Source organism: Cervus elaphus, chromosome 15 (assembly GCF_910594005.1).
Source record: "Cervus elaphus chromosome 15, mCerEla1.1, whole genome shotgun sequence".
NCBI lineage: Eukaryota > Metazoa > Chordata > Mammalia > Artiodactyla > Cervidae > Cervus > Cervus elaphus.
Genome location: NC_057829.1, coordinates 57,301,147 through 57,373,235, shown reverse-complemented (window position 1 = coordinate 57,373,235; position 72,089 = coordinate 57,301,147). Strand labels below are relative to the sequence as shown.

The window sequence follows — 72,089 nt, the reverse complement described above, 5'->3', positions numbered from 1 at the left end:
AAAAACTAGAAGGTTTATTAGTTTATTAGCTTCTTGTGTAACAGAAAAATGTGCTATACACACAGAAACCGAACATCCCCTATACTGTGTGGTAATCCCTTCTAGAATTAATGCTGGGCTTGAATTAAGGCAAAAAGATTACAATAAATGAAAACTCTCAACCGTCTTCTTACAGCTAGAATTGGACTTGGCTTGATAGCTCCTCAAGGGTGAAGAAGTGAAGAAAGTACACACACTGTAACTGCCTGGGGCTAGAATGATACCAACTTTGTTGTTGTTTAGTCACTAAATCATGTCCAGCTCTTTTGCGAACCCATGGACTGTATATCACCAGGCTCCTCTGTCCATGGGATTTCCCAGACAAGAATACTGGAGTGGGTTGCCATTTTCTTGTCCGAGGCACAACAGATTAAATGAGGAAGTTCACATTACACAACGCTGATCGGTATAGTAATTGAGGTCTTGGGCTTAACTTCTCAGTGATAGTTTCCTCATCAGGAAAACGGCAACAATAGCATCCACCTCAGAGGATCTTTGTGAGAATTAAATGATAAACGATATGTGAAGGACTCCTGTAATATTTAATGCATAGTAAGTGCTCAGTGTATGTTCATTCATTCATTAACTCATTGAACACATACTGTGGAGCGCCTATTATATGTCAGGCTGGAGACCAATAGCGGTAGACAAAACACAAAAATTCCTATGCTTGTGGCAATATCATCTCAATGAGAGACAAATAAGTAATAAATAAGTAAGTTGAAATGTTATATCCATTTGTAATAAGGGAAACAGAACAGTAAACTGTGAGAGGCGAATAGGGAAGAGGGAGTTGTGATTTTAAATAGGAGGCCAGGGAAGGCCAAGCCTGAGGGAGGTGAGGGAATCAGCCAGGAGACAATCTAAGGAAGGAGAGTTCCAGACAGAACAAAGTGCACAAGCAAAGAGATCTGTGTGTCTGGAAGGGGAGAATGCAGTCCACAGTCCCTTTTCCAAAATGCTGGAACCCAAACACCTCCAAAGATTCCAGTCTTACTTATTCCCTGACCTCCTTCCCTTCCAAATCTATGAACATAATTCTCTCTCTCCCTAGACCAGCCCTCCATTTACTTTTCTTTTTTTAATTTATTGATGTTTAATTGAAGGACAATTGCTTTACAACATTGTATTGGCTTCTGCCATACATCAACATGAATCAGCCATTAGATATACAGATGTCCCCTCCCTGTTGACCCTCCCTCCCACCTCCCACCCCATCTCACCCCTCTAGGTTGTCACAGAGCTCTGGTTTGAGGTCCCTGAATCATACGGCAAATTCCTACTGTATCTATTGAGATGGATGAACCTAGAGCCTAGTATACAGAGTGAAGTTAAGTCAGAAAAACAAACATTGTATATTAAGCATATACAGGGAATCTAGAGAGATGGTACTGATGAATCTATTTGCCCGGCAGCAATGGAGATGAAGAGAGACACAGACTTGTGGACCCAGGCCGGGGAAGGAGAGAGTGGGACAAATGGAGAGAGTAGCGTGAAAGCATATTCACTACCTCCATTTACTTTTCTCTGCGTTAGAACCTCTAGAAGCCTCTGTCAAGGCATCCTGTGACTACACCTTCTTGCACCACCTCCTGGGCAGCTCCACTCCCCCACCCACCCTCCCGCAGTGCACAAGTGCCTGACCCCTGAGGACACAAGTATTATCTTTTTTTTATTATTATTATCACTATTATGGCTTTTCCTGGCTTAAAAAAAAAAAAAAAAGCTGAATTAAAACATTTGTCCTTGGAGGGATGAGGGCAATGTATTAGGACTCTGGCAGCATTGCCCTAAAACTCAGGATTTCCACCTGAAAGCTTAAATTTTCTGTATTGGAAGAAAATCTTAGCCCTGATTGTGAGATCTGAAGAATTGAGACGGATAATTTTCTGTTAATGGGGAAATAAATGAATGAGGAAGGGTAACCTTGAGATGGAGGAAGAGGGAATAAATAAAAAGAAGTGGAGGTGGGAGGTGAAAAGGGATTGAGGACACAAACTGTTAAAAGTAAACTGTAAACAGGTTTAATGGAGACAAACTGAACAGGCATTTCTCAGTTCTGCAAGTATCTACGAATGGTGGGGGAAGGGGGCGAGGATGGGGTTACCGTTAATCCTTCCTTGTCCTAGTGTTATGGAGTGCTGAGATTTTTTAACTTTTAAGATTTTTAATGATACCAAACTCTTCCAAATTAGAAAAAACATTAATTTTTAAAAAATGTTTTTTAAGTGAGCAATGATCTTACCAGCTGTCATCTGAAAATCGCTTGAAATTGGTAGTGACTTTTTTTTAGAAGTAGCCACACACGAGAAAGCGTTCGGACGCTTCGAAAACTTCTTAGCTATCGCCGGATGCGCCAAAGTCAAGATCCTCCGCAGACAGGAAATGCCTTTGCCAGCCCCAAGGTCTCCTCCCTGCGGCCCTCTCTATTGTCTGGAGAGATTTGTGTACATCCGACTGAGGAGGTTTCCCGCCTGCAACTGCGAATCAAAGAGCTGCCTCAAAAGAAGGGACTCAGTGGGGGCTTTCTAGCTCTCCTGGCTGACACCTGGCGCCCACTGTGTGCCAGGTAGTGATGCCTCCGCTCAGGTGAGCCGCTTACCTCCCCGAGGAACTGAGGCTGCCAATTCAGCCCAAGGTCCCCAGCCAGCAAGGGAGGTGGAGGGGATTCGACTGCCTTACTTCCATTCCTGCTCTTATCCGCTTGGGTAAGATTCCTGAGAAGGGTTGCCCACAGCTACATCTGAAGGGGCAGACTACATCGGTTCTGTAGAGTTTAGATGTCAGATATTTTGGTAGGTGGGAGGAATCTCCAAAGTGTTTCTCATTTGGATTCAACAACAGTATCAACAAAAATGTGTCAAGGGATAAAAATCAGGTTAGAGAGATTCCAGCTGGAATTTCATGAAACCCAAAGAGATGAAAAGTAAATGTTAGTACAATATCTGGTTGTTTTTACTACAAGATACTGAGCTCCTAACTAATTAGAAGCATCCTGAGTGATTGTGTGGTTTTCCAAATTGTGTCCCATGTTGTCAGAATTCACATAAATATCACCTCCAGTTGCAGATTTAGAGGATCATTGATCATTAGATTAAGAAAAAAAAATCAAAAAGGGTGAGTTTTTGAGTTCCTGCCGTCTTCTACAGGGTAGTATAACTGGAATGGGAATTTTGGTAAGTGTGTTCTGTCCCCAGCTAAATGCATTTCCCCCAAGTCTAGATACATTTTCTTAAATCTCTGCCCTGCCCCCATTAACTAAAATGAATATTCACAGCAATGAAACCACACACAAAAAAAGGTTGCCAGAAGTGTTGAAAGAGAATAGGTACTTTCACTATCAGAGATGGTTTCCTCTTTTCCCACAAGATGTCTTATCAGCTTTCACCCTGAGAAAACCATAAAAAGTAAGAAAAAGAAACCTTATGCAATAGTTCTCTAAATAAAATACTACACAGCAAGCTAGTCATCCCTAAAAGTGATGTTGTTTAAAGAGTCAAAGTACATCATCCAACAAAATCAATATCCTATTAAGTTAGGAAGGGTTCTGAATATCAAAGACTGATGAACTGAATAATTTAAAGTATAAGTACATGACCCAGGGGATTAATCACACACTGTCATGATGAAATTAGGGCAATTCTTCCAATCATTAACGTTTTGCTTACAAAATGTGCTTTTCTGTTTGTCTTTCTGCTAAATGATAACCGTTTTCAAGTTGAATCTCCTGATAAAAAGAGTTAAAAACAAGACAGGAGTTGTGCTGTAAAGGTCATACATGCTGCTTCAACATGAAATAGCCAAAAGACAAACAAATGAAAAATGCCTGGATTGTAGGAAGAATTTGTAAATATTCATTGGCAATCTGCAATGGGACACTTTAGAAAATAGTTAATGCCAACCTGTGTCCTGAGAATACTGTACTTCCTTCATGTAACACACTCTGGATTGTTAAAGACATGTTTAGATTCAGAATAGGAACAACCTGAAGAGAACTGGGAATAGCTTTAAATTGGAAAACGGCCTGGTTTCAGGGATTGTCTACTTTAAAGTGAGAATTTCACTCCTCAATTTTCCTAGTGTCAATCAATACATAAGCCTTTATTTCTCAGCTTGATAGTCACGATACAGTTATTCTCAAGAATAAATATTAACCAGAGGTTATCTCCAGGAGCGAAACACACACACATACTGATTTCAGGACTGCTTTAATTCAGTATTAGGCCCACAAGCCTCCTGGTCTCCCCAAACTCAGATACAGTCAGTCCTCTTTTCAAGTGAGACTGACTATGACCTTTGAAACTTTGATGAAACCTGTCAGGCAGGGTCAGGGAGACTGGAACCTGACTGCAGAGGAGAAAGGAGACCCTCTGGCTGGATATCTACTCTGGGCTCCAACACTGAGAACTGAGTTGGGAATTGGGAGGGTGGGGAAGGTCTGGGAGCAGTCATGTAGATCAACTATACCATCTTCATTCAACAGATGAAGAAACCTAGGCCAAGAACTAAATCTCCCACCAAAATCCTTAAGCTTCCAGGCCAATGCACACCCGTCTTCTTCAGAACCCAGGACAAATGTTCTCAGAAATTAAAAATTCACAGGTAATTCCAGGGGCCTTCCTGCAATCTCAGGAGGCAAGAAGTGTGACATCTCTAAGTGCACTGATTTTTTCACTCTCTTCACCTGAGTGCTTATGTCTGGGGAGCTACAGCCCTGGTCAAGCCAGGCCAGGGGCAGAGTCACTCCTTCACAGGACCTCAGCCCAGAGGCATCCAAGTCCACAAAAACTAGAGACCTCCAAGGAGGATCAGGCTAGAGGAAGAGATTTCTGGCCTCTCCCCTCACAGATCTCTGCTCATCATTTTCCTGGAATGTCAGGAACCTGGTGGCTCAGTTAGGCAAGCAGCTGAACTGGCAATACCTGGGCCAGTCAGAAACCTCTGCCCACCCTTTTCAGCCCCATACCCACCCTCAGCTCAGCACTTCATTCCTCCCCAGCTCACAATACCTCTTCCTCAGCCCTGCTCCCTTCTCAACCATCGACCCATCTTCCGTTTCCCTGCTCCTCAAAGCTGCCAGTCTCCTGCTCCCTCAAGGGCAGGAACTGTGGGGAGGAGGGGAGCAGGAGAAAGGGCGAGGGGGGATCACGGGTTTCACCTGCTTCTTCCACACAAGAAGTGCCTTAGAACCCCTGACCAGCAGCTTGGACAGCACCTGGGTACTTGTTAGAGGGCAAATTCCCTGACCCATCCCAGACCTACTCAAATCAGAAAGTCTGGGGATGGCGCGGGCAACGAGTCCCAACAAGGTCCGCGGGAGACTCTGAAGCTCACTGGAGTGAGAACCGTTGTCTTGGCATACACTACTTTTCCTCTATCGCGCCTCCCGGCCAGGGCCCCCCAGCCCTCTAAGCGGACCCCCAACCTGGACTCGGCCGCCAAGGGATGACGCACGTTGACTCAGGCGGGTCAAGGACGGGGGCCCCCCGCCGGCCCCGCGAGCCAAGGTGAATCGATGGTGCTCCGCGGCGGCGGCTGCGCAGCTGCTCTCCCCGCCGCCTGGCGCGTCCGGGGCTCGCGTCTGCAGCGGGCCTTCCCCGCTGCTCCAGACACACTCACACACACTCACACTCAGCCCCCAGCGAACCCTAGATGTGGGAAAGGCCCACATCTACCTTCCAGGTGCTCGCCACCGGTCACCGCCCAGAACCGCCTTCCTGAGACGCCAGCAGCCGCCAGAAGCTGAGAGACACACACCGCCAGGCGCTCCAGACGCCCCTGCACCCGACCCCGCCCCAGCCCGAGCGCCCAGCCAAGCACCCCGGGCGCTGTAAGATAAGGGGTGGGTTTGTTCACATCCAAGAATGAGAGGTTCAACGAGGTCAGTCGTCCCGCCAACGTATTTATTTTATAGACAAGTTACTCATTTAAAAAAAAAAAAACACATTTTGGCCATTTTTTTTTTACAGTTAACAATTATATATACACACATTATAAACATTGTTTAATATAAAACATATCTACAATCTACTTACATTTAATTAACCTGCTACTTCTAGTTCATCTGTGATTAAATTTAGTCACTGATGAGTCAGTTTCTGTGCTTGAACTGGACTGTACTATCCCCTTAACACCTCAGTCAAACAGGTACTAAGTGATAGGGCAAAACAAGCATTTAAGGATTAGCAACTATGTATATCTTTCTGACAAAAAGATACATACATCCCCGAGACAAGAACTCAGAGACAGCTTTGGATTTAAGGCAATACTATAAGAATGTAACGTGTAAGTAAGTAACATTTTCTTTAAAATATTCCAAGGCTGCCTGAATGGCGGGCCCCCTTTCCAAGGCATACCTCTGGATCTGGGATGCTCCTTTGCTTTTCCATTCAGTAGGATGTAGAAACCGATTATAGAAAAGTCATTCAAGAAGCTCCTATTAAAATCTTTAAAGTTATAACTTAAAAATTTAACCAAAAAGTTCAAAATTACTTTTTATAAATAGAAAAAACAATTTTTTTTTTAAAAAGGGGATGAATTTAATCAGGGAAGAGTCCCTTTATCATTCAATCTAAAATCAGTATACAAACTATTTAAGTCAAAATTAAGGTTTCAATGTGAGTTTGTTATTTAGTCAGTGCACCAAATATTTTAGAGATTTCCAGAATACCAGAAAATTGATTCTCTCATAGTTTTCAGGTTCATCCAAGGAGATTTCCTGTAGCAAATACCAGTTTGCGGAACACACCATTGTCAGTGGTCATCATCCAGCATTAAAATAGCCTTTATCGCCCTCAATGTCCACTTCCTGATCAGAATCCTCTGAAATCTCTGATTCAAGGTCTTCCTGGGAGACAGGGGAGGGTGAACACTGAGAGCTATCCAAAGCACCTTTATTCTGTTCACTAGGCAAGTCTTGCCTCTGGTCGCAAGAATTGTCCAAACTTTCCAGTTCTTCTTTTTTATTGTTTTGAGGGTTCTCCTAAAAGAGGATGAAATGGAGATTGGTGGGATGATGAAATATGGAGAAATGAGAGATATAAATCCAATGTCTTTTCATCTTCCATCATCTTTTTTAATTTTTAGTTTATCAAGTGCTTTCAGGTATAATATTTTTATTCAGAAAATATATAGTTATGCTTCTTTCTCACTTGGAAGGTAAAGTTCCTGTCATATCAGAGAACAATTATACTCTTCTTGCCAGATAAGAACAACTAACCACAAATATAACTGTAAATGTATTATGTCAAATGAATACTTAACTCCAGCCCACACCTATGGTATCAAGGTTCTTAAAAGTTTAGGAAGAAAAAGAAATCAGATAACTACAGATACACACCATCTTTATTCTTCAAATATTTAAACCTTACCAATTAACAAAAGTCTTTTAGACATTTAAAAAATATGAATGCTAAATAATGCATTAAGGATAAAGTCTCAAAATTATTAGACTGAATTGTTTTTTATGCATTTTCTGGACTAAGTTTACAAACATACACACATAAATTTGTATAGCAAGTTACATAATCATGGCTAAGAAAAATGCAGAATTGGAAGAATGTTGCCAACTGAAAAGGGAGACAACTATAATGTACTTAAAATCTGGAGGAAATTTCTTGAAAATATTCCCTTATTACACAGGAATCACTATTTTTAAAGTCCCTGATAAACTACCTCTGACCAAGAACTAAGTAAGTTAGTAAATTTTTAATCCTGTTTTTGTCTAAAATGCACATAAATACTAAGGAAAACTATGATATACTGCTAGTTTTTTTTTTTCTAAAGCAAGACTATAGAATAATAGATTTACCAAGCTTTCAACTATGTGATAAGTTACAAGGCTCAGATATTGAGAGGAAACTAGAAATTTTTAAAATTGTGTTAGAATAATGAAATTATAGGAATTTTATTGTTTCAAAGTGTTTTTTTTATAACATTATTGTTTTTAATGGAAAAGTTATGATTGCTAAATTTAAAAATGCATACTGCTTTCAATTTCCCTATCCATTTCAAAAAATCTTGTTATAAACTATATAAACTGGTAAGTGAAAAATTCAGCATTTGTCAGATAACTTTGGAGAAAATATCAGGTTAGGACATCAAAAACAAATCTTTAGCTCTAAGTCAACAGAGCTTCTTTAAAAACTGAATTAGCCTTTACTTTTTATCACATATTACGTAACAAGGTCACTGGAAGAAAGACTGTTAGAAAGTTTAAGCTACTTTCCAAACAGGCTTGGATAGTCTCTTGCTGTTTTTATATTCATTTTAAGAGCTAGAATTAGAGGGAAAATAATTTTTAAACTCTTTGATATTTAATTCTTCTAAAAAACAGTGCAAACAAGACTTAAAGGTGTTTATTTCCTTATATTTACCCTTGAGCTCTGCCTGGTTTTATTATGGCTGTGTAAATAAAAGAAACAATTTTCTCCCAAAGATAACTGCCTAAGTCATTTACTGTCAATTACTTTATCTTTCCTGCGTTAATTAGATAAACAACATATGGGGTTTATAAAACAATTAGCTGGGAGTTTTACTAGCCAGTGTGTGAAAACCCAAGCATAATTGATATAGGAACTGCATTAGGTGCTTTTAGCATTACTGCCGCCTGAACAACTCATCCTGAATTTCAGCAGGACTATTTGCCTTTTTAATCAAGGTGAAGAGGTTAAATAGTCCCTCAAATGACTTTTGCATACAACCTACAACAGGCCCCGCATTGAGATAACATGGTAAAAATATTTATTTCCATAGAAACAGAACCATGTCAATACCTGTTTTAGTCTTCTCCATTTAGCCCGTCGATTCTGAAACCAGGTTTTGACCTACAGAAAAGACAGAAAGAAAACTTGCCACAAGTCCAGAATCCCGAGGGACCTGGGGAGGGAGAAGTTCAGGAGCTTCCGAGCCAAACAGCTGCCGGTGGCCTCACGGTCTCCCTTCTGCCCCGAGACCCCGGCCCCAGGAGACTCGCCGGCCCGCGGCCCGCGAGGCGACTCACCTGCCTCTCGCTAAGCTGCAGCATCTTGGCCAGCCGCTTCCTCTCGGGCGGGGAGAGGTATTTCTGGGTCTCAAACTTCTTCTCCAGCTCGATGGTCTGGTCGTTGGAGAACCTCACCTGGCCGCCTTTCCTTTTATGCAGAGGCCTCTGCAGGAAAGGGCTCCAGAGCAGGGGTTTGCCTGCGGGCCAGAGCGTCTGGGTTAGAGGCGGCCCTGAAGCAGCCCGGCCCACCCGCAGACCGGCCCGCACTGGGGGTGACAAAGAAGGGGAACGGAGGCTTCAGAGCATTCAATCAGACACATTCACATACACCCGTTGAGACCCGGACCCAACAGGCTCCCACCAATACACATCACACCCCAGTAACATCCAAAGCCACACACCTACACTGCATATGCACGAAGATCACGTTCAAATGCCCACACACCCACACACCCATCACACCCAGAGCTAGATACAATCATTTTGATCCCCCAAAGAAGATCCGACTCAGGCTGAGCTTAAAATACCATAACCTCTTTAACCAGTCGCTCTCAGAATGTATACTCAACTAACTTTTTTAGCCTAGAGGACCTGCAGAGGGGTCCTCTCCCTTGGTGAACCACACCTTCCAAAGACCCGTGTGTGCGTTACGTTGGGGGGAGAGGGTCTGTCACACTAGCCAAAGCGTCGCTGCCAGGGGCCGGCGGCCTCGCCACCAGGGAAGCCCTCTGGCTCAGGCGGTGGGTGTCAGTGGAGCTTCCAATCCTGGCCGGAGGGCGCAGGGCCCCCTCTGATTTCACACCCGGCCGGCGGGGGCGGCCAGTTAAAGCCACCCCGTGGGCTATGGCAACATTTCCGCCAATGTGTTTCCTGTTGGTCTATCTCGAAAAACCCTTTGCTTCCTCCTGCGTAGCCCCGAGGAAACCCAGGGCGCGCTCTGTGAAAACGTTTGCCCCCAGGCTCGCCCGGCCGAGGGTCTCCCTCCGGCCCCCGCAGGCGAACAGAGCCACAACTGGCCTGCAGCATCAGACCTTCGAGGATGGAATAAAAAACACAGTAACTTAAAATAAACACACACACACTAAAATGTAATTCCCCCAAAAGTCTCTAGAGCGATGAGAAAGGAAGGTGGAGAACTGAACGAGGGGCCACACCATAATACTGATGACACTAAAAAGTCAATTAATTAAAATGTCAGTTATCTCCAGGGTGCCTACATAAGCTGCCAATAACATAGAGTAGACTTAAAAGCCTGGTGGGCCAAGGCAAGGAGTCGCGTTTTCTGTACCGGAGGCTTCAGAAGCCCGGAGGCCCCAAGGGCCACGGGGCGCGGATCACAGGTGGCTCATTTCTTAGGCCGCGCACTGAGGGGACAAGTCCCGCAAACTTCGTTCGGCCAACGTGTCCGCGCTGCCCTCCCTACTCCAAAGACGGGTGGGTCAGTCAGTCCGTCTGTCCGTCGGTCTTCAGGTCTGCGCTAAACGCTTTGAAAGCGGGCAATGTTGTTTTTTTTTTTTTTGCGAGATTTTGCTTACGTCAGGATTCAGACTGGTGCAAAACAGCCTCAAAAAAAAAAAAAAAAAAAAGGAAGCAACTGGTTATTTTAGCTGCCATAAAGTCACATCCCACACAGAGGAAATGAACAATATCAGAAAAACGGATCCCGGCTATCAGAAGTCGAGTGTTTCCTGAATTTGTCTGTATTGAGGATGTCGATAAAATAATCAGCAGCGTGCACTACTCCGGGGGAAGGGTCTGCTTCATGCAGCCAGGAAAACACTTAACAGCTTCTGAAACCAGATTTACTCCTATCGAGAACTCAAGATTTCCTGTATGAACGGAAAGGGTCAGGCTCTTTCACTGCACAAGCTTGTTGAACCAGGTCCAGTCCCGTAACCACCCGGAGCCCGACAGCTATCCCTGCCCCTCAGGGGCGGCCCGGGGCACTTTGGTACTGCCTTCCCGGTCCCTCCAGCTAAGGGAGCCTCCCAACCCCCGGGAGACAAGCGCCCCCAGGGCTCCTTCGGCCGCCGGCCCCCGCGGCAGCGCCGGCGGTCTGGCCCTGGCCCGCGCGCCCCGACGCCTGCAAGGTGCAGGAAAACTAATCTGAGTCATGGTGCGGTCAGTCTGGGCTGCGCGCCGCCGGGGCCCGCGCCTCCGGTCCCCTGCGCGCGCCCGGCAGCCGCTTTTCAATCGCTTTTGCCTCAACTTTCTATTGCCTCCCCCTCCGCCCCCGCCGCCTCCAGGGCGCTGCCACCTGCCGGGTGGCGCCTTCCTCACCGCCGTCCCGGCTCGGCCCCGCCATGACCCCGGCCGCCTTACCCAGGGGGTCGTGGCGGAGCAGGGCGTGCGTGTAGTCGTTCACCGACCGCGGGAAGGGGTACAGAGGGCCCCCGAAGCCGCCGGGTCCGTAGGCGGCGGCCAGCGCGGCGGCGGAGTGGTGCGAGAAGGCGGGGTGGATCGGCGTGGGCTCGTACACCGGGGCCCGGTAGGAGGACACGAGGCTGGTGAAGGAGGAGTTGGGGGACGGCAGCGTGGGCGTAGGGGTGGGCGCGGCGGGCCCGCGACCCAGGATGTCCTCGATGTAGAACGGCGTCGGGTGCGCTGGCTGCAGCAGCGGCGTGGGCGCGTACAGAGGCACCCCCACGGCGCCCGCCGCCGTCGCCGGCCCGGGGTGCGGGTACTGCATGGCTGCGCCGCGCTCCGGCCCCTCGGAGAGCTGCCGGCCCGCGCCGCGGCGCTACATTTATCCGCGCACCGCGCTCCCGGCGATAGGCTCCGCCGGCCGCGGGGTGGGGCCGCGCTCTCTGGCCCCTTCCTGCCGCCGGGCCCTGCGGCCAATGGCGCGGAGCCCCGGGAGCCGCCTCCCGCCCCCACCCTTGGCCCGCCCCCGCCGGCCGCGCTCTCCGCCCCCGGGACGCGCTCGCTTGCTCGCCGCCTCTGCGCACCCGGCGCCCCGGTGTCCAGCTGCCGCAGACGCTCGGGGCTCCACGCACCCTGGCCCGGGACGCCCTCGTCGGAAGCCCAGGTCCGCGTCCGTCGAGCGAGGCGCGAGGCCAGCAGCTGCCTGCAAGGCGGACTCAAGCGGCCCTAGCTTCGTCAGGGAGGCATCTCCGCCGAAACTCGAGGGCACTGGCCTAGGCACCGGCCCGCGGTGGCGGCAGCCGGCCCGAGCAAGGGGCTGCTGGACTCGGGCCCAGCAGGCGTGGAGGCCACTGGTCCGGGCCGCTCCTTCGCCGGCCTGAGAGCACCCTCCCTTGTCGGCGCACTCCCTGGAGTAACGGTAGCACTGGCTGTGGCCCCGGGCGTCTTTGGAGTGCTCGTAGCGGGAGAGTGCCCTGGGTTCCTGGGGGAGCTCCAGAGAGAAAGAGAGCCACGGCTCTTGCCTGCGTCCCTGTGGGTAAGGACGAGTAGACCTCAGGTGCTCCGGACTCAGGCCTGTCTAGCCCGTGTCATTCGGGGGCCCCGGGGACTCAACAGCTTCCCCGGGGACGCTGGTAGAAGTCTCTTCGGATAGGAATCAAGGGAAGGCCGGGGTCCTACGGCGCCTGGCAGGAGCTGTGCAGTCTTCTCTGACCCCGTGCGGGCTGCTCCATGTCCCCTGTCCCCGGGTCCTGGGGGTCGCAGCTGCGCGCAGTCCCGCTTTCCCGTTTTGCACGTGTTTTCTATTGAAGCGGCGACGCTACCCGGTGTGGCCTCGGCTCTGCGCAGCTCCACTCGCCTGCGGGGCAAGGGGGCATTTTCTTGATTGACGCCCTCCCGCGGTTGTCACACCTCGCGGTGAGCGGTTTCTGCTAAGGTCCTCCGTCAGTCGTGGAATTGGAAAAGAAAAAAAACAACTTACCGGCTTTTTCTATTAAGAGTTTTTATTTACATCTTGGGATTATTTCTCCAACTGCAGCGGGACAGCACTAGGCAGAGTGGGCTGGAAGCCGGATGGCTTGAGTTCGAGTTTGAGTCCAAACTTTGTGAGCAACTACTGTGTGCCAGCAATGAACAGCACAGATGTGGTTCCAGTCCTCGCAGTGGCAGGAAACAAATTTTAACACAGTGACTTACGTCTGCGCTAGGAGGGAGAAGTGGAGAAGTGCGTGATGACCCGAAAGCTGTAAGAGAGGACATCTCCTCCTTGGGGGAGGGAGATGAATTACGGAAGGGAAAGGGTTCCCCAAGGAAGTGATGTTTGAAAAATGAGTAGGTGTCAAGGAACCTGGAGAGGAACTAACATTTCAAGTCCAGAGAATATAGCATTTGAGTGTCCTCAGGACAGCTTTTCAAGTCACCGTCCCTGAGTTTTTCTTATCTGAAACATTTAGCATATAGCCTAAAGGTTTCTAATCTTTTGGGATTGGGATCCTAGGCATCTTTCAAAATCTGATGACAGACAGGAGCTACAAGATGATAAAGTGATAATACAAAGTGATAATATGCTATCATTTCAGTTAAAACGTTGACAGAAGGTAAGAATATTTATCTACACCTTTGCTCTATTATGGAAACTGTCTGTAGAAGGATACACAAAAACCTAGTAACGTTGGCTGTCTATGAAGAGAAAGGTAGGGTTGGAGGGAGAATGTATTGTACGCTTTGTGACAGTTTGGAATTGGAGAATTGAACCGTGTAGATGTATATAAGTAGGTCCTTGAAGGAGTGGCTGATTCTAGGTTGGGGCAGGAAAATACAAGGTGAGCTCCAGGCATCTTGTACCAAAAACCACAGAAAGAAAACAGGAACCAGCTTGAAGGGTCTTCCATTGGCCAAACTTGGGGTCATTTAAGCATCAAAACTATGAATTAAGAGAGTTTATAGTATCACTGCCTATAGTGATACTCAAAGAGAGACAGAAAGGGAGGGTAGATGGTAAAACTGGAAGAATGCTAGCTAACAAGTGATAAAAATCAGAAAATGTAGTAATTTGTTCAACAATCACTGGACACCAAAATCATCAAGGGAAACATTGTTAAGGATGAGGATTTTCACAAGGTCTCATAGTGTCATCCCAGATTGATTGGATTCTGGATTTTTTTAAGCTATAAAAGACATTTAGGAGGATAATGGGCAAAAACTGAATAGGAATTGTATGTTAGATGACATCATTAGTGTTCACTGTTTTAGATGGGGTAATGATATTGCAGGTGAAATATCCTTATTCTGGGAGGTACAAGCTAAGGTACTGGGGTGTGAAGAGTCATGAAACCTGCAAGTTACTTTCAAATTGATACACAAACATATATACATATATATATATGTAAAGATAGAGATGAACCAAATTAAAAAATTATTCATTTGTGAATTTAAGTGAAGAGCACACAGATGTTCATTGTACTAGTTTCAGCTTCCCTGTAAGTTTGACCTTTTTGAATATAAAAACTTTTTAAAAGTATGAATTTATGTTTAAAAATGAAAACACTCTCAAGTCTTTTTAAAAGGTAAAATCATTTGAATTATTTGTTAAATCTGCATACAAGTTTAGGTAGTGCATCCTCCTGGAAACCATCTGTGGCCGGCCATTTGCAAATCTTTGGTCTCTCTGGGGTCTGGTTTGATGTTGTGTGCCCCACCAGACCCCACCCCACCCCCAAGTCATAATTCTCCTCACAAGGTGATGGAGAATTCAGGCAGGTGCTGGGAGACTGTGACATGAGGGGTATGTTCTTCTGAACCAAGGATAGAGATGGGATTTGGGGACAAAAAAAGAACAATGATTATGTTAAAGGACTTCAGAAGTTATATTTGAGCCTTCAAAGATTGGGACCTCAGGAAACTAACCAGGTGACTGGGATTATTATTTTGTCACAAAAATTTTCTCCCTCATCTTTGTTTTGCGCCTTTTTCCTGCCCCTTCTACCTAGCACATAATTGAGATTATTACTCCAATTCATTTAATGCCCTTACAGTAAATCACTAGTGAGCCTTCATTCTTCATCTTCATAAATGAGTTTATGAGTATGAGTTTATAGTTTATTCTGTACATGACTCAGCCACAAGCCAAAAAGATCTAAGTCTACAAGCATTCCAAAAATAAATATTAAAATACTAGAGAAATAATCACTAATATAGAAAAAGGAAGCATCATTCCTTTCTTTGATTTAACCACAGATCCTGTGAGGTGATGGGAGATCTTATAAGGCATTGGTATAACATTCCAACTCAGCTACATAATCCTAACCAGCAAATTGAAGCACTTAATTCTGTTAAGCTATATAACACCACCTCTTCTAAATCCAGTCGTCAGATCCATGTTCATTTCACTATAGTTAAAAAAAAAATTACAACCACATTTGTGAATGTCACATTCATTGAACTACATAATTTTTAATATCACTTGTGTAAGTTTTATAGTTTGTTTTATTGTTTTAAAAGTCATTTGGGGCTCTAAAAGAACTAGATTTTTCCAAAGTTGTCCTTATAATTTTTTTTCTCCCAGTCAGAACCAATAAAACAAAACTGTTGTAGCTATTTAATTCAAAATCTCTTGGAGTTTCAATATTTTTTCTCTGCTGGATACTAAAACCAATAAAGCTACATGAGATTTTAATTATATTCTGAATTTAAAAAGACTCTTTAAAAATTTGGCACCATTTATTTTAGTCACTACTATTGTGTGAGATACCAAACTTTGTAAGAAGAGAAGGTGGTTCTTACCTCTAGTTTATCTAGGAACAGCTTTAGTAAAATTTTTGCAACTTATTTTCAATAATTAAATGTACATAGAAGTAAAACTTCAAAGTAACTATATCTTGAGAGCATGAATGGATTTTGTAGAACAATGTAATCCTGTTTTTGCTTATACTAAAAGTTTTATTATCTTCAGCCATTGGAATGACTAAATCATTTAGTAAATCACATATTGAATCATTGTATTATATTTTATTTAAAATTTGATAATATCTAATTAGTGTTTTAGGGTTTTACTGACTTACAAGAAGCAACTATGATCAAAAGAAATATTTTGTCCCTGTCATGAATAGGATCAGCGCTCTGGAATACACAGGCAACAGACATCACGACGTTGCTTCAGTGGTGGTCACATTTCACATACTATCATGTACTTTACATAACACCATAATGTGGATAAATTTTACCAACCATTGAGCTTTGGGTGAAGTTTATGATATTTATTTGCTTAATTTAAAAATGATGAAGAATTCAATAACAAAAAGAACACTTTTTTAAATGGGCAAAAGATCTGAATAAACGTTTCTCCAAAGAAGATACACAAATGGTCAATAAGCACGTGAAAAAATGTTCGATATCATTGATCATCAGGGAAATGCAAATGAAAACCACAATTAGATACCACTTTATACACGGTAAGATAGCTATAGTAGTTTCTTTAAAAAGAAAAAAGGAACGTTGGTAAGCATGTATAGATTTAGAATCCTATACATTGCTGGTGGCTGAAATGAAGCCGCAGCTGTGGAAAACAATCTGGGAGTTCCTGAAAAGGTTAAACAGGGTTACTGTATGACCCAGTAATTCCACTCCTAGGTATACACCCAAGAAATGAAAATGTTTGTCCATACAAAAACTTGTACACAAATGTTCACAGTAGAAATATTCATGACAGCCAAAAAGTGGAAACAGTCCAGATGTCCATGTACTGATGGATGAATAGATGTATGTCAAGCAATGGAATTATTATTTGGTAATAAAAGGGAAAAACATACTGATGCAGCTACAACATGGATAAACTTAAACATTTTGCTAAGTGAAAGAAGCCAGACACAAAAGACCACATTTATGTTTATATGAAATGTCCAGAATAGGCAAATCTGTACAGACAGAAAGTAGATTAGTGGTTGCCTAGGGCTAAGGAAGTTGGAGGTAACTGAAGGGTGACTGCTAATGTGTAGTTTCTTTTTGAGGTAGTGAAAATGTTCTAGAAGTTATTATAGTGATAGTTATAAAATTTTGAGAATATCCAGAAAAGAAAATATTTAATGGGTGCATTATATGGTGTGAATTATATCTAAGTAGAGTTGTTACATTATTTTTTTTTTAATGATGAAAGAGTATCACATGAAAGTCAGTAACGTACCCTATAATAAACTCCCAGGCAATAGTCCTTGAGAAAGAACCAGAAATGATGAACCAGGATTCATGCTGTGTGGACCATGGGCCCTGTCTGTTCAGTGCGCCAACCTTTTCCCCTGGCCCTGTGTTCCTTCATTTGCAATCTTTTACCAGGCAGGTGCCCTTCTTTCTAATCACACCCTAGAAAGGAGAGAAAGAGGAAGTTTATTACCAAGGAACCAAATAATCCAAAGAAAAAATTAAAGCCAGTTCGCACTCTGGTTCTGATTTTTTTTTTAATTTTCGTGAAATCATTTGAGATCTTATGGGCACAAAATTCCACTGTCCTTAACTCTAAGGAATACTCTAAAGATTATTTTCTGAGACAAGGAAAAGGCAACAAATTTCATGATTCCCAGACCACAAAGGAGTTGCAGGTCTTATTCAGCAGGACTGTGGGGGTCATAGAGAAATCTTCAGTTCAGAGAGGTGAAGTGGAAACATTTTGGAAATCCTAAGTGTGGGGATCACTGAGAGCTGGGGTGAATGACCTCCTGGAAAATTAAGTGCCTTATGGTTAAGAAACTGTGAGCGGCCTACAGGCACTCATTCTCTTGCTTGGCATTGACCGCGTCTCAGATGAAACATAATCTGGCTTCCCAAGGACACATTTTTCCCCCAGCTGTGAAATGGGCCTGAAATACTGAGTTGTTTCACACAACTCATCAAAGAAGTCTGAGACTATTAGGAGAGGTGGGGAATATCAATTATGTGAAGTTTTGACCTGAAAGGGAAATTCCTGCCTGAAGTTATAGGTCCCAAGAAACTGGTAACATCAGTAGCCTCGAAGGCAGCTGCATGGTGGTGCAGACGTAGGAGTGGGAGTAAGAATGAGATTGGAAATGGCTTTAGGCTGTACTTTGGTACTTTTTGAATTGTGAACACAGTTCCTGAAACTGTGTCTGGCGTGTAGTAGGTGCTCAATAGATATTTTTGAAAGGGTGAATGGAGTCAAACAAACATAATTTTTTAATTCAAGCTCTGCCATTTTTACTGTGAACTTTGATAAGTTTCTTAACCATTTTGGGGCTTCCCAGGTGGCACTAGTGGTGAAGAACTCAGCTGCCATGTCTCAGGAGACATGGGTTTGATCCCTGGGTTGGGAAGATCCCTTGAAGGAGGGCATGGCAACCCACTCCAATATTCTTGGCTGGAGAATCCCCATGAACAGAGGAGCCTGATGGGCCACAGTCCATAAGGTTGCAAAGAGTTGGACACAACTGAAGCAACTTAGCACACACTGACCTGGTACGTTCTCAACTTCCTTCTTTCTGAGAGGAGTAGAATAAATATTGCCTACCCACTCCAGTGTTCTTGCCTGGAGAACCCCAGGGACGGGGAAGCCTGGTGGGCTGCCATCTGTGGGGTTGCACAGAGTCGGACATGACTGATGCGACTTAGCAGCAGCAGCAGTGCAAACAATAAGCACTGAAGAACTTAGTTTAGCCCATCTTTCCTTCTCCCTCAGTGAACACAAGCAATTTTTGGTTGATTGATTTTTAACCTCATAAATTATGCAAAATACTATTTGCATGGCTTATGTTGAAGAAAAAGGGAATTGATAACAGAGGCAGGGCTATATATTTCCTAAATTGTTGCTAGTTGAGGAAAGATCATTTTGATTTGTTCCTCTTCTGAGTTCAGGATCTTGGTTATTAGAACCTTGTTTCACTCAGCCACTTAAGCTAAAAAGAGAAGAGTCGTGTTTGAGACAGGGAAGAGGGAAGAAGAGAGAAGAGGGATTGAATGATTGAAGTGGAAGTAATGTAAGGGAATTCCCTGGCAGTCCAGTGGGTTAGGATTCCGCACTTCCACTAAAGAAGGCACAGGTTTGGAGGTAAGATCCTGTATGCTGTGCAACAGGGCCAAAAATAAGTAATAAAAATAAGAAGTGGAAGTAGTATAAAACAGGAAACAAGAACATGAATGCCAGGTTGATTTGGGGTGCTGAACTTAATGAAATAGGATATAGTCCCCAAGACTGGAGAAGACTAATGGTTCCTAAAGAGCAGAAGCTCTATCTTGGTCATCCCTGTCTCCCATCAGCACCCATCACTGTCCCCGCCCCAAGATGGCGTCATCAAATATGGGTCCATGACCATCACCCCAGCACTTCTGGGAGAGAGAACAGAGCTTGACAGGCTGATAGCCCAACCCTGAGTACAAAACGGGTTTTCTGGGCTTCTAGGGAGAACAAGCAGAGCAACCAGAGATCAAATTGCCAACATCCGCTGGATCATAGAAAAAGCAAGAGAGTTCCAGAGAAACATCTATTTCTGCTTTATTAACTATGCCAAAGCCTTTGACTGTGTGGATCACAATAAACTGTGGAAAATTCTGAAAGAGATGGGAATACCAGACCACCTGATCTGCCTCTTAAGAAACCTTATGCAGGTCAGGAAGCAACAGTTAGAACTGGACATGGAACAACAGATTTTTATTATTTATTTTTGGCCCTGTTGCACAGCATACAGGATCTTACTTCCAAACCTGTGCCCTCTTTAGTGGAAGTGTGGAATCCTAACCCACTGGACTGCCAGGGAATTCCCTTACATTACTTCCACTTCAATCATTCAATCCCTTTTCTCTCTTCTTCCCTCTTCCCTGTCTCAAGGAGTACATCAAGGCTGATATTGTCACCCTGTTTATTTAACTTATATGCAGAGTACATCATGAGAAACACTGGGCTGGATGAAGCACAAGCTGGAATCAAGATTGCTGGGAGAAATATCAATAACCTCAGATATGCAGATGACACCATCCTTATGGAAGAAAGTGAAGAAGAACTAAAGAGCCTCTTGATGAAAGTGAAAAAGAGTGAAAAATTTGGCTTAAAGCTCAGCATTGAGAGAACTAAGATGGCATCCAGTCCCATCACTTCACGGCAAATAGATGGGGAAACAGTGTCAGACTTTATTTTTTTGGGCTCCAAAATCACTGTGGATGGTGATTGCATCCATGAAATTAAAAGACGCTTACTCCTTGGAAGGAAAGTTATGACCAACCTAGACAGCATATTAAAAAGCAGAGACATTACTTTGCCAACAAAGGTCCATCTAGTCAAGGCTATGGTTTTTCCAGTGGTCATGTATGGATATGAGAGTTGGACTATAAAGAAAGCTGAGCGCCGAAGAATTGATGCTTTTGAACTGTGGTGTTGGAGAAGACTCTTGAGAGTCCCTTGGACTGCAAGGAGATCCAACCAGTCCATCCTAAAGGAGATCAGGCCTGGGTGTTCATTGGAGGGACTGATGGTTGAAGCTGAAACTCCAATTCTTTGGCCACTGATGTGGAGAGCTGACTCATTGGAAAAGACCCTGATGATGGGAAAGATTGAGGGCAGGAGGAGAAGGGACAACAGAGGATGAGATGGTTGGATGACATCACCAACTCAATGGACATGGGTTTGGGTAGGCTTCGGGAGTTGGTGATGGCCAGGGAGGCCTGGTGTGATGCAGTTCATGGTGTCGCAAAGAGTTGGACACGGCTGAGCGACTGAACTGAACTGAGGGAGAACAAGCCTATTCTTTCTCTCTCAATAAGGAGATGACCATCTGGATAGTCCAGAATATTTAGAGGGGATGAAGACAAGGAATATGGACAAGAGCAGCAGTCACAAGGGCAGTGGCCATGGTGGCAGCAGCTGTAGGTGAAGATGAAAAGCAGCATCTAAACGTGGTGGCTCATGGCACTGAGCAGAGGTGTGAAATCCTTCTCATGTGTCGTCTTCAGGAGCACTCACTGTGGGAGTAGAGCAGGAGGCTGTCACACGTGGAGGTCCAGCCTTGAAGCTGATGGAAAACCAGCCACCGAGTGACTATAGACTTAGGCTTCCCTGGTGGCTCAGTGGGTGAGAATCCGCCTGCCAATGTAGGAAGCACGAATTCAGTCCCTGATCTGGGAAGATACCCCAAGCTGCGAAGGAACTAAGCCCTGGCACCACAACCCCTGAGCCGGTGCTCCGGAGCCTGTGTGCCATGACTACTGAGGGCCGAGTGCCCCAGAACCTGTGCTCCACAACAAGAGAAGCCACCGCGATGAGAAGCTCATGCACTGCAACTAGAGAAAAGCCCACACAGCAATGAAGACCCAGCACAGACAAAGAAACATTAAAAAAAATGACTCTAGGCTCATTATTTTCCACCTTATTATCCCTCTAAGGCTGGAAACCCAAGAAACTTTGCTGCCTTTTGATAGTCCAGCAGATAGGTTACAACTCCATGTTATGGATGAGGTTTTAGGCCCAGAGAAATCAAACAACTCGTCTAAAGGCACCAAGCTAATGAATAGCAAAGCAAGGATTTAATCTTAGACATGATTCTTAAACAAGATCTTTCTGTGGCTCTATTGGTTAAACAGTTGTAGCAGGTGCAAGTACTGTTTTTAAACAAGTACATAACTATTACTTTATTTCCTGGGTATGCAACCATTCCTGAATGATCTGGAACATTAAAGTGAAAAACAGGAAGTTTCCTCAAAAGAAAAAAGGAGGGCAAGTTATTTCATTAAATCTAAGTGTATAAGCAAGTATATATTGTCTATTATGCTCAATATATAAGTACATACATAGATACAGTATACACAAAATTATTAACCAGTTAGCTCAAATTTGATTTCTACCTTTTATTTTAAAGATTGTAATAAATTGTAAAGTAATTAGCCTCCAACTAATAAAAATAAATGAAAAAAATAAAAAGAATGTCCCCTATTCCAATTCAACCAACAAAAAATAAAATAAAAAATAAAAATTGTAATAATTGCACTAGATTATTTCAAACCCTGGGCTTTGGAATAATGGGCTTTCCTGGTGCCTCAGATGGTAAAGAATCTACCTGCAGTGTGGGAGACTCGGGTTTGATTCCTGGGTCGGAAGGATCCCCTGAAGAAAGGGATGCAACCCACTCCAGTATTCTTGCCTGGGGAATTCTGTGGACAGAGGAGACTGGCAAGCTACAGTCCATGGGGTCACAAAGAGCTGGACATGACTAAGTGACTTTCACTTAACTTCAAACTCCATATATTAAAAGTATTTTGATTACATTTTAATTATCCAATATTTTATTTATTATCCAATATTTTATTTTATTATCCAATATTTTAGATAAGTCAAAGATACTTTTTCATACAAAGGATAGAAAATAGGCACATTATTTATCTTTACAGAAACTTTAAGAAAAGCTTATTAGTTTCATCAATTCATGGTCTATTCCCTTTGATAAAAAGAAAAATCAGAGTAATTTTAAAAGTTTAGCTTGATTTTGTTTTTGCTATTCTTTTTTTCATTTTTTGATGGCACCACACAACATGTGAAATCTTAGCTCCCTTGCCAAGGATCAAACCCACATCTCCTGAATTGCAAAGCAGATTCTTAACTGCTGGACCACCAGGAAAGTCCCTGTTCTTATTCTTCTACTTGGTGCTCTTCTAACTGGTAGTGTAGAAATCAAGTTTATTTTGAGCATGGTGCTAACTGGTTAATTCTTCTGAGTTATTCAACCATGTGATCTATAATTCAGTGACAAAGTAACAGCCATTTAAAATAATATTTTTAATAGAATATCTATGAAATAGTTTTTATCAGTTTCTCTTCTTTCTCTTCCTCTTTAGGGGAAAAAGTACCAAGTGAAATGTACTACTGAAGCTTCTATTGAATGAAAACCACTTGCTCCTGCAGATAATTTACCACCCAAGGTACAGCAGCAAGGTTTTCAGTTTCCTTCAAAATACAAGCTTTTCAATATGGAGCTTAGATTAATCTTAAGAGGATCTAATTCTTATATGCTTAAGTGTTTTTCAAATACACAGGGGGAATTATCTTTGAAGGCATGGGAGGTTACCATAAAGACTGAGAAAGATTTGGCTGGTAAGGAGCCAAAAGAAAGAATAAATAAAAAGACTGAAATAGGAACAAAGCAGGCACACATTTGAAGAAGGAATCTCTCTTGAAATCAGTCCCACTGTTTATCTAATAAGTTAGAAGATGTTAACGGGAGACCATATTGATTTTGCTCCCACCTAGGATGCAGAAAGTTGTAAAGACCATTGTTGTCACTCTAACAAGAAAAAATCTAGACAAACACAATCATAACTTTTCTGCAGCAGTCAGAGAGCTGAGGTCTCAGGCCAGCCAAGCACTTTGAGAAAAAAGGACTTCCTATTGAGAGACCGGGAAGAGTGATAGCCGACCTGGGAGGAGACACCAGATATCATGCAAGCAAGTAAGAATTCAACTAAAACATTTAACACATTGACAAAGGTTTAATGTAAGCTAGCATGAAAGTATAGAACCCCTGGGAGCTGCAGACACAATGGGAATTTGCACCCACTACCAGGCTCTTCACAGACTTTACAGGTGCTCAAGAAAAACAGAAACCCAGGGAGGAAATCAGAGGAAACCTCTATTTGTGATGCAGTCTTGGAAAAGGAAGCAGCCACTACTACAAAAACAGGCATGAAGCTCTGCCTAGAGACTTCTTCCTTACAGACCAAAGCCATAGGAAGAAGGGCAGCAAAACTTGTGGCTCCTCGGGATACATGTGAAGACTGCTGAGCATGGGTGCTAAGTCACTTCAGTCATGTCCCACTCTTTGCGACCCTATGGACTGTAGTCTTCCAGGCTCTGCTCTCCATGGGATTCTCCAGGCAATGATACTGGAGTGGGTTGCCATCCAGGGGATCTTCCCAATCCAGAAATTTACTGCTAGCTCCTGCATTGGCAAGCGGATTCTTTACCACTAGGGCCACATGGAAAGCCCACTGTGATCAAGGTTTAAAAAAAAAAAAAATTTACTCGTAGAGGAAGGGCAGGAAACTCTCCTGCAAAGACCTGCCAAAGTTCCCAGCAGAGTTTGGCTACCCCAGAGAGGGACAGGATCACTGAGAAAGCCCAACTCCCCCAAGACCCAGGACACAGGGCCTGCTAGGACGAAGGCTGGATCTGGACAGCAGAAAACCCTTCCCAACCCCCAGCTTCAGGCCAGCGAGACCCAAGAATGAGAAAAGAGAGTAGCACCTTCCCATGCCAGAAGTGCTCACAAACCCTTCACCGGTTCAGGCACACAGGGAAGGCTGAAAGCTGAGGGTGGAGAAAGAACATTGAGAAAAGCTCTCTAGCAACCTAGCTTCCACCCTAATCCAACCACTGAAAACCAAAATTAAAGAGAAAACTTTGAAGGCAGTCAGAGAAAGAAGACATTAAATGCAGAAGAACAAAGCTAAGAATTGCACATTAGACTTCTCAATAGAAACTGTGCAAACCAGAGGACAATGCAGTGACATTTTTAATGTGCTGAAAGAAAATAACTGCCAACCCAGAATTATACACATGATGAAATATCTTTCAAAAATGAAGACAAAGAATACTTTAGAAAACAAAAGTGACAGAATTCATTACCAGCAGCCCTATCCTGTAAGAAATATTAAAGGAAGCTCTTCAACAAGAGTGTATTAGAGAATATGGTATCATACATAAAGACAGATCTACAAAAATAAAGATCTCTGGAAATGGTGAAAATGAAAATAGAAAGACATTCTTTCTCTTATTTTTAATCTCTCCAAAGATAATTATCTTTCAAGATGAAATATGGTAACAATGGATTGTGGTTTTATTGCAGATATAAGTGTAAAATTAAAAACACAGAAAAGATGGGAGAGAATAATTAGAAGTATGCTGTTGTTAGGTTCTGAAGCTATATATGATTCAGTTTAATTTTTTTGAGGGCAGACTATGATTAGTTCTATATATATTTAGTAAGTCTTTGGAAAAAACTAAACAAAAGTTTTAATGGAGATAAAATGGACTCATAAAAACATCATTTCTAAAGGAGGTAGAAAAAAAAAAACAGCATAATTATTAAAAGCAAATCAAAACTACAGTAAAGTATCACCTCACACTGATCAGAATGGCCATCATCAAAAACTCTACAAACATTAAGAAAGAGACAGCTGGAGTTATAAATCAACTATACCTCAATTTTTAAATTAATTAATCTTTTAAAAAGGAAATAAAGAAAGCTAGAGTATCTACATTAATATAGAATAAGGAATGGGCTTCCTTGGTGGCTCAGATATTAAAGAATCTGCCTGCAATTCTGGAGACCTGGGTTCGATCCCTGCATCAGGAAGATCCCCTGGAGAAGGGAATGACTACCCACCCCACCCACTGGGCTTTCCAGGTGGCGAAGCAGGAGGCATAACAGACGTGGGTTTGGTCCCTGGGTTGGGAAGAGTCCCTGGAGGAAGGCATGGTAACCCACTCCAATATTCTTGCCTGGAGAATCCCATGGGCAGAGGAGCCATGGGCTACAGCCCGTAGGGTGGCAAAGAGTCAGACATGACTGAAGGGACTAACTCTTTCACTTTAAGGAATGTCACCAAGAATAAAAAGGGACATTCTGATAAAGGTGTTGATTCATCAAGAAGTATAACAATTCTAAATACATGTGTACTTCACAACACAAGTGGCTCAGCTGGTAAAGAATCCACCTGCAATGTGGGAGACCTGGATTTGATCCCTGGGTTGGGAATATCCCCTGGAGAAGGGAAAGGCTACTCACTCCAGTATTCTGGCCTGGAGAATTTCATGGACTGTATAGTCCATGGGGTCGCAAAGAGTCGGACACAACTGAGCGACTTTCACTTTCGTAGCACAAGTGCCAGAAGTAGAAAGAAAGAACTGAAAGGAGAAATTTTAAAATTTACAGTTAGAGAGTTCAACTTTTTTTTTTTTTTTTTTGCGGGGGTCGGGGTGCGGGGGCGCTGCATTAAGTGCTTGTGGAATCTTAGTTCCGTGACCAGGTATCAAATCTGGGCCCTTGGCAGTGAAAACAGAATCTTAACCACTGGACCACCAGAGAATTTCTGAGACTTTAACGTTTTAATTAACAGAACAACTACACAGAAGATTAGTAATGTTATGGAAGACCTACAACCCTATCAATCAACTTGGCCCTACTGATATTTACAAAAAAAATTTATCCAATGATATAATATGTTCAAATTTAATATTTACTATTTTACTTAGACTTTACTTATAAAGTCTAAAATTAGAATCTTTACTACCTCCCCGATAATCAAAGAATCTTTGACTGTTTTAACTCCTCCTAACTTTCTTCCATCTTATGTGTTATTCTTGAGGGTTTTAATTCCATATATATTTTAGACTCATAAAATACTGCTATTGTTTTACAGTGATAATTTACCTTTCTGATGCATTTATATTTTTTATTGTTCTTTATTCTTTCCTACATCTCTGAGAGGCCATTTGATATCATTTTCTTTTTGCCTAAAGAACACCCTTTAGTGTTTCCTTTAGTGCCAGATTGGTGATGACAAAAATCAATTTTCATTTCTTAGACACATAAAATGCCTTTAATGCACCATCATTCCTAAAAAATATTTTCATTGTGGTGGCAATCAGTTATTTTGTTTCAGCAGTTTAATTATCTCTATTGTTTTTACTTCCTTATTTCATTTATCCTTTTAGCAGTTTGCCTGTGGTATACCTAGGTATGATTTTGCATTTGTCCTGCTCAGGATTATAAAGCTTCAGTCCCGTTCTCTCTTCTTCCTTGTGAGGCACTAATTATATACATGTTTAATCTCTTCACCATGTCCTGTTTCTTTCATATTTCTTATCCTTACATCTTGCTATGCTTCAGTGTAATCATTTTCTTCCAACCTATCATCCACTTTTTTTAAAGTATGTATTTATTTGGCTGCACTGGGTCTTAGCTGCAGCATACTGGATCTAATTCCCTGACCAGGGGTCAAACCCAGACCACCTGCAACTGGGAGCATCGAGTCCCAGCCACTGGACCACCAGGGAAGTCCCTATCATCTACTTTTAAAAACTCTCTTAATGAGGTCTGTTCAGCAACTAAACCCATTCCCTGTGTTCATAATTTATTATATTTTTTCAGTTCCAGAATTTCTATTGATTCTTTGTAAAATAATTTCCAATTTTCATCCAAAATATTTCATTGTGTCTATAAATTCTTTAAATGTTTAATTTTTTAATTATCTTGTTTGGCAACTCCATTAGCTTTAATTTCTGTAATTTGTTTCTGTTGTCTTTACTGTTGATGTTCGGTCTCTTTGTATATTGGGCTTCCCTGATAGCTCAGTTGATAAAGAATCTGCCTGCAATGCAAGAGACCTCGGTTCAATTCCTGGGTCAGAAGGATCCTCTGGAGAAGGGATGGCTACCCACTCCAGTATTCTTGGGCTTTCCTTACCGCTCAGCTGGTAAAGAATCCATCCGCAATGCGGGAGACCTGAGTTTGATACCTGGGTATTCTGGCCTGGAGAATTCTATGAACTGTATAGACTCGCAGAGTCGGACACGACTGAATGACTTTCACTTTCACTCTTTGTATACTGGATTATTGTTTGAAAATGAAAGTGTTAGTCGCTCAGTCACGGCCAACTCTTTCAGTTGTGTCCAACTCCTTGTAACCCCGTGGACTGTAGCCCGCCAGGCTCCTCTGTCCATGGAATTCTCCAAGTGAGAACACTGGAGTGGGATGCCATTCCCTTCTCCAGGGGATCTTCCCAACTCAGGGATCAAACCTGGGTCTCCTGCATTGCAGGCAGATTTTTTACCGTTTGAGCCACCAGGGAAGCCCAGATTATTTTTAAAGGAGCGTAAAGAGCTGTGTTTTATGGGCACACAATGTATACAGCATATGTTTAAATTGTCATGTTTCTTTAAGAACATTTTACTATCTGCTCATCAGTTCTACCTACAATATTAATTCCTTTATGATTCAAGTACTTCTTTAATAGATGATAGGACTCACTTTATATTTCGAATGGCTTTTATTTTTAGGTCAAAATCACATAAAATGAATAATTGTGAGAATTATTGTGGTGATTTTACAATGTATACAAATATCAAATTGTTGTATAATTAAACTATGTGCCAACTATACCTCAAAATTTTTAATTAAAAAAATAATTCCATGGCATTTAGTATATTCACAGTGTTGTACAACCACCACATCTACTTGGTTCCAACACATTTCCAACATCGCAAAAGTCCACGTTCGTTAAGCAATCACTGCCTTTCTCTCAACTTAACCTTGGCAAGTACCAATGTTTCTATGAATTTACCTATCCTGGATATTTCATACAAATGTAAACACACAATATATGAATTTTTGCATCTGACTTCTTTCACTTAGCAGTTTTTTTCAAGGTTTATCCACACAGTAGCAGGTATCAGCACTTCATTATTTTTATGGCTAAGTAATAATCCATTATATGTATTTTATCCATTTTATGTTGATGGACACTTGTATCATTTATAGCATTTATAGTGCTAACATGAACATCTGTGTACAGATGTGTGTGGATAAATTTTTTCTTTTCTCTTGGATAGCTATCTAAGAGTAGATTTGCTGGGTCAAATGGTAATTCTACATTTAGTTTAGGAACCACCAAGCTCTTTAATCAGTGGCTGACATTTTTCATTCCCACAAGCAGTATATGAGGGTTTCCACTGACTATCTTCACCAGCACTTGTTATTTTTTATTTTGGGCCGCACTGTGTATCAGGCAGGATCTTGGGTTCCCCAACCAGGGGTCAAACCTGGGGCCCCCTGCGGTGAAAGTGCAGAGTCTTAGCCACTGGACCAACAGGGAAGTTATTTTGTTGTTTTTGTTTTTGTTATTTTGTTTTTACTATGGCTATTCTTGTGGATGTGAAGTGATATTTAACTGTGGTTTTAATTTGCATTTTCCTGAAGACTACACTCTTGCTGCTTTCAAGATTCTGTCTTCAGTTTTAACAATTCAGTTATAATATGTCTTGTGGATCTCTTGAGTTTATACTGTTTGGACTTGTTGAGCATCTTGGATATGCAGCTTTGAATGTTTTAGCAAATCTGAGAAGTTTTCAGCCATTATTTCTTCAAGTATTCTTTCTGCTCCTTTCTCTATCCTTCTGGTACTTTATTTTTGCAAATGTTATTTCATTGTGCTCTACAGGTCTCTTAAATTCTGTTTGTCCTTCATTCTTTTTCCCTCCTGATTCTCCAACTGGACAATTTCAATTGACTTAGCTTCAAGTTCACTGGCTTTCAATTGCCTGTTCATATATACTATTGGAAGCCTCTAGTGATTTTTTTTTCACTTCAGTTACTTTTCAGCTCCAGATTTGTGTGGTTCCTTTTTACAATTTCTTCACTGATATTCTCTATTTGTTGAGACAACTTACTGGATTCCATTAGCTCCGTGAGCATAATTGAGACAGTTGACTGAAATTCCAAAGTTTATGCTCCCTCAGCAAGTTTGTTAATTTCTTCTGCGAATGAGTCATACTTTGCAAAATACCCAGTTTTTTGTTGAAAACATTTGACTATTATGGTAACTTTGGCCATCAGATTCTTCATGCCTCGTGGTTTGTTTTTGTTCCTTGCTGTGGGCTGTAGCAGTTTAGTGACTTTTCTCAACTGTTTTTGTAACGTCTCACTTGACTTTTCTTTGAAGACTTTTTTGCTTGTATTCAGCTAGTATTGACAGATTTCCTTGAATGCCGGTGGCAAAAATATATGTAAGACAAGAATTAAAACAAAAGGGGAAAAACCTCTTCCCAGTCTTTGTAGAGTGGCTATATTGGAGCACTCCTTCAGTGCTTAGCTAGATCATTTTTAAATCTGCTTAGCCTTCACTTCCTACTTGTGCTGAGCCCAGAGTTCAGCCACCAGTGAACACTTAGGTCTTCTCTAAACATGCAACTTGCCCTAAACATAGATGGCTTTCTCAGTTCCCTAGTATACACTGTTGTTTTTGAATAGCCTGATTTCCCTAGGAAATTCTCCCCCATTATTTCCTCTGAGGCTCTGGGCACACCTTTATTTACCTCAACTGTAATCTTTTGCCAAACGTGGCAGCAGGTTTTTGCTTACAATATTTTTGAGAAATGCCTACCATTTTTCAACCTGAGTTCAGAGTTAGCTGAAACAAAGGAAAGTGCCTTGCTTCAGTCCTTCATGTTGGCCTAAACAGGTTTCAACAAATTTTTGAGATTAAAACTGCCTCAGCTTCTTCAGGACCAGGGAACAAGGTCCCACTCTGAGACCCACAGGCTTCTGCCTCTCTTCAGGACTACCACAGAGCTGGGAAGGGGGATGGAGCAAGGGCAAGTAAAACACCAAAAGGCTTTTCTAATTTTTAGATTACTTTGTTCCTGATGCAACATTTGCTTGGTTCTATAAACTTCTGTTTTTCCAAGTTATGACAAAATTATTTCTGAATGTTTTCATCTCTGAGGAGGAATGATGGGTCCTTGAAGCTACTCTATTTTTGCTGAAGGTTACTTTTTGAGTGCTTCACACTATATTAAAAAGTACCAAGTTAACTTAAGGCTCTAGATGTTAAAATTCTCCTGATTTATTTTGGCTTCTGTAGGCTGTTCAACCAGCTGTATTAGCATTCCTAGATAACCTTCAAACAGTTTGGGAATGAGATGGCTTAAAGCTGGACTTCAGGCCCTGTGAGGGCCAATCTGTTTCTCATTCATCTCACACTAAGGTGTAGCCCCGTGGAGTGCAACTGAAAGCTGGGATGTTTATCAAGGCCTTTTTTCCTTGCTGGTACCTGTGCAGAAGTTTATTTTAGGAATTTTAATACAACTTGCTTAACTCTGTAAACATACCCACTGCAAAATAAGAAATAATGAGACAAGCAAGTTAATGTAGAGATTAAATTTATTCATCATGGATTTACCCAGGGTAGCTTATTTTTATTAGATATTATTCATAGCTTGTATTGACATCTGATTTCGCAGAGAAATTATATGATCATTTTTATTAAGATAATTAATACTCTGCAAGGCAAATTGAGTTGCTTGAAGTAGCACGTTTTCTAATTCTCCAACAGAGCTTGGTTTTAGTTATCAAAATCAAACTCTGAATTTCTACACTTAACTTGATGTGGCACAAAATTTACTCTTTGCATATATTTTCTAAGTGCTCTGGTTCTTCATGCTGAAACATCCCAACTTCCAGAAATTTGGCTGCTAGATCAAAAGAATATCAGGGACCTTCAATTAAGGATTAAGATTTCAGTAAAGAAAAATATATACATACATATTTTATTATATACAAAGAACAACAAAAAGTTTTACCAAGTAAACAAAAGAATATAAATTACACTCATAATCAATAGCTTCAAAAAGCCCTTAAATCAGTGTGACCTTTTACACAAGATAAAGGCCTCAAAATGGGGTCACACAGCCATTAATCAGAACTCAGGGTTTTTCTCCCATAATAGCAATGTATATTCTGGAGAGGATGGCTTTTTGTGAACTCTGTAGGAGCTAATATTTTAGGCCTCATAAAGGAATGAAATGCTTTTTCACTTCTGGGGGAAACAAACAGGATATTTCCAGGGTTATGTTTACTGTTGACAGTGATTTTAGAGATAACCACAGAAAAGTGTCAAAGATTTCTAGATAAAACTCTGGCTATCTCATAATAATAATGGATAGATACCATTTTCTAGCTCTACAAATGGCTTGGTGACAAAAAGGGAGAAAGTGAGCTGAGCAGGCAGAATGAAAAAGTCTAGGGAAGGAGGCAAGGAAAGATAAACATAATTCAATCATAGCAAGAAAAGAAAGGATATGGCCTTCCTAAGACCAAGTCCTGGTGATATTTACCTATATAAGTTCAAGCCTAAAAGAACACTGCAGCATCTATCTATCTGCTATTTAGTAATACACAAGAAAACATTTTTCATTTGTTCTGAAAGCGCTATTTTATATCAAAAGCTAGAAACACATATTTACTCCATGCAAATCCCAAATGAAATCCAACTTAACATAGAGGGAACTACAGCAATGACAGAAAAATAGATAGTAAATTCAACTACATTTACAGTACTGCCTTGATATTTTCTACTCGTTTTTAATCTACGCACAAGGCTCAAGTTCTGGGGTTACAGGTTTTATTTTTCATTTCTTTAAAAAATAAAATTACCAATCCTCAAGTTAACTAAAAATTGTTCTGGGCTCGTAGAGGTAATCTGCTCTTCGTAACAGATTGCTCTATGATTTCTTCTACTTTAGACTTCTCCAATGGATTAGTGCCTCTGTTTTCTTTGTCTTTTCCATGTGATTTTTTATGCTGTGGATTTAAGGGAGAAAATTAAGTCAATATAAAGTAACATGTGACACATATTAATCATATTCCATTTTCAAAATTCTCTTGTTTACAGGGAAGAAATTAGGTGTGGAAAACTTTAGAAATACTCAGCACAAATTTGAGCCAACACTTTGCCTGGAAAGTAGAAATGAATGCCTTCTTATTTTATCACCAAGTGGGGGGTATGTTTGAGAAAGGAATCTAATTTTCTGTATGGTTTTCCAAAAAAATAATTACAGATTTTACTGTAGGGCCATGGTTATCAATAGGGAGACTTTTGCCTCTCGGGACGTTTGCTTCTCTCTGAAGATGTTTTTGGTTGTTAAAGCTAGAGGGGTACTGCTGGTTCCAGTGGACAGAAGCCGGGGAAGCTGCTCATGAATACCATATAATACACAGGACAGGTCACCACAACAAAGAATTCGCCAGCTCAAAATGTCAATAGTGCTGCTGCTAGAAGTCATGCTCTAGGGAAACAAAGATGGGCTACTGTACAAAAATGGCAATTCTGGGACTTCCCTGGCAGTCCAGGGGTTAGGACTCTGTGGTTTCACTGCCAGGGCCAGGGTTCAATCCCTGGTCAGGGAACTAAGATCCCATGGGCTGTAAGATGCAGCCCCCCCCTCAAAAAAAAAAGAGGTAATTCTATTTTAAGCATAGATCTATAGGCTATCTCAAGATACTTTTTATTTAACCTATATTTTATCTTTTAAAAAACTTATTTCATGTTTCTCATTTGGGAATACTTCATTGGAATCCTTGTACTTGCCCTTAGAGAGCTTTAGTAACTGATGACTTTCCTTATAGACCCACTCAGCAATTTTTAGACAAATTGTAAAGCAACTTTAGAGTTTCTAACCTAGAAAACTTCCCCAAATCAGATAGATATCAGAGAAAAAAATAATTTCTGGACTTTAGCTAAAGGTCTCAAATCCAATCCCAAGTCTTTTCTGGTACTGTAGGAACTTCCTTGCCATAACTGAACCAATAAGCCTGGCCTTCAGAACATCATATGCTGTAATAATGAGAGAATTTTCAAATAGGGATTAAGCAGTCACTAAAGTTCTCTTATCTTTCCCTTTCCTTAATTTTATAAGATGGAAGAGAGGGTTGAAAAATAGAAATATATCTAGCATTTTTTAAGAGTAAAGAATAAAGCAAAAGGTAGGAAGATTTGGGGGATAAAATTGCCTTGATGCAGGGAGAGAGGAATTTAATAAAATCTGAGCTAGAGAAGCTCAGATTAATAGGTTAATAGGAACCTAATAGCTTAATTTAATAGTTTAATAGGAATGGAGACTCTTTAGATCATGGTGAAAGCATAGATACATCAGAAGCAGCACTTCAACTATGATATAAAATGTAGACATTAACATCCTATGTAAGGAAATTCTTACTTCACAGACTCTATCTAGGCTTATGCCTTTAAATGAGAGGGAAAGATTAGACAGTTTAGTGTTACACTCCCAAAAGTGGTGAAAAGGGGGAAGGAAAGGGAACAGGCTGTAAATGCTCAATATCATGGCAGGTGAGAAGTGCAGGCTACCTAGGGGAATAGTTAATAGGAGAAAAGCCTCAGGCAGGAGACTCAGTCTTTAAACCGGAGAGGCATTCAATCTCAATTTAAATGTCTTAGCCTTCAAAGTCTGACTGTGGGCAGAGATAGGCTCCAGGACATCCACGTCAAAGGTGGAGGGAAGAGAGAAATGACTGCTTTTAGTCTCATTCTTAGTATGGAGGAAGTAGAAAAGGGGTAAGGATAACAACAGAAGATTACCAGCCAAGGATGGGAGTAAGTCAAACTTTGAGTTTATTTATCCTACCAAAAAATCCCTAATCAATTATACTTGTGTAAATTCTTTAAACCAGAAAAGTTAACAAGCCATCCCAAAGGAATGACTAAAATACTTTTCCTGTTCCATCCATCAAGAGCAATGCCTTTATACTGGATAGCAAATGACAGATTTATGTTAGATGTGGAAGGGTTATCTAACAAGATACAATCAGGTACCTGGAAAAATGGAACCCCACCACTCGATGAACAATCCAAACTAGTATCTACAGATGGTTCCTGAGTTAGAGGTTCTTCAACAGTGAGCACCGGGACTGCATTTTCTTCATCCAAGTCCTAAAAGAAGCAGCTAGATGAATTGATAAATTCCCAGGGCTTAAAAATCTTCACATGGTGGGGGGAGGGTTAAAAAAAAATCTTCACACAAGGCAGTTTTCTTCTTTGAAAAATAACACAATGTCCATTACTTAAAAGTTAAACCTCAACAAAATTAGCAGAAAGTCTACAAAATAATAAAAATAATTCCTGTTATGTTTTCACATAGAGAAGTACCTATAATAAAGTGTTAAATGTGATAATCTCAGAATAAAGAGATTATAGTTTACTTTTTACTTTCTTCTTTACTTTCCAATTCCCCAACTTTTCTATAATTACTGTAGTTAAATGCACAGATTGTGGAGATTCTCTATGTTCTACTTCCAGCTCCATCCTTGTGATTTGGGACAAGGTAATTCTTAGTTCCCTCACCTGTTAAAATGGGGATAGTACTAGCATCCACCTTACGGAGTTGCTGAGAGAATTAACTAAGTAAATATATATACATATGTAAAATGCTCAGAACAATGTGGAGCACATAATAAACACAACATAAACACTGTCTAGGGCTTCCCTGGTGGTCCAGTGGCTAGGAGTCCGTCTTGCAATGCAGGGACATCGGGTGGATCCCTGGTTCAGGAAGAACCTACGTGCCAAGGAGCAACTAAGCCCACGTGCCCCAACTCTTGAAGACCATACACCTAGGGCCTGGCTCTGCGACAAGAGAAGCCGTCGCAACTAGAGAGCAGCCCCCGATTGTCACAACTAGAGACAGCCCTCATGCGGCAACGAAGACTTAGCACAGCCAAAATAAGAATACAATAAATAAATAAAAGTAAATTAAAAAAAAAAAAGTTTACGGGAGAATTCTAAAATTATGATGCCTAAAATAAATTTTACCTGACTAGTCTCTTCATTGTTTTCTGAACAGTTTAGCGTTGTTAACAGCTCAGGCTGTTTCATTTTCAACTCATCAAGGAGTTGTTCTCGTGGCTGGGTTCTCACCAGTGTTGATGGGTATACATAATTTTTCCTCTGTGGGGTCGTACCTTTAGTGGATATAAGTGGTAAAAATTGAAACATGGCTTATGAGTACGTTTTTTTTAATTGAACAATAATTGTTTTATAATATTGTACTGGTTTCTGCCAACATTAACATGAATCAGTCACAGTTATACATATGTCCCCCTTGAACTTCTCTCCCAGAAATTTTTTTAATGCTAAAACTTATACTTCCCAGTAAGTCTTTGTCTTCCAAAAATATAACTACTGGCACATATGTGAATCAATTCTGTTATCTGTCAGGCATATGTTGCTTAAAATATTTCCTAAATTGACAACTCAACCAACTGCAAGATCCAACCTATGCCAAAACATGAATTTTTCCACCTACAGAAGATGTATTGTAGGCTCTAAAAGGATTCAGTCTTCTGAAAAAAATGGCAACATTATTGGAATAAGACACAATTTTCTCAGCATGATCAGTTAGATAGGAATAATCATTTTACTGTAAATTTGGTGGAAAGTAAATATTAACCAGCTACATTTCTTTATAATAATTCCTGTTCTCATAATTTACACAGGCACTGGCCTTTTCACTTAACATTTATATTCCTAATTTCATTGAAAAATGGATAATAAATATCAAGAGTCTTGGGGGAAAAAAATTAACTAGCATCCTTTAGTGCCATCTCCTTTTATAACTGCTTAAAAAAAACAAAAACAACTTTAAAGTATAATTTACATACCACAAAATACACTCAATGATTTTTAGTAAATTTACAGAGTGTCACCACTACCGCAACCTAATGAATAACTCAATTACTCTTCCTGTGTTAAATAGTTTGTTACACCTTCTTTCATGAAGGCCTCCCTGAATACATTATAGCTTATACTGCTCTGACCTCCCAAAATGGTAATTCCTGAATGCCAATCTAAATGGTCCCTGACAAAAGGAGAGGTACACATAAAAAATGTACAATGTGGTAAACCTTGCATTAAACTAGATTTATTTAATTACATTCCTACATTTTTGGTATTAAAATGTCCTTTTATAAACAGTGCTAGATAGATGGTAGGCTTTTTTTTTTTTTTGGTAGGCTTTCTTTTTGTGCTCTCTTTAGCACATTTCTAAAATGTGCTCTCTTAATAAAGCCAGTTACCTGAATGTTTGTAAACTTTTACTGAATTATGATTGCCCAAGTTTCTGGGAGTATATGCCATGTATATCATCTAATGCTTGATTAAACCTACTTTATGATTCCAGTTTTTCCATATTTGAGTTAATCAGAGTGAGATGGTAAATCTGTGTCAGGGAATGGCAAGACCTAGTTTCTAGGAACAACTAGCACTGTATACAGTTGAATTCAACTTCAAAAATTTTTTAAATCAATTTCCCTTTAAAAGTACCTGTTGGGATGTCCAGTTTCAGTTCCTGTTGTAGAAAGCAGTTAAGCTTAGTCAAACCTATTTTTACGGTTTTATTAAGTTCTTGACTTCGTGTCATTAATTCTTCTTCATCAATAGTTATCTGACTGAGAAAAAAGTTTTGCTGGTTCTCATTAGCTGCTTTATGCCCACTTAATTGTTCAGTAAGCTCTAAACTTGAAGTCTCACAGCCTTGGTTTACAACCTGTAAATGATGCAATGAGATTTCATTACTAAGATCAAAGTTGCCCGTCCTTTATGCAACATTTTAACTTCTTACCTTGAAATTTTCCATAACAAAGGTTTTAGAAACACACGTAAAAGTATAAATAGTAATACTAATAACCCCTTTATATTCACTACCCAACCCCACCGTTTATTACTACATGGGATATAGATCAATTAAGACTAGCCAGTTACTCCTGCTCTCCACCAAGACAGTTCTGAAGCAATTTCTGTATCATTTTATCCTTTTACATCGCGTACTTCTCCAAGAGTTAACAACTTTTTAAGATCACTCTCACATCTAAATGGCATCACCGACTCAAGGGACATGAGTTTCGGTAAACTCTGGGAGTTGGTGATGGACAGGGAGGCCTAGCCTGCTGCTGTCTATGGGGTCGCAGAGAGTCAGACACGACTGAGCAACTGAACTGAACTGAACTCACATCTAAAAAATTTAGCATTCCTTTCTTTACATCAAATGTCTAGTCAGTGTTTAAATTTCATGAGTTTTCTCATGTTTTTCAGATTTGTTTGAATCAGAATTCATCATTAGATTTGGTTGATGTCTTAAGTAAATGACTATATAATTTCTCATCAAAACTGAGATATTCTAAGAGTAAAAAGGGCCATTAACAATAATTACCCCAGTGCAACAAATATAAACAAGGACTATGCTAGGTAAACCAGGGCTTAAGGCCCTCTAGGTCTGAACTCTTTTAATATAGGTTATCCATACTTTCTGCTTTGAAAGAAAATTTCATTGAAGAAACCAGGTATTTGTGCTCTACTGAATATCTCAATTATTAGATATGTTCAATTGCACCTCTGTTATTTTCACATGTTCATTTGTCCTCTGTATTTTCTACAAATTAGTTAGATCTAAAGGCTTGATCTAGACCAGGTTCAAGATTATTTCATAGGTGGTACTGAAAGTACATAATGCCTGGTTGTGTCTCTCACATTAAGATTAATCGGTGTGGGGAATTCCCTGGTGACCCAGTGGTTAGGATGCTGTGCTTTCACTGCCAAGGGCCGAGGTTCAGTCCGTTTGGAAAACTAAAATCTCACAAGCTGCACGGAAAAAAAGTCAACCAGTGTGTTTGAGTATGGTCACCTTCTTAGTTATAAAGATCTCTCATCAGCTTTTGCTCTAATGGTATACGCAGTCACTAATGTCCACAAGGATTATTTCACTAGGGGTTTTGCAAGATGGTGATATCCTAATTCTATCATTTCTTCTGCATTTTACTAGCTGGAATACTTCTTTGAAACATTTTTCGTCATCCATTACCCTGCTAAACCAAGACAGAGTTCTTTCAGTAAAGACAGATGACCTTTCAAATGTTTCCCTTCATTTACTACTTCTTAGAATAATTTACTGCTTCCCTAGCATGAACCAAAGGAGACTAATGAAATTTCTATGAATTTATCAATTTTAACATATTTGATATATCTTAATCATGAGTTTGAGTAAACTCCGGGAGTTGGTGATGTACAGAGAGGCCTGGCGTGCTGATTCATGGGGTCGCAAAGAGTCGGACACGACTGAGCGACTGAACTGAACTGAACTGAATCTGTTATAGCACTTATTCCTCATGATGCTCAAATTGTACCACCTCTAAATAAGGGAGTGTCTCAGGTTGCCTCCTAAGTCTTTTTGAGACAATTCCATTAATCTTTAACAGCATCTTTACTTTCTGGTATGACAAGATCTATAGGCTCATCTGGTATATTTCTTGCTCTAAACCTGAAATTACCTATTTTTCTACTAGGTTCCTTTTTGTGAAAATAGGTTATATAGATTAAAACACTTAAGTTATTTTACCTAATTTCTAAGAATAGTAGTAAAATCCTTTCATTGCACAGAAGAAAAACCAAGCCACAAAGGGTTCATGCAAATATTAAGTTCAAGCAAACCCACAAACCTATCAGATGTCTTCTGAGTAACCAGAACAATATCCTAAATACTTAAAGCAATAACAGGTTTGAATGTACCCAAACAAAAGTAAAAATCATTTATAAGTGAAAAGTATTATATACCAAAGGACAGCGTGCTCTAAACCAAAGTAACTAACAAATCAAAAACCAAAGATAGATATAGGACAGATCAGACAAATGTTAAATCATCTGGAGATCTAGGAAATGTATATGTGAAACAAGATCATGTATAAGCATACCAACTGTTATCCTTACAATTTTAAGTTATTCATTATACTTTAGCATGTGTTTTGAAGTCAATTCTTAGCCAAGAATATAAAATTTTCTGATTATCACTGTTCTCCCCAAGGGAGATTCCAGTTACAAAGTAATTACCTTCAATAAATTCTGAAGTTCCTCTTGCCTTTTACTTAACCAAGATGCCCACTGTTCAGAAAAACAAAGTGTGCTTGTGTTCAGAGCCTCGCATCTCTGTTCGGTCTCTTTAGAAATTATTTCAAGGTTGCTACTGAGTTTATCACAGTGTTTCTTAGACTCTTCAACCAATTTTGTATGTTCTTGGTTAAAATGTCTGAGTTCCTCTGACAAATCATCAAAATCAGCACAAAATTTTTCACTCTGAGAAGTTGTTTTGCTAATTATATCTTTAGATTTCCTACAGGAAAAGAGAATAACACTGTTAAAATGGAAAACTAAGACTCAAAGGATACATAACTTGACCAAGATCACACAGCTCAAAAATGGAATATTCAAACCTAAGTAGTCTTATTCTAGAGTTCAAGTTCTTGTCTTTTCACAGCAGACTGATATCACATCTGTGACAAAATGACTTTTTAAAATATCTCTTTTCTTATAAAACCTTTTTCAGCCCTTTTCCAGATGTGACACTTTACTTCACACCTCTTAGAATATTAACTATATGGTTATTAAAATGAACTCTGCCTAAGTGTTTTACTCCTTCCAGGTTGCTCAGTGGTAAGGAATCCACCTGCAATGCAGGAGATGAGGGTTCAATCCCTGGGTTGGAAAGATCCCCTAGAGAAGGAAATGGCAACCCACTCCAGTATTCTTACCTGGAAAATCCCACAGACAGAGAAGCCTAGCAGGCTACAGTCCCAGGGGTTGCAAAAAGGCTGGACACAATTTTAGCAACTAAACAACTGAATTATGTTACTTAAGAACATCTCCTATTGCCTGTAGCCTCTAGTTTATAGTCCCTAAACTGTCCACAATCAGTTAAGTCATTCTGTTCTTAAGCAGTTTTGCCTTGTCTATGACACAAAATAAATAAAAAACTATAAATATTATAGAACAAAGTCAGTTATAAAACTTTCTAATAATTAAAAGACAAGTATATTGAGGTGTGACAAATTATACATATAGCACATATAGTGCAATGAAACATAATGCTGATATGAAACTAATATCAAAATATACATTTAAAATTCATCAGTGGCTTCCTTCTGTCCTTAAAGTTCCCTATAATATCAATAGCATTCAAAGTCATCTCATAGGAGCAGAGTTAAACTTTGGGGAATGAAGGTTACCCTCTACTACCACTAGATGGTACACCATGTGAGCAAATTAAGTGGGGAAGCAAATGTGCCCAAAACCAAAGTTCAGCTACATATAAAGTGGAAATAATTGAAAAAGGAAAAGAAAATTAAGTGGTAAGCTTGCAGGTTATTGACACAAATCCATCCCCTCAAGGAATCACAACCCACTAGAAATAAAAAGTAGGGAAATGCTTCCTAGATTCAGAATCTAGAAGGAAGAGTTCAGAATGGAACATGATATAATGAATAGGACCAACAACAGAATTGAAAAACTGATGACAGGAGTTAGTAGTAGGAGAGGTGACATCCAGAATTCTAGAGCTGCGTCATTCAATAGAAATATGAGTCATATACACAATTTAAAAATTTCTAGAAGCCATATTAAGAAAGAAAATAGATAAAGCAGAGGAACAATGTACTGGGTAAATATAGCATATGTATATGTATAAGTAAAATATATGAAAACAATGCGTATGAGATAGGAAGGAGGAATTGGGATATACTATTAAGGTCCTTTCATTATACATGAAACAGCAAACTATTTGGAGGTGGATTAAAATTATTTTAAAATATATATTATTAATCTTAGGAAAACCAGTTTTAAAAAGTAATTTTAAAAGCATAAATGACAAGTCAATGGGAGATAAAATGAAAACATAAAGATGCTTGACTTAAATTAGGAAAGGAAAAAATGAAAACAAAGCACAAATGATGCAACAGATAGAAAATGACAAAATGGTAGGTTTTAATCCAACCATACCAATATTTAAATGAGAATGGTCTAATCACACAGCTAAAAGCCATACATCATTAGATTTGATTAAAAAAAAAACAAGAAGATCCAATTATATGCTGTCTATAAGAAATCCACTTTAAATATAAAGACTAACTTCAAAAGTAAAGAGATGGAGAAAGCTATATTATGCAAATAGCAGTCAATAGAAAACTAACATTTTTTGTATTTAAAGAAAGTGAAAGTGAAGTTGCTCAGTCCTGTCTGACTCTTTGCAACCCCACAGCCTGTAGCCTGCCAGGCTGCTCTGTCCATGGGATTTTCCAGGCAAGAATACTGGAGTAGGTAGCCATTTCCTTCTCCAGGGGATCTTCCTGACCCAGGAATTGAACCCAGGTCTCCTGCACTGTAGGCAGACTCTTTACCATCTGAGCCAGAACATTTTGAATTAATTTCAGACAGCAGACTTCAGAATAACGAAAATTATCAAGGATAAAAAGGGACTCTATTAATACATAATGATAAAAGGTCAATTCTCCAAGATATATCAACCCTACTGTGTATGCATCTACAACAGAGCATCACTTATATGAGGCAAAAACCTGACAGAACTGAGAAAAGAAATAGACAAATCTACAATTAAAGTCAATTTCAATACCCCTTTATTAGTAGAACAAGTAAACAGAAACTCAGTAAGGATATAGGTGACCTGAATAGCACTACCAATTGTCCTAAATGACATATTTAGAACACGTTATTCATCAAAAGCAGAATACAGATTTTTCTCATATGGGTAGCACAGGAATGAAGCATGCCATACTAAAACTACTAGAGCTCTGAAAATTAAAGTGTTATTGGAATCACAGCCCCAAAAGGTGGGCCAAGACATTCCCACTTAAAAAAGATTTAAATAGGGTTCTGAATCACCTAACATAATAAACAAAATGTTCAGGAAACAACTGAAAACCGCTCTGGAAAATCACACCTTGAATGAGTTAAGACAACAGGTACCAACACTGAGATAATTCAAATGTTGGAACAATTTCATAAGGATTTTAATCAACCATCATAAAAATGTTTTCAATGAGCAATTAAAATACATCTAGAAAATAGAGAAAGAGAATCTTAACAAAGAAATAGAAGAGATTTTTAAAAAGAAATAAAAGGAAATTATAAAACTGAAAAAAAGCAGTAATTGAAATAAAACATCTCATTGAATGGGTTCAACAGTAGATTAAACAGGACAAAAGAAGGGTCAGTGAGCATAAAGACAGATTATAGAATTTACTCAATCTTATCAAAAGAAAATAGACTATCTATAGTCTCAGAGAACTCTGGGACCACAATAAAAAAAAACAAACACTGAACATTTGTGTCATCAAAGTTCTAGATCAGAGGAGAAAAAATACAGTGCTGAAAAATGTTCAAAGACACAATGGAGGGAGTTCCCTGGTTGTCAAATGGTTAGGACTTGGTGCTGCCATGGCCTGGGGTTCAATCCCTGGTTGGAGAACAAAGATCCGACAAGCTGTGTGCCAAGGCCAAAAAAATCAATCGATCAATCTTGGTTTTAAAAAAAAAAAAGGATGAAAATTTCAAAGTCTGGTGAAAGACCTAAGTCTACAGATTCAAGAAACTGCTGCTACGTTGCTTCAGTCATGTCCGACTTTTTGCGATCCCACGGACCACAGCCCACCAGGCTCCTCTGTCAGTGGGATTCTCCAGGCAAGAATACTGAAGTGGGTTGCCATGCCCTCTTTCTAGGGGATGTTCCTGACCCAGGGATCAAACCCACATCTCTTACCAGTTCTTTACCACTAGTGCCACCTTCAAGAAGCTGAGCAAACCCAAAGATAATTAAGTCAAAGAAATACATAAGTGAACACATATCTTGAAAGCAGCTACAGAGAAAACTGCCTATACATGAACAAGATTTGAATAACTGTGTATTTCTCATCTCTTGGAGACCAAAAGGAAATGAAACAACATATTTCAGGTGCTGAAAGAAAAAACTTGTCAACCCTGAATTCTATAGCCAGTGAAAATATTGTTCAGAAATGAAAGGAAAATCAAGATATTGTCAGACAAAGCAAAACAGCATTTGTGGACAGCAGACCTACCCCAAAGACTAAAGGAAGTTCTCCAAACAGAAGAAAGCTTGAAACTTCAGGAAGGAACAATTTAATGGGCAAAAATAGGGGTAAGTATCAGAATATTCTTATCCTTGTGAGTTTATAATATCTACAGGCAAAAATCTTGACAAATCCCACAGCTTACACAAAAATTTAAAACCAGATCATGAGGAATTCCCTGACAGTCCAATGGTTAGGACTTCGTACTTTGACTGCTAAGGACTCAGATTTGATCCCTGGTCAGGGAACTAAGTTACTGCAAGCCATGTGGTATGGCCAATTTTTTTTTAAAAACTCATGGATTTAAATCTTACATAAAATTATAAAACTTCTAAAAGAAAACATAAGTCTGATTGAGCTATATGATAAGGATATGAGACTGGCAAGCAATGAACTATAAAGTAACACTGAACACTAATGCAGGATCAGCAAACTTTTCCTTTAAAATCCAGATAGCAAATATTTTAGGCTTACAGGTAGTCTTTGATATACTCTTTGCAGCGCAAAAGCAGCTAAATACAGCCAAAGGCAACATATAAACAAACTGGCAGATGGAGTAAACAAACATGGTTATGTCAATAAAATTATCTGCAGTAGCAGGCATCCAGCCCAGAGTTTGCCAAACCCTGCTCTAATTAGTAAATATATATTTCATCATGAATATGAGTTAGAAATTGTTAAATTACTTAATGTGTATTCTAAAATTGAGCAAATATGTAAATATATTGTGGATGAAAGCCAAGTTTCTCACAGTCTGAAAAAGCAGCACAAACATGGACTGCAAAGATACTTATGTGCACATATATATATACACATTCACACATATATTTCCAGCTATGTCCACCTGAGAAGCCCTAGAAGAAATGACACCCCAGTAGCAGTAAGAACATCTAGTGCCCAGATCTTGGTTTCTATTACTATGATTTTAGAGCTGGAGCTGAGAAAGTACAAGATTACTGGAACACCACGCTGTGTATCTGTCTGTTAGTTGCTCAGTTGTGTCTGCTTCTTGGCGACCCCTCAAAAAGGACAGATCATATCAAAAGGACATAGAAGACAACCTGAAGAGGCTCTCACTAGTCAAAACTGGGGCAGGGAGCTCCCTGGCTGCCCGGTGGTTAGGGCCCCATGCTTCTACTGAAGGGGACACAGGTTTGATCCCTCTTCAGGGAACTGAGATCTGACATGACATGCTGCACAGCCAAAAAAAAAAAAAAAAATGATAATGACAACAAAACAAAAACCTGAGATAATTTGAGCATCAAAATAAAAAAAAAATAGTGGATTATAACCCAGAGGATAAAAGAATCCATGAGTACATGATAACATAAATGAATAAGAATAAATAGCAAGGGAAAGGGAAAGCTCTTCCTCTCAGTAGAATGCCAGCTAACACATGTAGAAGGAATGATTGGGTTAGAAAAAGATCACTTGACAACCACTATCATAATTATTTCAGACATACATATCAATGGATTCTAAGAATAGGATACTTATATAGTTTCAAAGTATCTCTCCTTAAGTTCTTTAATAATTGCGAAGGAACTTTACAGGGGAGAAATCTAGAGGACAACACTATACCCAAATTATCAAAGTTAAACCTCTTGAAATCTGAGATGCACTAAGAACGTACTACTTTTGTGTTATTCTTGACAACTCCAACTAACCATGAAGGCCACCCCAAATGAAGGACACTCTACTAAATAAATATTCCGTGCTCATGGAAAAAGAAAAGGCCATGAAAGACAAAGACTAAGCAACTGCTCTAGATTAAAGGAGACTCAAAGAGACATGACAAATGCAAAGTGTGATTCTGAATTAAATCCTGGACCAGAAGGAAAATCTTTTTTTTTTTCTTATAAAAAGCATTAGTGAGAGAATTGGCAAAATTTGAATTAGGTATGTATATTAGATAACAGTAGTCTCAATACTAACTTTCTAATTTAAAATAATTGTTATAATAGATAACTAATAAGAATCTACTGTATACACAGGGAATTCTAGTTAATATTCTATAATAACCTACATGGGAAAAGAATCTAAAAAGAAATAGGATATATGTATATGTTTAACTGCTTCACTTTGCTGTACACTTGAAACTAACATAACATTGTAAATCAACTATATTACAATAAAACTTTTAAAATTTTTTTAATAAAATAATTATTATATAAGACAGTATCTTATGTTTTTAGGGTGTACACTGAAGTATTTGGGGGAAAGTGGAGATTACAAAGACCCTAACTTATTCAGAAAATTATATATATATAGTATTATATATTATATAATATATATATCTGTATCCACTGTCATTCAAAAGATTGTTCATCTACAGGCAATATTATATAATACAACATATTAACTATATGGGCTCCCCTGGTGGCTCAGACAGTAAAGAATCCACCTGCAATGTGGGAGACCTAGGTTCGATCCCTGGGTTGGGAAGTTCCCCTGGAGAAGGAAACAACTACTCACTCCAGTATTCTGGCCTGGAGAATTCCATGGACAGAGAAGCCTGGTAGTCACAAAGAGTCAGACACAACTGAGCAACTTTCACTTCACGTCACTTCAACGTAGTATATAATATTATATAATTATTTAATATAATATATAATATTACAGAGAAAGGGGGAGAGAGGAAATGAGGATGATAAAATGAACAAAATATATGAGAAAATGGGTTGATAGTATTTGTACTATTTAAACTTTTTATTCAGAAATAATTTCAGATAGAGAAAAGCTAAAGCAAATTTAAAAACAGCTTACTGCTCTGTATTTTCTTGAACACTGCTAAGTGGTTTCTGGATGTTTTTACACTTTTCCTCCAAATCACAGTATCTCTCCTCCCAAAGATTCATTAACTGGTAAAGTTCCTGTAAGAAAGGTGTGGGGAGGGAAAAGATTGAAATTATAACGGTTAAACTTTTGACTCCATGCTGATATAAAGTATTTTCCCATAGGTGGGAATGATGCACATTCCTGATAAGAGATCTTTAACTCCACCTCTGACAGAGGAAGGTAGTAGAAGTGATGTTAAAGGAATAATCATACTACAGGCACTTTTTTAAAAAGTAAATAATTAGCAAACTTTTAAATTAGCAAGCTATTTTAACTATAAGTAACATGTTACTATCAGTGTACCTCAGAACTAACCAAATATACCAAAAAAGGAACCATTTTGACAGATATACATAGTTGCTTCTTACTGATAACACTACTAGAAGAAAAAGTAATGCTGAAAATTTAATGGATCAAGCAATCCAAAAATATTATCAACTAATATAGCTGAAACATTTTATAGAACCTAGTTGGATCATTTTCATGTCAAAAGAGCTTATCATTTTCTCATATGTGGCATCTTGAAACACATCTTTGAATAACACACAGCTGACAATACACATTTAACACATTGATTTTGAATAAAATGTCAGTACTTCTGCTAATCTCAAAGTAGAGGGAAATGCAGGTATTAGATTTATTTACATGTAAATAGGTTTGTCAGTGCTAGCCTCAAGTTCTAGAATATCTAAGAAACAGCTCAGTTAGTAAACCTGCTTCTTTTAAGCCAGGGAAGTCAAGTCAGTCATGCTAAAGTACTTCTCACATCATAGATGTTCCTCAGAATATATACCTAAAAAGATCTAGACAGGTTTAAGACAAACACTCTATGAAGAGGTATAAGAAATTGCTGCAATTTCAAGAATATGTTCTAGAAACATACAGAAAAGCTCCTCCAAAAATGGATTCCTTTCAGGCAGTATAATCACCACCATAGCTATAAGGGGATCTAAATACTGTCAGATGTTCCCAAGGACTCAGTTTCCTCATTAGAAAACTGAGCTAGTAATAGAAGCTGTATCTCTACTGGTGGGAGGAATAAATACACAGTGAGTTGCTCAATAAATGTTAACTATTACTTGTACTAATTTCAATATTAACCTTTTGTGTGAAAAGTTTTATGCTTATCAGTTAGGGAAACAATCTTATTTTAAAGTTGCTTTAATTTTTTTTTTCACTCCATCCAAGAGGGGTGTTTTGTTTTGGTTGGTTTGGTTTCTTTGGTCGCAGTGCGCAGCTCGCGGGATCTTAGTTCCCTGGCCAGGGAACCTGGGCCACAACAGTAAAAGCATGGTATCCTAAGCACTGTACACCAAAGAATTCTCTCAAGAGGTTATTAAATGATTACACATGATGATGGATGATTCACAAGCTTCATTCCCATCTCAAACTTTACATGGCACCATAATTCAAGTTAGATATACTGCACAGGACGTGCCAACAATCATATTAGTAACCTAAAAACTCCATGACTTTGCTTGGGTGACCTTTTTAGCTGTGAATGCCAGGTCATAACACAGTAACTGTTAGTTCAACTACACCAAGCTTTCTGAAGACAAGGGCTTTTCCACCCAAGCAGGCTGTAAATAAATCCGGAACCCAGCATCACCCTGAAGGAAATCTGACTTCACAAAGTTGGGGTAGTTTACCAAAATGGCTTCAGAGTAGACTGTTTTTAAAAAGACACATTTATTCAGTGTCATGATCAGACTATTACATTTAGCAATCAACAGAATAGGTGCAAAAAAATAAAATCTACATTAAAACCCTCTGTTGGAACGCTTTACACTTTCCATAGGACAGAAACTAAAATTGTTACACAATTAGTCACAAATATAGTTCTCAAGTTTTTCTGCCCATACACATAAGTATTGTCTAAAAGGTGTCTTCTTTGAAGCAGCTAGGCTCTGCCACCACTGTTTTGGCTGAGTTCATAAATCTATCGCAACCTATAGCTTTCCCTGTCACTTCCCTGGCTCTCCTCTCCTGCTAAGCTCTGTTTCCTTCTGCCACGACTACAGCTACTGCTGCTGCTGGAACCACTACAGTCACCTGGGTTATAGTGCAGATACAAGTTCACTTTAAATGTTATAATCATTTTCTTCTAATTGTACTCCCAATGGAGTATTTCTGCAGCTTCATCTTTTTTCTTGATATGAAGAAAGGACTGTCTTGTCTCACTGTGCTCTGAATGTAGCAAATCATCAAATATTAACTGATCAAGAGAAATACTCTTATTTCACATTAATTACTGTTATAAGCAAAAGTGCTGACAGTATTTTCAGGTTTCTAATTTAGTTATATAGCATTCAGTCTGTAACAGGGATCTAAAGATCATAAAGCTTTCTTTTTACACTCAAATTACCTATATACCTGTGATTGGATTTTCTTTGTTTTCTTCATGTCTTCAGTTAAGTTTTCACACAGCTTCTGTGATTCAGCCAAGGAAGAAACTGTATTTTCTTTTAGTTCATGTAGATTGTTACACAATGTACTAAGAAAGCCATCCATTTCCTTCTTCTGATCGTCTATCTTTGAAGAGAAAAAAAAAAATTTTTTTTTTTTTTTTTTCGTTTTTTCTTAAATTAAAAAAAATGTCCTAGGGGCTTCCCTGGTGGCTCAGTGGTAAAGAATCCACCTGCCAATGCAGGAAGACACAGATTCAATCCCTGATCCAGGAAGATTCCACAAGCTGGGGAGCAACTGAGCCTACAAGCCACAACTATTGAGCCTGTGCTCTAGAGCCCAAAGCGCAACGACTGACCAGCATATGCTGCAACAGCTGAAGCCCACACGCCCTAGAGCCTGTGCTCCAAAGAGAAGGCACCACAATGAGAAGTCCACACGCCACAACTAAACAGTAGCCCCTGCTCACCGCAACTAGAGAGAAAAGCCCTTGCAGTAACAAAGACACAGCACGGCCATAAAAATAAAATTATTTTTTTTAATGTTCTAAGTTTATTTTTTATTTTTACTTTGTTGACTACATATAAAATAGAAAAGGTAGAAAACAGTATTGCAGAGAAAAGTCCCTTCCTTTCCCCTCTAGCCTCTAGAACCCCAGTCCCACTCCCACCTCTGAGAGGTGATTGTTACCATTTTTAAACACATCTAGAGGTATTTTGGGGCTTCCCAGGTGGCCCTGTCATACAGAACCCATCTGATAATGCAGAAGATGTGGGTTCAATCCCTGGGTCAGGAAGATCCCCTGGAGGAGGGCATGGCAACCCACTCCAGTATTCTTGCCTGGAGAATCCCACTGACAGAGGAGCCTGGCAGGCTACAGTCCATAGGGTTGCCAAGAGTCAGACGTGACTAAAGTGACTTAGCACGCACGCAGAGGTATTTTATTATCCATATTTAGGTAGGTATGCATACATATGTATGTATAACCACATATAAATACACACCATATGACAGACCGCTATGTATGCTATGATGCTTGAAGATCATTTCCTCTTGTTTTTCTTAGCCATGATTCTGCTGATCACATCAATGGTCAGCATCCTAACTACAGCATCCTCTCTTCCTCCCTCCTCCAGATTCCTTCTCATAACCCATGGGTTCTGCATGTAAATACTTCTCAACTAACAAGTCCTGGGTCCCTTGAATTCATGTGGATTTCTTTCTTAACAATTTGAGATAATAAGACTATTCGTTACCTTATTAGCCACAATCGACAAAGTCTTGAAAATACTGTTCAGTTGACTATTGATTTCCAGTATAGATGCCACGGTGGGGGATAAAACTGTTCCCAGTGAAGTGAGGAGGTCAGTCTTAAGTACATTCTGGTTTTAAAAATAAATACACAACTCTTTAAAAAGGATATTTTCACTTCCATAAATCTGGCTAGTTAAATGATAATATCTTAAATACCCTGTTAACTAAACACATGTATATTAAAATCCTAAGTGTCTGTTCTCTTTTTTATAGCCTACAGAGTCTATTACTAGAGTTTATATTCATCATAAATCACTTAATACTGCATATAGGAATTAAGAAATGGTCACTTTATGTACAATAAATTCTTAATAGTCTACTGTAACATAAGTAAGAAGAATTCAGAAGAGGGGAAAATGACAGTCATCTGATAAAATTTTAGCAATGCAAACAAAGAAAGGAAAAAAAACACCTACAAATATATTTCAAAGAAATAAATTTCAAATAACTTTACGTTACTAAGTAAAAAGGGCTGAAACCAAATAACCTTGAAAAGCAGGCTTTGGGTTGGAGGCATTTAAGTTTGAAGAACTGGTGACTTACATTCTATTGGATAAGAACTCATCATGGTTCTGGTTCTTGTTAAGGTATATAGAAAAGTTAGAAAGTATCATAGATTGCAAATTTTTATAAAAAGAAGAAAAAAATCCTGAACTTAGCTCCTATTACTAGGGCAAGGATGAAGAACTATAACAAAATAATTAGTAAATGCTTAAAAGTGTACTGGTTTTCTTTTGAAAGAAGAGCTATCATACTAATTTCAACTCATTCTGTGGGAACAGCAATCACCTCTTCAGACTCAAGCTTGCTTATGACTTGGTAGGAAGACATCAGTAAACAGAAACTACCATTTATTTAGTGAGTGAATCAATTTTCATACAGCAGAAGCTAACAGAACATTGTAAAACAATTATGCTCCAATTTTTTAAAAATTCCCGAAAGTAAGTACCAGTGAGCATCTTTTAACTGTCAAATTTGGGTGACTAAAGAAATCTACCTAATAATGTCATGCAAGCACTGAATTTAGGCAGAACGTTGGCTAACATGAGCAGTATTTACTTGGAAAATGTTCAACAAATATCGTTAAACTCAAAAAGGGAGGCAGAGAGCCTATACAGAGGGAAAAACCAAAGTAAGTTATATGGCCAAGAACTTCCTAGACAAATGATACAATTACAAAATAAAGGCTATAAAGAAATCAAGTGTGGAGAAGGTAAACAATATTGTGTAATTAGATGACTAGCTTCTACAGAATTATGGAAAAAAGCCTCACAGTTACAGGCCAGAAGGATTTGATTACATATATTGGATCCCACAAATTGTTATATATGCGCCCCAAATTCTATAAGTCATTTTTCTTACATGTTTTTCTGTATTTCTGTAGTTTTTAAATTAACTACTTAATATACCCTTCAGGTTGGGTAGGTGTAACATTAGCATGACTATTCTAGGACCCTTAAGAAAAGGATAACCACCAGTTTCTGAGCCAGCTAACAAGTCATAGGTCCCTTGAATTCATGTGGAGCTAAACCTACAATTCTTTCTAGTTATTAAAAGGCATACGAACTTCTACACTCTATGTTACAGAATAGAAGTGAAAAAAGTTTCGAAGGTTAAATATATGCTATTGGAAATTAATCTTTCTGGGAGAAAAAAACAGTGAAGGGAACTGCCTTTAAAAATATAAACCTACTCTATTAAAGTAATCTGTTTACCACTGTGTCTAGTAAAGTTTAAGGTGAAAGAAGAGCAGTTAACATTTTTTTGGAGACTTATCAAATGTAATAAAAGATTTACTAACAATCAATTCCTGCAGTACAGTTTTACTTTCTGCTGCTAACGATTCTTCTTTCAATATCATATTAGACATCTGAGAAACAAGTGTAGACACATTTTCTGGAATCAATGTGAGAGATCCAAGTGCTGTTGTAGTAATAGTGTCTAATGCAGAGACACTGGAAGTCAGCAGGTTGCCTACACCAAAAGGAAAAAAATGTCAACTTGGACATAAATATATTTAAACACAAATACAATCTTGGCAAAATTTATATCCCTGTTGTGGAAATTTGTAACAAATGACCTTAAAAAAATTGACTCACTACATAAGCATGGAATTATTTTAAATATAAATTATGTTCTACAGTATTCAGGAAGCACTTGGCACATCTGTAAGTGTATCAGACCCAAAACTGTAAGTAAGAGTCAGAATAACCTAAAAATTTATCTCTAACTAAAAGTAATACACAGCATTACTGTAGATAAAAAAGGTTAAAGAAGAGAAACTAGAAATCAATAAATAAATTTTTTAGTGGTTAGCTTAGAGTGACTAGACTCTAAGTGACTTTTTAAATTTTTCATGTCTGCATCTTCCAAATTTTCTATAGTGAAAATAATACTTTACTATCAGTTTTGAAATTAGTCTCACTAAACACGGTAAGACTGGAATAAGAAATGCTTGAATAAAGATGGTACTGATGAAATTATTTGCAGGGCAGCCAAGGAGTCACAGATGTAGAGAACAGACTTATGGCATGGGTGGGGGGAGGAAGGAGAGGGTGAGATGAATGGAGAGTAACATGGAAACATATTACCACATGTAAAAACAGATGCCAATGGGAATTTGCTATATGACTCAGGGAACTCAAACAGGGGCTCTGCAACAACCTAGAGGGGTGGAATGGGGAGGGAGATGGGAGGGAGTTTCAACAGGAAGGGGACATATGTTATACCTATGGCTCATTCATATTGATGTTTGGCAGAAACCAACAAAATTCTGTAAAGCAACTATCCTTCATTAAAAAAAGAGAGAAATGTTTGTACTTACCAAACAAGGTCTTGTGAACTTCTAGCATGGCCTTTTGTTTTGTGCTGCCATCCTTAATTAATTCTTCCATATTATTAAACAGACTATTCAAATTTTTGCCAAAAACATCTTGAGCTTCTGCGTTATGCTGATCAACTGCCTTCTTACGATCCAGTTTAGAATGGAGACCAAATACATCTTTTGTAGTTTCTTCAACTGTGTTAAGCAACTATATATGATTTTTAAAAATAAGTGTTGATAAGATGGATATGACAAAAGAAATCTAATGAAAATATCTGTGCTTCATTAAAGACTTCTAAAAAGATCCAGTAAATTTTATATATAGTTTTAGAAGAAATTCTTAAGTTCATGCTAATGTTTATTTCTCCTCTGCTAGCCATCTAGACAAGGAAAACTGAGTTTGCCAATCAATTTTAATAATTATGCTCCCTCACAAGTTTTTCCCCAATATGTGTTACTAAGGCAGGAGACCCTGGTTCAATTCCTGGGTCAGGAAGATCCGCTGGAGAAGGGATAAGTTACCCACTCCAGTATTAGTGGGCTTCCCTTGTGGCTCAGTTGGTAAAGAATCTGCCTCCCATGCGGGAGACCTGAGTTCGATCCCTGGGTTGGGAAGATCCCCTGGAGAAGGAAAAGGCTACCCACTCCAGTATTCTGGCTTGGAGAATTCCATGGACTGTACAGTCCATGGGGTAGCAAAGAGTCGGACATGATCTAGTGACTTTGACTTTCATGTGTTACTAATTTCCAAAGGATACACCTAATAAAAAGTAAGTACTTTCAACATCGTCCATCATTAGAAGATACTAAATTCTTGATGACTAATTAGTCTCAACCATGACCACAGGTAAAGCAGTACGACACTATTATTCTAAACATCCACAAAGTATATTAAAGTCAGGTTTTATTTTCAAAACTAAGAATAGACTTTTCTTAAATAAGCATATCCAGTGAAGAAAATCTAGATGAAATAGTAAAATAATGTTTCTTCAATGGACAGAAGTATCATTTGGAGTGAATAAGTAGAATTTCACAATTTCTTAGCTTATGCTAAGAAAGTTACTTCTACCCATTCTTTAACTTCTTTAACACGACTACAAATAAAAACAAAAGACAAACCCTGCTGGCAGCATCATGAAGTCTCTCCTCAGTACTTTCCAAAGCCGAGGTGATATATTCTTCTTCAACAAGCTGTAATTTAGTTTCCTGCAAATGTCTTTGAGTGGTTTCAAGTTCCTGTGTCTTACTTTGCAGGTCAGATTTGCACTGGTTAAGTTCATTTTTACTATCCGTAAACAATTCTGTAACCTACATATAACACATGAAACATTTTTGTTTTAGAATTTAAAAATGCCGAACTGGTCATTGACACACCTGGCTAGCTCATAATACTAAAAGAACCAAACAAACTATTTCCACATAAAAGTTGTAACAAGTTACCAGGTAGGTTAGAACATTTCATATGGTAACTGGTTTCTTCCTATAACTATTACTACTACTGGTGGCCCAGTAGTTAGGACTCTGCATGTCCAGTGCTATGGGCACAGGTTTGATCCCTGGTCAGGGAATTAAGATTCCACAAATCATGGGGCACAGCCAACCAAATAAAAACAAGTAACAGGTCTAATGAAATGGTGTTAAGTCTTCAGATTCCTTTCAACACCGCCAGTATGAGGGTGGCACTGAAGGGTCAGGTCTTTCAACCTTAGCTATTTAACATCTGGTTTCTCCCAACATCTGCCTTTTGTCATCTGATAAACATGTTGATGAAAATGTCTCAGAATTTACTATACAGCTTTAATATTAAATTATACAATTCAGCTAATTTCTTAAAATGCTGCATTAGTATGTGTCAAATAGAATAACTTCTTCAAAAAAGATTCACTTCTTCATTATCATTAATGATAATTTAAAAAAAAAAAACTGTGACAACTTAATTTTAGTTTAGAGGTCAGCAAGAAAAAAAAAACTTAAAAAACATCAGGTCCCTCACATTCTGAAACTGCCTTTTAACATTTGCTTTTTACATGACAGTCAACACAGTTTTGAATGCTTACCCTATTTAGCTCTTCCTCAACAGCACCAATTTTTTCAAACAGTTCTATAATTTGTTCCTCTTGAACAGTTAGTTTTCCACTCATAGCTCTAAAATAAAATTTAAAAGGATTTTAACAGTGAATATTGTTTCCTAATGCCTATAAAATTTACTCTAACACAACTGAGGCAGTTATATATCATCTCTACTATTTATCACTATCATGATAATGATGCCTAAGTATCAATAAGCAATAGATACAAAGTGCAAAAAACAAGTGTATTCTTTGTCTTAGGTTTATAAACAGACTGTTTTTCTTGTTTTCTCCATTTTGAAACTGAGAATCCCTACTGATTACAGGGGAAAAAAACATGTATGTATATAAAATTTGAGAAGCTACAAAGGTGGCAGAGGACTATAACCCACATAAAGCAGAGGTAGGGGATACAACTAGGTGTCTATAATCAGGAATATGAAGAATAATAAACAGGCAGAATCCTGAAGAGGCTTGTGGTATGAAAGCATCAGGTGTCACTGGAGGAAGGGGTAAGATAAGGGGCTAAAACCTGGAAAACTGAAGTATGTATACAGAGCAATTAAACCTCCTGCCCCTAGCACACAGACCCTAATACACACCCCAACACACTATCACACCACCACAAAAGTCCTCATGAGATAAAAGATTCTTCTCTAGAGCACAGCTTCTCAGCTTTAGCACTACTAACATTTTGCACCAGATAATTCCGGTCTGCTTTAATGAGTCTCTCTGATTTCTTGAGATTAGCAAGTGTCAGAAGTGAGTGCTGTCATTTACATTCTTCTAGTTCCTTCATAACTACCAACCATTTTCTATTCCACATTGTGCTTAAATGACAAAGAATATTAAGAATGTAGATTTCCTCAAACTATTTGCTAGAGATATTGATTAAAGGAAAAGATAAAGTTGAGGTGGTATAAGAAGAGAGTTCATTCTAACAGTCTTTTGATAACTGTATCAGTTTTTAATTGGAAATAGCTCTTCAAAGTAGATGAGATATTTGAAATGCGTTCCTATATTAAATGTATAAGAGGGATGTAACATTGTTATTAAATGAATGATACAGTTTAGGTAAATAATTTTTTTTTTTTTTTAGGTAAATAATTTTTAATTGAAGTATAAGTGACTTACAATATTACATTAGTTTTGGGTGTACAACATAATGATTTGATACTGTTATACATTACAAAAGGATCACCACAGTAAGTCTAGTTATCAACTGTCACCACACAAAGATAGTACAATACTACTGACTATACTTCCTATGCTGTACATTCTTAGAAATTAATTTCCATAACCAAGGGCTTACCTAAAATTTTCTTCAGAAATGTATACTCCATTTTTTTCACGAGCTGCAGCAAGATCCCGTTTCAGACGCTCTATCTCTTCTGTATATTCCTATGCAAGAAGAATGTTGTGTCAGTTTAGCACTTCACTTTTTTTTCATTCAGTTTGGGGACGATTTATAATAAATAAAACAAAGTTAGCCCTCTTATCTTTTTTAAAGCCTAAAAATCTGTGATTAAAAAGTCACAACCTTACTTTTCATTCAATATTAATATGGTTAGAATAAAATCAATAGCTTTCATTCATTATAAAAACACAGGCTTCTGAAGAAAAAAACAACCCCTGGTAGCCAGGTTGGTCTCCAAATCTCAGTGCACACGAAAAGGAACCAGAGTTTCTTAGGGAAGTGTCTGACTCCAGGATTGGGGCAAGAAACATTCAAGATGAACCTGGAACATCTTGTAAAACAAAGTAGGAAGGAAGCAAAGGAAGCTTAGGCCAACGAAAAAGACTCAAGAACCCACTGAAAATGTACCCAATGGCCAGAGAAGGAACAATTTGAACATCAGTGAGGTTATTAACTACAATTGTTAGCACAAATATTCTAAATCCATGAGTCAAGAAAGCTGGGGAACCAACCCATTGTTCTCAAAACTGTCAAAGGAAATGAATCAAGCATTTGTCCTGTCTTTCCTATAAGAACTACAGCCTTGGGGAGCTGAGGGAATGTTCCTCTTTACAGAGTTAGTCCAGCAGTCAACTAAAGAAGAACAATTCGAAAATTATTATTTTGCAACCCTTAAAGAACTAGTGGATCAGGTCATTTGAATATAATCAACCGTGAACCTCCAGATGTTCAAGCTAGTTTTAGAAAAGGCAGAGGAACCAGAGATCAAATTGCCAACATCCACTGGATCATAGAAAAAGCAAGAGAGTTTCTGAAAAACATCTATTTCTGCTTTATTGACTATGCCAAAAGCCTTTGACTGTGTGGATAACAATAAACTGGAAAATTCTGAAAGAGATGGGAATACCAGACCACCTGACCTGCCTCTCGAGAAACCTGTATGCAGGTCAGGAAGCAACAGTTAGAACTGGACATGGAACAACAGACTGGTTCCAAATAGGAAAAGGAGTACATCAAGGCTGTATATTGTCTCCCTGCTTATTTAACTTATATGCAGAGTACATCATGAGAAACGCTGGGCTGGAGGAAGCACAAGCTAGAATCAAGATTGCTGGGAGAAAAATCAATAACCTCAGATATGCAGATGACACCACCCTTATGGCAGAAAGTGAAGAAGAACTAAAGAGCCTCTTGATGAAAGTGAAAGAGCAGAGTGAAAAAGTTGGCTTAAAGCTCAGCATTAAGAAAACTAAGATCATGGCATCCAGTCCCATCACTTCATGGCAAGTAGATGGGGAAACAGTGGAAACAGTGACAGACTTTATTTTTCTGGGCTCCAAAATCACTGTGGATGGTGATTGCATCCATGAAATTAAAAGACGCTTACTCCTTGGAAGGAAAGTTATGACCAACCTAGACAGCATATTAAAAAGCAGAGACATTACTTTGCCAACAAAGGTCCATTTAGTCAAGGCTATGGTTTTTCCAATAGCCATGTATGGATATAAGAGTTGGACTATAAAGAAAGCTGAGCACCGAAGAATTGATGCTTTTGAACTGTGGTGTTGGAGAAGACTCTTGAGAGTCCCTTGGACTGCAAGGAGATCCAACCAGTCCATCCTAAAGGAGATCAGTCCTGGGTGTTCATTGGAGGGACTGATGGTTGAAGATGAAACTCCAATTCTTCGGCCACTGATGCGGAGAGCTGATTCATTTGAAAAGACCCTGATGATGGGAAAGATTGAGGGCAGGAGGAGAAGGGACAACAGAGGATGAGATGGTTGGATGACATCACCTACACAATGGACATGGGTTTGGGTAGACTCTAGAATTGGTGATGGACAGGAGGCCTGGAGTGCTGCAATTCATGGGGTTGCATAGAGTCGGACACGACTGAGCGACTGAACTGAACTGAATCCCTTACCAAAAAAGGGAAAGAACCAGATATTATGTGCTTCCAAGTGGGAGAATATACCACCACTTATGAAGTATTTTGGCCAAAAATATATAAATAAGATAAAACCTGACTCTACCAAGCCTCAAAATCCAACTACTAATTTATGGCAAACCTTATTTGGATCCTAAAAGTAAATATTGAAACAACTGGAATTTTAAACAATGACTGAATATTTTATCATAATAAATTATTGCTAAATATTTTTAGATCTAATAATAGCAATAGAGTTCAAAAATTCAAGTGTCTAAAATAAAATGAATGCTTATAAAAGAGCATGGCCTTTAAAAATTAATGAATATAAAAATCACTGTAGTTTTTCTCAAATCCTGACAATTTTGACACCTTTTATCAAGAGAGGTTTGCTCATATAAGCTTCCTTTTAAACAGTCTGATTCCAAGAGTTATTATAAAGCTACAGTAATTAAAACTGTGGTATTAGTGAGGGACAGATATAAATCAATGCAACAGAATAGAAAGCCCAGCCATTTTGGAAAACAACTTGGCAGTTCCTTAAAAAAAAATAAAACCAACATTCAATTACCATACAACACAACAATTATACTCTTTGGCAATTATCTTAGAAAAATGAATATTTACATGTACACAAATTACTATAAACAAATATGATCAAAGCAGTTTTATTTTCAATTGTGAAAAACTGAAATCAGCCCATATGTCTTTCACAGGTGAAGCTGACAACAAACTGTGAGGTACATACACGTGCTGTGCTGTGCTGTGCTTAGTCGCTCAGCTGCATCTGACTCTTTGCTACCCCATGGACTGCAGCTCACCAGGCTCCTCTGTCCTTGGGGATTCTCCAGGCAAGAACACTGGAGTAGGTTGCCATGCCCTCCTACAGGGCATCTTCCCAACGTAGGTATCAAACCCAGGTCTCCCGCATTTCAGGTGAATTCTTTAGTCTGAGACACCAGGGAAGCCCAAGAATACTGGAGTAGGTAGCCTATCCCTTCTCCAGGGGGTGTTCCTGACCCAGGAATTGAACTGGGGTCTCTTGCATTGCAGGCAGGTGGTATATACATACCATGGAATATTCCTCAGCATTAAACAGTAAAAATCTATTGATATGCACCACTCAGGTTAACCTCCAGGGAATTATGCTGAGTGATAAAAGCAATCCCCAAAGTTTATATACCGTATGATTCCATTCAATAACACTCTTAAAATGACAAAGGTTTAGAAATAGAGGACAGATCATTGGATAGCAAAGATTAGGGATGGGAGGTCAGAGTGGGAAGGAAGTGATTATAAAAGGGCAAGGAGGAATCCTTGCTGTGATGGGACTGTTCAGTATCTTGACTGTGGTAGTGGCTCCATGAACCTACACATGACAAAATTGCATAGAACTAACTAAACACACACACATGAGTATCAGGAAAATTGAGGAATAAGACCAATGAATTGCTATTAACAGTGTCCCTACAGTGATTTTACTATATAGTTTAATGTACAAAAGATCTCTCTGTATTACTTCTTTCAATTGCATGTGAATCTATAGTTGTCTCAATAGAAACAACAAAAAAAACTCTACCAATAAAAGGAAAAGACAAGTCAGACTGGGAGGAAATATTTACAAATTATTTCATAAAGGATCCTATCTAGAAAATAAGAACAACCCTTTACAACTTTATAAAAAGACACCCCAATTAAAAACTGGCAAAGGATTTAAATAGACATTTCACAAATGAAGATATACATGTGGATAATAAGCATGTGAAAAGATGCTGAATATCACTATTCATTAAGGAAATGCTAATTAAAACTGCACTGAAGTACCATTATATGCTTAAATTTTACTGACTGGATAGAGCTTGTAAGATCATCTATTAGTATTAGAAAAAGTATTTTAACACACAGGGTATTTAGTTCAAACCATTAAATGAAAAGCCTTATCAAAGGCAATTTAATAAATTTTTAAAAACAATGATCTATTTCAGTTCCTCATTTTCACATTTGCCAAACAAATTTATATTATTCCACAAAAATTCACAATTACCTTAATCAGAGCTTTCTTGGTGAGTTTCTGGTTAACTTCGGGCTTATTGAGTATGTTCTTTGCTCTATGAGCATATTCCAATGTACTCAGAGTTTCCTGTGATGAAAAGAAAAGGCCAATTACTGAAGATATGAGAATAATGTAGTTCTGTTACCTAAAATGTACTATACAATAACATAATAATTTTTGGTTATATCTAATATAAACATTTACCCACTAATACTACTATAACCAACCTTTAAAAACGAGGAATGCTCTTAAAGCATTATAGTCCAATTAAGTAAATAAATAAGACAGAGGACTGTTTAAAACATCCTTATTTTTTACTCTTCAAGTTTCAGAGTCTTTAACTTTAATTTAATCTAGTAATTTTTTGCTTTAGTCTTAAGCTCTATTAAAAAAAAAAACTCAATGAATTTCATCAACTGATGAATAAACAAAATGTCCTATATCCGTATCATTCACCCACAAAAAGAAACGAGTTCTGATACCTGCTGCAACGTGGATGAACATTGAAAACATTATGGTAAGTGAAAGAAGCCAGTCACAAAAGAACACTTATTGTGTGATTCCATTTATACAAAATATTCAGAATAGGCAAAGGTATAAATTAAAGAAAGTAGATTAATAGTGACCTAGGGCTGGAAATGGAGACTGATGGGGAGTGACTGCTAATAGGTTACAGAGTTTCTTTCTAAAATCATAAAAATGTTTAGATTTTGGTGACAGTTGCATAGCTCGATGAATATAGTAAAATCACCTAATTTTATACTTTCAGTGGATGAATTTTATGGTATATAAATCATTTCTCAACAAAAATAGTTTTTAAAATGAAAGAGGAGTTAAGAGACTTTATAAAAGCTTTTCTAATTCCATTTAAAGATAATCCAATAAAATTAAAGTAGACTTTAAAATCTTTGTTGTTTCTCTTGGTTTTCCCACCTGTACCCCCACATCCAGCCTCATCTTTAGTGATCTCTAAGCAGCCTCTAAAGCACTAATATTCACTTAACCCACTTCTAAGGCCTCAATTAAACCATCCACTGCTAATGATCACAGCAACTACCTTTGAAGACTGGAAAAATACAACTAAGTAACTAGTTTTATTTTTTTTTTAAGTAACTAGTTTTTTAAGATTGAAAACTACCAGGAAGGAGAAAGACAATTTTTCAGTGGTGTTCTCCTCTGTGTGTCCACCACATACAATGTCCAGATTATTTTTACTGTAGTATAGAATGAATGAAGTCAATTAGTGAACTCTAAAAATATTATACATGATAGTTATGGAATTCTCTGGCAGTCTAGTGTTTAGGACTCCAAATTTTCACTGCTGAGGGCCCAGGTTCAATCCCTTGTTGAAAACTAAGATCCCACAAGCCACGCAGTACACCCAAAAAAAGTGATAGTTAAGACCTTACCTCCAGATTGAGAGATGCAGGAGAAACTGTTGCAATGATAGATGTTCTTGTACGTCCCCCAAGAGAGTCCTGGAGGATTCTAGTCAGTTTAGATTCTCGATAAGGGACATGAGGTGTTCTTTCTACAAGAGCAGTAATAACCCTTCCCAGAGTCAACAGGGACTGATTGATATTTCCAGCTTCCCGAGCTCTCTTGTCAACTGCTCCAGAACGGCCAATGTTCTCACTGCCTGCAAGATCAACCTTGAATTTTAAAAATAAAAATAAGTCCTCAGTCTATGGATTTGGAATAGAAGACTTTCATTCTCATATTGTACAAAAAGATATTAAATAGCCAGTAAAATAATTTTCTATAAATAACAACCCACTACAAAACCAATAACCCAGTGACTACAAAAATACTGTCTCTAAATACACAATTTTCAAACTTCTCTATGAGATGATAAATAAGAAACAGTGGAATAGAACTATCATTTGACCCAGCAATCCCACTTCTGGGTATGTATGCAAAGAAAATGAAATAACAAAAAAAAAAGAAAATGAAGTCACTCTCTCAAAGAAATATCTGCACTCCCACGTTGACTGCACTGTTAATGATAAACAAGGTATGGAAACAGCTTAAGTACCCACTGATGAATGAATAAAGATGTGACATGATGTGCATGCACAAGCACACACACACACTCGAATATTATTCAGCCATGAGAAAGAATATCCTGCTACACTATACATTTTAAATACATAATTTTATTTGTCAATTATACCTCAATAAAACTACAAAAAAAAAACCCTGAAAGAATGAACAGTGGCGTTACAGTTGATGCTTACCAAGTTCAACTTTCCAATTTTAACAAGCTCCTCTCCATCAATTGTAGTTTCTTTCATGTGTATTGTAACAGAGAAAACTGAGTGGGATCGACTAGAAAACAAGACCAAGTTGCCCAATCATAATAATGCAAAACATTGTTTTCTTTCTGTAACATAATGAAAACTGCAAAGAAAGATCTAAATCCACCAAGGTAGAGAAAGATAGTATGAGACAGGATATCAGTAAGATTTTGGAAGACAGTGGATAGATAGAATGATGCTAGGTTGTGGCTTTCTTGCTCCTGCTGCCTGCACAGAAGAACCCAATGATAAGCTAGCTGAAAACAGCTTAGATGACTTAGAATCCTCAGGCACCTCTGAAAGCTGGATGTGGAACAGTGTTTGAACAGCTGCCTGGTGTGTCAGAAGAGCTGGCTTGCAGTCCATCTATTTATAAGAACCACTTGAAATACATCATTACCTTAAACTCAAACAGCATCAGGCAAGCCACCAGATCACTCTCCCTCAGTGTCAACTGTCCTAAAAGTACATTGCTCTGCCTTGAGAAGGTCACCAGAGACAGGTAGGGCCTTCCTCTGAACAGCACAAATAGTAAATTGCAGAGTTCACTGAAACACCACAAGTAATAACTGCTAGACTGCAAGGTTTTCCAAAGTCCTTCTTATGCTTTATACTGACACTCAACTTTTATCTTAGTGATACAAAAAAAACAATACAGATAACCAAAGACAGCATTCCTTTCTGTATCAGTATCTGATGAAGAATATTCTGTTTGTTAATGTCACTGACGGTTGGAATATGGTAATTTGTAATTTTCTCATTTGTACTTTTCATGTGACTTGGAAAATTTTATAAGTATCATTTTTACAAAATAATTTATGTTATTTTAAATAACAGAAAAGGGGAGGGACACAGGGAAAAATATAAACTATAGATTTGAATTATAAAATGTATCTCATGTTTTCCTACCATTATTTGCCCATTCCTAATTTAAGATAATAGAATTAATGCTATTAAGCGTAAAAGTAAACTCTGATTTTGGAAAACTGAATCACATTTCTTTTATCACACACATTGATAAGAAGATATCTTCAGTCCAGTCTTCAGTGAAAATTAGGAAATTTTAAATTATTTAAATTTATAGAACAATGGGAATTTTATATTTCAGAGAAGAGTATTTAGAGAAAGAAATTTTCTTAAATTCATTCCTCTGAAGTCTAAATCAAGTTAAGTTATAAAGCAAACATTTAATTCAAATGGAAACTGCATTCTATGATTTGCTTATAACTCCATTTTTAATGGAAAGCTATTATAGGAAATTTAATTTAAATTATAAAATCACCCCTAATTCCATGATACTGATTACTTTCATGTTATGCTATTTTTCTTCTTTCTTTAAACACACACATATTTATATAGAGCTACAATTATAATTGCTATAGCATATTGTAGAAATGTCCAACTATAAGAGAGCAAGACCTCAAAGTCATTTTGCAGTTCAGGGAAAATGATATTCAGGTAAGTTTAACTACGTGAAGTAACATATTTAGTTAACTGTAGAACTGAAACTAAGCACAAATATCTAACTCCTAATCTACAGCTCTTTCAATTACATTCTGATATTTCCTTCAAAGATAAGCAAAAAAGAAAGTCACCTCTGATTTAGTAAAGTACATTTATAGAATCTGGGATTCATGTTATAAGGGATACTATCAAATATGCGTCTTTCTCCCCTTGAAAGCCTGTGTTAGTGATCATGTGTATTCTATTAGTGATCATGTGTCTTCCTACATTAAAATGAAGCCATTTGCGAAGAAAAGTCATGCTGTACAACTTAAATATATAAAATTTTGTCATTTATACCTCAATTAAGCTGGGGGGAAAAAAACAGGCCATTTGGTTTTCTTCTAATCTTTACTCAAATAAGGGATTTTCAAACTGTATTCTAAGTATCTTTAGGGGCTCCAGAAAAGTACTCAGGGGAAATCTCCTGAAGGCTGAGGAGGTAAGCCCCTGAGTATCCCACTGCCAAATCAACTACCTCAGCCACATTTTAATCAGGGCTCCCATGTATAATTTCATTTGGGAAGAGAAATCTTCTACTTAAAAACCTTAATAATCCTGCTCAAGTTCAACCTGTCTTTGTCCTCCTTTCAACATTCTCCCAATATTGGTGCTCTCCTTATAAACCTCAAGCCAACTACTAGGGCAAGCAATCCAGCACACAATCTAGATGTGTGACTCACATACTTTGACACGCCCCAATTTGATCTCCCAAGTTTGGATATTCTTCTTGAAAACAAAATGGAGCGGTGGGGGAAACAAGGGCTTTCTTACCTAGAGTAGGCGTTCATCAAAGTTGCTGCGGTTGTCCTTTTTGCTGCCCCCTTCTCCAAAATCTGATAGACTTCATCCTTGTTGTGTACTGTAATTTCTTCTAAACCTTTGATTATCACTCCCCTCTGACCAAATATCAGAAGAGCATCCATTAAATTGGTTAAAAAGAAAAAAATATATATATTTCTCAAAATATCACACATTAACATTTGGAGACATTTCATTGTCAAAGACTCAAGTTACCTTGTTACGGGGATCATCAAACATCTGCAGTCTCTCAGAAACATCAGAAGACGGATTAAGGAGATCAAAGAGCTCTTCATTATAGATTTCCAATAGCGACACTTTCACTGAAAATTCAGTACCATTATCACTAAGTTTCTCAAAAATTTGATGAAGAGTACGTGGAATTATACCAGCCAAAGGATCCTGAAATGATAATATTAATAAAGACACATATATAACATATATAACAAGGGCCTCTTTTATAGTATATTTAAACCTAAATATGTCAAAACAGGTTTAAAAAAAAATTTAAAAACCTAATGTTAGAGAAGCCAAATCATTTACAAACCATTTACAATAATCTGTTCAATAGCAATTATTCTTCCTTACACCTTCCACAAATCTGTCATTCCAGTCAGCTACTTCATGCCTGAACATTATACAGAAACCAACTGAATCAAGTTCCTTATAAAGCCAAGTTCAATAATCCTCTCCAACGTTTCTCATGAGAACATAGTACCATTCTTTTAATCAGAAAAGTGGCTCATCTAACAGTATATTCCCTAATTCCGACATAAAACAAAGTTGTTTCTCAAATGTCTAAATATCCTTAATAAAAATTATGACTCTAAATTTTGTGCTTTAAGCCTATTCCATATTTTCTGTGATTACAATTCCATAACACTATTACCCATGCATAAAGTAAGTTAATGCCCCAACCACTAGAAGAAAGGATCTACCTAAATGTTGGTAATTTGGAAAATATTAGTCATTAAACTCATTTAGTTTTGGACACATTTCTTTGTGAAATGTACTATGTGCTTCCTATAATCTTCAGCAATACAGTGATCTTAATTTCACACTCAAAGTCATCATTAATAAAGTACCATATTGCTCCCATGGTTGTGCTAACTTTATAAGACTCACTCCCTCACTGCAGAGCCTTCCTCTTCAAGTCCTACTCACATTCCACTTTCCCACAATAGTCTGCTCCAACTTTCTGTCCCAAAGGGACCCTTCTCTCATCACATAACTGTACCATATGTATTGCTCCTCTCTCTCCCAGTAAGACTTTATGTTTCTTAAACAGAAGCCATTACATATACTTCAATATCATTACACTAGTAGTTTTCCTAAATTCATGTTTGACATGGTACTCTGATCTATTTCAGACAGAGGCGTCCAACCGAGTTTTATTCAGCTGCACTTGAGCCACTTTAGAGACAGAAGTCTGATATAAACAATAAATACCTCCTCCCAAGTATACTCTTCATTAGGGGACCTTTCACCTTCCATTGTAAAGGTTTTTCCAGTGCCGGTTTGGCCATACCTGTCAAAATTAACAGAAGTGTTAAACGAAAAAACTGATTACATGCATCTAAAACTTTTCATCAATTTGAAAAGTGTTTCACTCACGCAAAAATAGTACAATTATAGCCCATAATAACTTCATCCAGAATTGGACAAACAACACTTCGGTAAACGTCAATTTGTTTAGTATTTGCTCCAAAAACCTAGCCAAAAAACAAAAAAGGCATCTCTTAAAAACAAAAACACACTTCAAAATTACCTTAATAATAGTTTCTAACATATTAACTTGTCCAGCCCACTAGAAACCATTTGACAACTCAAAGGATAGACTGAAATTTCTAACTACACCAGAACCTACAGAAAATATACATACTAGGATAATTTTACATTGGTGGATAAGAAGAAGTAGCAGCACTTTAGGAAGTAAGTACCATGTCAAAAGTGTATGTTTTCCTTGAGCTTTTGTCCGCCAGTCCTCCAGTTCGAACACTAACTTCCTTCCGCACATGATCACATTCTACTACCGAATGGGCGTTAGCCTTCCGCTCTGCCAAATTAAATGGTCTGTAAGATGAAACACACAAGGTTATTCAAGAACTCTTTTTTTTAACTTTTTATTTTGTATTGGGGTATATATAACCAATTAAAACTGTTGTTATAGTTTCAGGTGAACAGCTAAGGAACTCAGCCATACATATAAATGTATCCATTCTCCACCAAACTCCTCTCCTATCCAGGCTGCCACTTAACATTAAGCAGAGTTCCATGTTCTTGTGGTTATCCATTTTAAACATAGCAGAGTGTCCATGTCAATCCCCAACTCCCTAACTATCCCTTCTCCCCAGCAACCGTAAGTTCGTTCTCTAAGTCTGTGAGTCTGTTTCGTAAGTAAGTCCACTTAAGAATTAAGAACTCTTAGTTATCAGGTTACTGATGACATTTTTGTTAATATCTCAGACAAGAACAATGGGAAGTGTTAACCACACTGTTGGTGACAGAGATTAAATGACACTGCTAAAGCAAACAGCAGAATTTTAAGGGTTTCAATTGCTAGAAATAAAATTAGTTTAAAAAGTTTTGAAAGATATGTACAATTCTGACAGTTTCTTGGAGCAGATGCTAAAAGAATTAATTTGCAAAAAAGGTGAAACTTATTTTTCAGAATCCTATTTCCACTTTTCCTAGAATCCGGCCAAGTTAGGTTATGATGTATTAGAAAGAACATGCCAAATTTGCATCCAAAATATTAACCTGCCAAAGGGTAACTGGCACAAAATAAAAAATACATTAAAATAATGACTAACACACAGAGTGCTTACTACGTGCCAGGTACTCACTGTTCCAAGTGTTTCACATGTGTTAATTCAGTTTGTCCTCAAGACACTGAGGTCTAGTGGGGAACATAAAACAAGTGATTATAAGAGAGATGATGTTTAGTAAGGGGAAGTAAAAGGTGCTGTAGGAACATACAGCAGAAACCTAATGGGGCCTTGATTAGGACAGAGCAGGATAGAGGTTGCGTGATGGGAAAGACTCCATGTGAAGTAAAATAAGATAAAAGTCTCCTTAGGCATTTCAGTAGAATGAGGACTCCTCAGCCAGTCTGCCCGGGCAATGGAGCCCTTTGTGCCTGTCTCCTCATTTGAAAATTAAAAGGTTGGTAATAGTACCAACCTCAAAATGTAGGGAAACAAGTCCTATGTAACTTACTGCTTCCCCAGTGTCTACTACTCTGCTTAGCAGACACTCAAATATTAATATCTGTTATACTACACTGCTTAATAAATGTCATCCTTAGGGGAACAAAAAGGAAAGTTAAAAAGAACCACAGTCCACAGAGTAGCATCCATAAGATACTAACATACTTAACACAAATCTGAGCCAAAGGGAAAGGTATTCTTGCCCTGAGTTCACTTTGCCCATTCATTATCACATACTGTGACAGTTAATGCCAAATAGGAATTAATCTTTCCCCTCATCACTAGACTAACCAAACTGCTATTTATGTAAAGAAGGATACCTCAATGTCCTCTGGCATGCCCCACCCCGACGTTTGAAGACCACATTTGTGATCCTGAGAAATTTAACTCAGTAACTTTCAAGTGATATCTTGTTATGCTGTCATTTGTTAAATGTACTGAAACCTAACAATGCACAAAAGTCACAGTAGACAGAATTGCTCTCCTGTGGTTAAAGCTTTTCCAATTGGTCTAATCTCTTGTCTGGATGTGTGATTAAGTTACCAAATGAATACCATTCAAGTTGTTTGGGCAAAGTAGTAGAAATTCCCACAAATCACACATTCCTAAAAGTTATCAAAGCTCCCACAAAGGAGCTTTAGGGACTGTTTATATCGCAATAAAGAGTACTGCCAACCAACTATCTTCCTATCCAGACTTCTTTAATTAGAAATTGCAAGGCTGCTGCTGATGACACTAGCAAAACCATCAACTGTAGTTGGCCTTCCCTGGTGGTCCAGACAGTAAAGAATCTGCCTGCAATGCAGAAGACCCAGGTTCAATTTCTGGGTGGGAAAGATACGCTGAAGAAGGGAATGGCTACTCACTTGAGTATTCTTGTCTGGAGATTTCCATGAACACAGGAGCCTGGCGGGCTACAGTCTATGCAGTGCAAAGAGTCATACACAACTAAGCAACTAACACTAATGCTTTCACTACAGTCACATTAAAATTCAAACAACCAAAATGGTAAAGAAAGACTGAGGATTAAAAAAAAGTCCTGTCCACTAAATTCATTCATTCACTCCATAAATATTCATATAGCAACTGTACAAGTAAAGAACATCATAAAGATTCTACTCATTGTAATAAAAAAATGAAGTCATCTCTTAAAACTTTGCTGATTTCTTAGGTTATCGTAAAGATTGCATTCATTGTAATTAAAAACTGAAGTCATCTCTCTTAAAATTTTGCTGATCTCTTGGTGGTTTAGTTGCTAAGTCGTGTCCAACTCTTGTGACCCCACGGACTATAGTCTGCCAGGCTCCTCTGTCCATGAGATTCTCCAGGCAAGAATACTGGACTGGGTTGCCATTTCCTTCTCCAGAGGCTCTTCTGGACCCAGGGATCAAACCCAGGTCTCCTGCATTGTAGGCAGATTCTTTACCAACTGAGCGACGAGGGAAGCCCTCAGGCTGATCTCTTAGGTTATCACAAACTGTTGCCATTAAAAGTTTAAAACTGGGGGGAAAAAAAAATAAAACTGGGGGAAAAAAAAATCAGAGATTATGTGACAGAAACCACATGTAATCTGAAAAGCCTAAAATATTTACTATCTGGGCCTTTTGAGAAAAGATTTGATTTGATAACCCTCAAAGGCATAAGCTGTTTATTTAGTAAAGTTTAAGGACACACTGGGCTTCCCAGGTGGCGCAGCGGTGAAGAATCCACCTGCCAAGGCAGGAGATGGCAGACACAGGTTCAATCTCTGTATCAGGAAGATCCCCTGAAGAAGGAAATGGCAACCCACTCCAGTATTCTAGCCTGGGAAATCCCATGAACAGAGGAGCCTGGTGGGCTACAGACAATGGGCTCGCAAAGATTCGGACACAATTAAGCACACACACACATCCCACCACCACACCAAGAACAGAAATCTTTGCAGTAGTAGGGCTATTTGAAAAAGAAAAGGCTAACCTGAAAAGAAAAACATCTCTTTATACTGAAATTATTGTAAACATTGGACACTACCTAAGCACTTTTCTATAGCGATAAAGTAAAAGAAATCTCTTTTAAGTTAAGGCTTTAAATGTATGGAGGTAATAAACATGAAATTCAGGATAATGTTCAACTCCTGAGGTAGAGGAAAGGGATGCGGAGGGATACAGTGGGATTCTAGCTGTAATGATTCTTCTGTTTCGAAACAGAGATGCTTGTTATATTCTTTGTAATTTTTTATAGGTCTGACCTATTTTTTAACTGACAATAAAAATGAAATTAAAGAAAATAAAGCCACATAGAAAAGGTAATACTGCCTGACTTAATTAAATGATCAAAATAATATAGAAATGTGTCTTTGAATATGGGCTGGTTTTTTTAATCTTCAAGACAAGTAACTATTAACAGAGGCCCCACAGTGCAACTGGTAATTGGCTAGACTTCGGGTTACCACCAAGTGTCTTCTCAGGCACCTACTTTAGAGTTAGCTATTACCTTTGATATATACAACTCAAGCCACCAAAGCTGTGTAGGCAATAACCTAAGAAAGTTTGTTAATACACTTTTAAAATAACCTTTTAATTTTAGAATACGTTTGGATTTACAGAAAAGTTTCTGAGAGTTGGTAGAGTTTTTAATACCACAGCAACAAAAATAGACACAAAACCCACACATATACCAGCAAACTGTGTAGGGCGTCTAAAAGGCCAAATCAATCAAATATTTGGTTAAGCAATAGATAGTACAAGTATGTTCTTCCTCTTCTAGCACATTTTAAAGCTGGGAAATGATGCAGAAACTAATCAGGAGACAGTGAACACCTTCACCCACCCACTGGAAAATATAACACAACTTTAGTTGTCTCCTTGACTTTTTAAAACATAAACTCATTCTACAACTTAAATTTTAAAAACAAAGATGTTTTTGTTTGTTTACTAAGGATTTGTTTACTAAGGATTAAGAAAATATTGCTTCTAGAACAAAGAGGTAAATGATTACTTTTTTAGAGATGATGGAGAGGATGGTAATAACAACTGAAGTGCTAAAACATCTGTTTAGTAGGTGTGCAGTCGTTTCCAAACTGATCAACTGCAAGGAGTGGCATACATAATGACACCTAAATCTTTGTCGACAGTATTTGTTTTAAAAACACATTTCACTAAAGAACAGAGACGAATTTCTCCTCAATAGCAGTTTAAACAATAAACTCAGACACAAATATCCTTTCTTCTGAAAAAAACAAAACAAAATACTAATTTACTACTCACAGTAACCTGGTGTCACTTTCTCGAACAGAACGCAGGAAACTAAGAAACAGGGAGGTCTGGTTCCTTCAGAAAATTGCAAACAAAATCCCTCTCCTAGGACCGCGCCAAGAAGGAGCCCGGCAGCAAAGCCCAGGGCTCGGAACCCTGCAAGCTCGCCTTACCTGCATCTCACCACCACCTGGATGTTCTTCCCCTTTTCATCTTTCTTCTTGGTAGACGAATTCGGCTGAGACGCCATGACTGTCCCTTAAGAAGGCCGGGTCACGGACTCGGGCGCCGTGGGGCGTGGAGCAGCTCGGCGGCTGGCGCGGACCTGGGTGCCCTCCACCCCTGCCGGGTGCTGGCGTGCCCGCGGAAACCGCTATCCACCAGGAACCGTGACTGGCCGCGGCGTCTGCCCCGCACTAGCCCGAGCCTTCGAATGACAAACCCAGTCTCCGCCCGAAACCCAGGAAACTGAGCAACGACTCGGCGCCTCAATTTGAAAAAGGAGCCGACTGGCCGGGCCAATGGGAGCGCTGGCGCGCAAAGCACCATGGGACGCGGTGTCGTCACCAGGCCTCGCCCCCAGGGCGTGGTCCGCGGGAAAGTAAATAGCTGGTCCGGCGGTGCACCCGGAACGTGTAGCCTAGTGTGAGACTCCGTGTGAGTAGTGTCACACTTCGAAGTGGTCTTGCTCAAATTACAGACCGTCTCTAGGCCAGAGTTTCCTCATCTGCAGAATGGGACTGATAGCAACTGTCTCACTGGTGAGGGTAAATAATTTAGACTAGAACAACCATGTAAGCGCTCGGGAAACGTAGCCCAAGTTCTTGTAAATGATA

General features: G+C 38.8%; 2 protein-coding genes across 2 annotated transcripts; both read right to left on the bottom strand.

The window, feature by feature from the left end:
* Positions 1 to 5,917: 5,917 nt before the first annotated feature.
* Positions 5,918 to 11,807, bottom strand: HHEX (hematopoietically expressed homeobox). The gene is made up of 4 exons (XM_043926683.1): positions 11,345 to 11,807; positions 9,041 to 9,219; positions 8,814 to 8,864; positions 5,918 to 7,021 (listed from the first exon to the last, which is right to left on the bottom strand). Exons 1-4 carry the CDS (start codon positions 11,709 to 11,711, stop codon positions 6,803 to 6,805), a joined length of 816 nt encoding a protein of 271 aa, XP_043782618.1. The 5' UTR covers positions 11,712 to 11,807; the 3' UTR covers positions 5,918 to 6,802.
* Positions 11,808 to 30,795: 18,988 nt separating this feature from the next.
* Positions 30,796 to 71,765, bottom strand: KIF11 (kinesin family member 11). The gene is made up of 22 exons (XM_043926309.1): positions 71,427 to 71,765; positions 66,752 to 66,884; positions 66,426 to 66,523; positions 66,261 to 66,339; positions 65,028 to 65,213; positions 64,785 to 64,909; positions 62,448 to 62,538; positions 61,620 to 61,862; positions 60,202 to 60,297; positions 56,126 to 56,214; positions 54,802 to 54,889; positions 53,864 to 54,052; positions 52,745 to 52,952; positions 51,722 to 51,894; positions 49,863 to 49,988; positions 48,574 to 48,732; positions 46,129 to 46,235; positions 39,317 to 39,596; positions 36,761 to 36,983; positions 35,252 to 35,400; positions 34,256 to 34,372; positions 30,796 to 32,226 (listed from the first exon to the last, which is right to left on the bottom strand). Exons 1-22 carry the CDS (start codon positions 71,501 to 71,503, stop codon positions 32,095 to 32,097), a joined length of 3,168 nt encoding a protein of 1,055 aa, XP_043782244.1. The 5' UTR covers positions 71,504 to 71,765; the 3' UTR covers positions 30,796 to 32,094.
* Between the last annotated feature and the right edge of the window lie 324 nt (positions 71,766 to 72,089).

Bases quoted from the DNA above. Each gene is read 5' to 3' on its own strand.
- HHEX (XM_043926683.1), bottom strand. From the start codon at position 11,711: ATGCAGTACCCGCACCCCGGGCCGGCGACGGCGGCGGGCGCCGTGGGG. The intron at 9,220-11,344 runs GTAAGGCGGCCG...TCTGGCCCGCAG, and splicing joins GCTCCGCCACGACCCCCTGG to GCAAACCCCTGCTCTGGAGC. The intron at 7,022-8,813 runs GTATTGACATGG...ATCCTCTTTTAG, and splicing joins AATGGAGAAGACTAAAACAG to GAGAACCCTCAAAACAATAA.
- KIF11 (XM_043926309.1), bottom strand. From the start codon at position 71,503: ATGGCGTCTCAGCCGAATTCGTCTACCAAGAAGAAAGATGAAAAGGGG. The intron at 36,984-39,316 runs GTAATTACTTTG...CATCATTTACAG, and splicing joins AACTTCAGAATTTATTGAAG to GTTGTAAACCAAGGCTGTGA. The intron at 32,227-34,255 runs GTACCTGATTGT...TTAAATCCACAG, and splicing joins GTGGGGTTCCATTTTTCCAG to CATAAAAAATCACATGGAAA.